General features: G+C 37.2%; 3 protein-coding genes and 1 long non-coding RNA gene across 6 annotated transcripts; 3 read left to right on the forward strand and 1 right to left on the reverse strand.

Moving 5' to 3' along the window:
- The first annotated feature begins 30,059 nt into the window (after window positions 1-30,059).
- LOC140880799 (multiple C2 domain and transmembrane region protein 6-like) lies at window positions 30,060-33,455 on the forward strand. The gene has a single exon (XM_073285573.1). It carries the CDS (start codon window positions 30,259-30,261, stop codon window positions 33,316-33,318), a length of 3,060 nt encoding a protein of 1,019 aa, XP_073141674.1. The 5' UTR covers window positions 30,060-30,258; the 3' UTR covers window positions 33,319-33,455.
- Window positions 33,456-33,882: 427 nt separating this feature from the next.
- Window positions 33,883-34,425, forward strand: LOC140885232 (V-type proton ATPase subunit G-like). Its single transcript, XM_073292179.1, has 3 exons — window positions 33,883-33,970; window positions 34,069-34,169; window positions 34,282-34,425. The coding sequence occupies exons 1-3, from the start codon at window positions 33,883-33,885 to the stop codon at window positions 34,423-34,425; spliced, it is 333 nt and encodes a 110-aa protein (XP_073148280.1).
- A 21,301-nt stretch (window positions 34,426-55,726) lies between these two features.
- LOC140884577 (uncharacterized) lies at window positions 55,727-56,977 on the reverse strand. Its single transcript, XR_012150672.1, has 3 exons — window positions 56,841-56,977; window positions 56,289-56,325; window positions 55,727-56,195 (listed from the first exon to the last, which is right to left on the reverse strand). It is a non-coding gene; the product is annotated as an uncharacterized lncRNA (long non-coding RNA).
- A 7,244-nt stretch (window positions 56,978-64,221) lies between these two features.
- LOC140881946 (alpha-L-arabinofuranosidase 1-like) lies at window positions 64,222-69,557 on the forward strand. Of its 3 annotated transcripts, none has more exons than XM_073287633.1 (18): window positions 64,222-64,382; window positions 64,860-65,075; window positions 65,148-65,202; window positions 65,306-65,517; window positions 65,850-65,971; window positions 66,080-66,227; window positions 66,491-66,560; window positions 66,750-66,895; window positions 66,995-67,040; window positions 67,124-67,176; window positions 67,296-67,440; window positions 67,527-67,645; window positions 67,733-67,804; window positions 67,884-67,987; window positions 68,120-68,176; window positions 68,274-68,472; window positions 68,871-69,017; window positions 69,360-69,557. In XM_073287633.1, the coding sequence occupies exons 2-18, from the start codon at window positions 64,902-64,904 to the stop codon at window positions 69,504-69,506; spliced, it is 2,016 nt and encodes a 671-aa protein (XP_073143734.1). In that variant the 5' UTR covers window positions 64,222-64,382; window positions 64,860-64,901; the 3' UTR covers window positions 69,507-69,557. The 3 variants fall into 3 exon arrangements, with proteins under 3 accessions (XP_073143734.1, XP_073143732.1, XP_073143733.1); XM_073287631.1 differs by having other exon boundaries at window positions 64,869-65,075; XM_073287632.1 differs by lacking the exon at window positions 64,222-64,382 and having other exon boundaries at window positions 64,637-65,075.
- Window positions 69,558-72,089: the final 2,532 nt, after the last annotated feature.

The raw sequence follows: 72,089 nt of genomic DNA on the forward strand, positions 1-72,089 counted from the left end.
CTAATTAATCGAGTTTTTTAGAATTTCTGGGCAAGTTCGTTGTTTTGTTCATTGATGATATCTTATTATATTCACGTGATGTAAATGAGCATGCATATCATCTGAGGCTTGTGTTGCAAACTCAGATGGATAGACAACTCAACGCTAAGTTGAGTAAGTGTGAGTTTTGGCTGGACTGGGTGGTATTTCTTGGCCACATTATATCCATGGATAGAGTTTTGGTAGATCCGAGCAAGATTGAAGTTGTAGTAAATTGATCGCGATCGACGACAGTGGCTGAGATCCGTAGTTTTCTAGGTCTAACAGGATATTATCGTTGTTTATCGCGAATTTCTCGCAGCTAGCTCGGCCTTTTACACAACTTACTTGGAAGGGCGTGAGTTTTGAGTGGTCCTCAGAATGTGAAGAAAATTTATGTGATCTTCGTAGACATTTGACTTCTGCGTCTGTGTTGACTTTACCGTCTGGATCTGGATGGTACGTGGTTTACAGTGATGTTTTTCTTCAAGGACTAGGGTGTGTCCTGACTCAGAATGGGCATGTGATTGCATACGCCTCTAGACAGTTGAAAGTTCACGAAAACAATCATTTAGTGCACGACCTTGAGTTAGCAACTATTGTTTTTGCATTGAAGATCTAGCATCATTACTTGTATGGAGAGAGATTTGAGATCTTCACATATCACAAAAGTCTTAAGTATTTGTTCACTCAAGCAGAGTTGAACATGAGACAGAGACGTTGGATGGATTTTATGAATTATTATTACTGCGAAATTAAATATCATCCAGAAACTGCTAATCTTACTGCTGATACCTTGAGTCGCAAGGTGCGAGTGTTTGCACTTCAGACTTTTTCTGTATCCAGTGCAATTGAATATTGTTGTTATTCAAGGTATTCCTTCAAGCACAAAAAAGGTATGCAGAGTATCCAGATAACACATCTAGATTTCATTATTAATCGATGGTTTCCTTTGTTTGTATGGCCGCATTATTGTTCCGAAGGATGATACTTTGAGGGAGGAAATTTTATCTCAGACTCATCGTACTAAGTTGAGTACTCATCCAGGGAGAAATAAGATGTACAAAGATTTGCGTACTCGGTTCTTGTGGAAGGGAATGAAGCGTAGTGTGTATTAGTATGTTTCGAGATGTTTGGTGTGTCAGCAGGTCAAGACAGAGTACCGACGACCTGGAGGATTGTTTCACGATGGACTTTGTGACCCATTTGCCGATATCCTTGAGGAATTGTGATGATATCTGGGTTGTGGTGGACCGACTCACCAAGTCATCACATTTCATTCCTTATAACTAGGGGTGGCAAATTTCACATAAATCCCGAATCGTCCCGATTCCCAACCCGTTCTCGTCCCGAAGTTTTCCCGTCCCGAACTTTTCCAGACCTGAGTGGTCGGGATTTTTCCCAACCCGATCAATTTTGGGATCGGGATCGGGATAGGCAACTCTTCCTGACGGGATTCCCGACCCGATCCGAATATAAAAAGAATATTTTTTAATAATATTTTTTAATTATAAAATATTTTTTTTAATTTTATGTTTTAATATTAATGTTTTATAATTATATACCATATAATTTTTTTATATTTATCTTTTTTAATATTAACATTATGTTATAAATTTTTTTTTTATTATGAATAATTATATATTTTTCTTATTAATCAAGTAGTTGTTTTAGTTTATTTGTAATGTACTAAAAAGATGTTTTAGTTTTTAATGGTTATAATATACAAATAAATTTTAATTTATTTGTAATGTATTAAGAAATTGTTTGATTTTCTTCATAATTTTTTTTAAAAAATATTTTCATAGAATTTTTTTTAAAAAAATATTATTCGGGATTACCCTCTTCCGACCCGACGGGATCCCGAATGTTCGGGATCCCAAACATTCGGGTCCCAATACTTCTCGGGTGCGGGATTGGGAGAAAAAAATATTTCAATTTCTATCAGGACGGGAATCGGGTAAGGGGATTACGAGACGGGTCCCGACCCGATTCCACCTCTACTTATAACCGAGATTACAGTTTTGACAAGATGACTCGTTTGTACATCCAAGAGATCGTTAGATTGCATGGAGTTCTTGTGAGTATAGTTAGTGATCGAGACCCCAGGTTTATTTTCAGATTATGGGGTAGTCTTCAGCGCGCTATGAGCACTATTCTCAGTTTGAGTACTGCATATAACCCAGAGACGAGGGGCAGTTAGAGCGTACGATTTTAGTCTTGAGGATATGCTATGTGACTGTTCTTTGGATTTTGGTCCAGCTTGGCAAGATCATTTGCCATTGATTGAGTTCGCGTACAACAACAGTTACCATCACAGTATTGGGATGACTTCATTTGAGGCATTGTATGGACGACGATGGCGTACTCCACTGTTCTGAGAATAAGTGGGGGAGTGGCAGGTGGAAAGACCAGAGTTAGTCCAGCAAGCAATTGATTTTGTTGGAAAAATCAAGAAGAAAATTAAGACTGCGTAGGATCGGCAGGCTAGCTATGCGAATGTTAAGCGTAGACCTTTGCAGTTTGAATTGGGCGAAAAATTGTTCTTGAAATCCTCACCATTTCGCAGGATTTTGAGATTCGATCTCAAGGATAAGCTATCTCCTAGGTTTATTGGTCTATTTGAAATTTTAGAAAGTGTAGTAGATATGGCTTACAGATTTTCTTTACCGCCATATTTGTCCAGTATCCACGATGTGTTCTATGAATCACTGTTGCGACGATATGTGACAGATAAGTCTCATATGTTACAGTCGTTTGAAGTACAGATAGATGGATATTTGACATATGTGGAGAGACCTTTGCATATCATAGGACATAAGGACAAGGTTTTATGCAACAAGATTATTCTTCTTGTTCTAGTACAGTGGCAGTGTCGAGGCACGAAAAAAGCCACTTGGGAACTTGAGATCCGTATACGTACAAATTATCCAGAGTTGTTTTGAAAATATTGTATTTCAACTTTATCTAGTAAAATGATTAATTTGAATAAAAGATGTTTATTCAGTAATAACTACATTCAAGTACTTAAGATTATTCGAGGAAGAAATATCTTAAGTAGGGGGATAATGTAGTAGTTTGTTTCCATTTTACAAGATTATTTAATTAAAAATGATTAAGCATGAATTAGAGGCTTAATTTGGATTTAATCGGAAAAATTATGAAATTTTTAATCAAGAAAAGTTTGGAGCGTCCGAACTCAAGATCGGGGGGTCCAAACTTTTCGAAAGCATGAATCCAAGGATCGGAGGCTACGGACAGATTGGATCGTCTGATCGAATCGTCCAAACCAGGATCGGAGAGTCCGATCTATTTTAGGCTATGCAAGTGTTGAGGTGTCAAGACTGGTCGAACACGCAGCAATTCGGAGCCTCCAAATTGGTATCGGAGCATCCGAGCTGTGCATGCAGTGACGTGTTGTGCATGCAAGGATTGGAGTGTCCGATCTCCGCCTATAAATAGGCCATCCGAGAATCACATTTTGCATGCCATTTGCTCAGCTTTTCTCTCGATTCTTAGAGTATCCTAGGTGTTTTGGGGTGTTTACAGCCTTCCTAGGCTTGGTTCAGGAGTTAGCAAGGTGCTCGGAGGTTGCGGCAGAGAGGTGCCCAATTTCTAGGGCAGTCGTCATCAGCGGGCTGACAACAGACGCAGGTATAGCTCTAGCTCCTTATAGTAAATAGGGAGTATGTTATAGTCTAGTTAAGGCTTTTAAAATAAGGTTATGATGCATGGGTACTTTGCATTGTAGTACTGACGATAGGCTTGAACTTAGAGCTGGTCTAACTTTTCTTAGTATACGAGGTACGGAAGTATTATTCGAGATATCCAGATTGAGTATGCATGTATTATGTCATTGCATGTTTTATATGTTTTACCAGAACAACATGCCATGATTGTATGTTGCACACATGAGCATATTGATCCTTTATCCTAGAGATATCCTATAGTAAGGCTCTCACCCTACAAGTTGTGGATGGTTGGATCCGTAAGTCTTGTTTTAGGTCACCGTTATGGTTAGGCACTTGTACTACTATCATGTAGTGACCCGTATAAAAAATTAATGATTAATGGGTAATTAATCCAATAATCATGTTAGAATAAGTTAAACATGATCAAGGACGCTTCAAATGGATAAAGAGGGTTCAGAAATGGATTCAGAACACTGAGAAATGGTCCGAGGGGTTCCGGGTCTTGGGTGAGATCGGAGCTTCTATTTTGAGATCGGAGCTTCTGATCTATGTGCGTTCAGAAGCACACCGAAAGCAGGACAATCAGAGCTTCCGATAGGCGATCGGAGCTTCCGATCTGTCATCGGTGATAGGTGTGTGGTTGCATGTAATTGGATTGACACCTGTCCATCGGAGCTTCCGTTAGATCATCGGAGCTTCCGTTGTAGCGAGGGATCGGAGCTTTCAGTGCGGGATCGGAGCTTCCGATCATGCTCTATATAAAGAAGTGCAAGGGGCTAATTTCAAACTGCACCAATTTCCTATCCTTCCCTCGGGTGGCTCTATTTTAGGGCTTTGGGTACTCTTATTTTATAGTTGGAGTAAGAAATATATTTTATCATATTCAGACAGTGTCTGACATAGAAGCGGAGCGGTGTCCGAGTAGCGGAGCTGTGCTCAAGTAGAGGAGCAGCAGCGGGAGTGATACTCCAGTAGGAAGTAGTCGCCATCAGCGGGCTGACGATGGATGCAGGTATAGTAATGGTCTTCTTAAATTATTTAGGAGTATAAATGTAGCGACCCAACCCGGATCCACTACCTAATCAGAGTTAAGAGCATAATTAAGCATGCATTAAATAATTTTCTGTGGAAGACTTAAATAAAAACAGACCGGCAGAATAAAACCGGTTAAACAAATTCGATTATACAACCCAATCGAATAAATAAGCCTAAAGGGAAAAAACCAATAGCTAATCCTGCTGTCTCCAAGGTCACTGGCCACTCCAAGCTCTTGGCGCTCTATCTTGCACCTTCACCTGCCCCGTCGAATGGGGTGTCCAGACATAGAGAAAATATTGTGATATGAATCTTATGTATGAAAGGCAACACGATTTCAACGAATCGCACCTCAATTCGATAACAAAAGAATTCAAAGATTTTTGTCCCGACTTTGAAACAAGTAACAGATTTTGGAATCTCCACCTCTAGTTGAACCTGTAACTAGCAACAGAGATTCATGATAGAAAACAATCGAAGATTCAAATTAGACATTCAAAGGAACCTGTCTTTGACAACCCAATTGAAAATCGATTGACAAACGCCACAAAGCTATAAAACTTTGATAAGTTTGATTTTGGGTAAAGCAAAAGCTTTGATAAAATTCTAAAGAGAATTTTGTATTGAATAATCAATAATCTGAAAATCTTAGTTATCATTAAAATAATGAATGTTGTAGTATTTATATTATAACCCAAAATATTGAAAGATAACGCAAAATAAATCAAAAAGATATCAAAGATATCTCCTAAAGTTTCCTAGTAGGAATAAAAGACCTAAAATAAACAAAGTAAATCCAAAATATTAAAAATCCCGAACACACACACAAACACCTTCGGTGCATGTAAAAGGGCATGGCGCGGGCGCGCTAGAGAGAGGCGCGGGCGAGCCAAAGTTGCGCAGACAATGGCACGGGCGCGCGATAAGGTAGCGCGGGCGCGCCGAGAGTTCGCAAAAACATCGTCAATTTGGCATCCGTAAGCGCAGGCGCGCGATCATGAGGCGCGGGCGCGCTTCTTCTTCGCAAAATAATGGCGCGGGTGCGCAAGTCTGGGGCGCGGGCGCGCCTTGGCTTCGAGCAGGGTCTTCAATTTCTTCATTTCCTTGACCTCCTTTGTCCTCAATAAGATTATAACTTCCTCCAAATTAAATATCAAGAAATCCAACGCCCTCTTGTGTCTTCAGCAACAAAGATTGAAGTGCTTTCTTAAACTTATGAGCTCGGCCTCTCGTAACCGGTCCTCGTGGTATCTCCAACGGATCCTTAGTCACTTGATCAGCATGCGAGCCATCCATGATCGCATCATCCTTCCCTTCTTGAAAAGGATTTGTCCTCAAATCTTGATCATCACCTACATCAAACGGAGATAAATCAAAAACATTAAAAGTAGCACTGACATTATACTCACCTGGCAAATCTAATTTGTAAGCATTGTCGTTGATGCGCTCCAATACTTGAAATGGTCCATCACCTCTAGGTAGAAGCTTTGAGCGCCGTTTTTTAGGAAACCGCTCTTTTCTCAAATGCAACCACACCCAATCTCCTGATTCAAACACAACTCTCTTCTTTCCCTTATTTGCTTGCTTTGTATACTGCAAATTCTTTTTCTCAATGTTCGCCTTCACTTTTTCATGCAAATTTCTCACAAATTCTGCCTTTTTCTTACCATCCATGTTAACCCTTTCACTCATAGGTAAATACATCAAATCCAACAGGGTTAAAGGATTAAAACCATACATAATTTCAAAGGGTGAAAAATTTGTAGTAGAATGCACACTACGATTATATGCAAACTCAACAAATGGCAAACATTCTTCCCAACTCTTCAAATTCTTTTTAATTATAGTACGCAACAAAGTTCCTAAAGTCCAATTAAAAACTTCAGTTTGACCATCCGTTTGAGGATGACAAGTAGTCGAAAACAGTAATTTAGTACCAAGTTTGCACCATAATATTTTCCAAAAGTAGCTCAAAAAACGAGTATCTCTATCAGACACAATACTCCTAGGCATGCCATGCAATCTAACAATTTCATTAAAGAACAAGTCCGCAACATGAGATGCATCATCAGATTTATGACACGCAATAAAATGAGCCATCTTAGAAAACCTATCAACCACAACAAAAATTGAATCCCTCCCCTTCTTAGATCTCGGTAGTCCTAAAACAAAGTCCATAGAGATATCTACCCACGGTTCACTAGGAACAGGAAGTGGAGTATACAAACCATATGGTTGTTGTCTAGACTTTGCTTTCCTACAAGTCACACATCTTTCGCAAATTTTCTCAACATCATGCTTTATATGTGGCCAATAAAAATGTTCATGCAAAGTTTCATAAGTTTTAGTGTAGTGACCCTGCATGGTATCACCTACTAACTGGCAACTAATAGCATGCATATAGTAAAATAACTTAACAGAGTAAAACATGCGGAAACAAAACCATAATTTACATATCAGCTTAGTAACATAATCCAGACTTAAATCTGTAGTGATACAACCAACTCGAAACAGTAAACATTATACAGCTATATCGAATCCTGCTGTATAAAATCCTCAAGGCTCCTGCTTCCTAGTCCTGCCTTGAACTACCAGCTCCGTCCATCCTGCGACCTGCCCCATGGAATAGGGTGTCCAAGATAACAACTAGGACGTGAGCGCTAACGCCCAGTACATAGACATGAGTAAACATATGTATATAATGCATGCAACATGATGACTGGTATAGGGTCATCTGAAAATTCATGCTCAGAACCGGCGCCACATGAGTGCTGCCACCGCACGGATCAACCTCTGGGTGCAACCACACTCGTCTAGTACACCAGAGTAGACAGACATAAATGCCCCCGCCGTCGTGGTACTCTCAGTGACAGATTATCGAGTATAGAGCTGAGCGGCTCTATAGTCAGGTATAACAAGGTATAGGCTCAACGTGTATATGCACATGACATATGAATATAGAAAGCGGTAAATCATATATCATGCCATATAATAATGCCAAATATCGTATATCATGCTTGGCACAAGGGAGTTCGGGCCGTCCGAAGTCCTCTTCGGATCGTCCGAACGTGCCTTAACTCCGAAGTCAACAAGCTCACCTTCGGAGCCCCCGGTGATCAAGTTCGGGCCGTCCGAAGTCCTCTTTGGATCGTCCAAACTGGCTCAGACAATGAAATTTCGTTTCTTGCTTCTGAAGTCCGATTAAATCCCGGAATTGGTTAATTACCAACCCTTAATCATGTTTAACATATTATTATCTTAAAATGAGTTTTGGGTTACTACATTCTCCCCACCTTTAGATATTTCGTCCGCGAAATAATATCTAAAGATAAATCAAGATAACAATATGAAACATTCAAACCATGTTTTATTACAACAACTGTAATTACATCTTACATGGTAAATCAAAAGTACAAAGCAAACAACTCAGGATATTCTGCTTGCATACGACTCTCAGTTTCCCAAGTTGCTTCTTCAATGCCTCGGCGCTGCCACTGTACCATCACAAGTGGTATAGTCTTGTTCCGAAGAACTTTCTCCTTTCTGTCTAGGATACGGATTGGTTGTTCAACAAAAGATAGATTTGGCTCTAGCTGAATATCAGTAGACTGAATCACATGAGATTCATCAGCTATGTTCTGTCAAAGCAACGACACATAAAAAACATTATGTATACTGGAAAGATTTGGCGATAAAGCCAAACGATATGCAACATCTCCGATCTTTTCCAGTATTTGGAAAGGTCCAATAAAACGAGGAGACAACTTGCCTTTCACGCCGAATCTCATCATCTTTCTGAAAGGTGATACTCGGAGAAACACATATTCACCAGGCTCAAACTGAAGTGGCCTGCGGCGAATATTAGCATAACTGGTTTGTCTATCTTGAGCAACTTTGATCCTATGCTTGATCAAATCTACCTTGTCTACAATCTGCTGCACCAATTCAGGACCCTCGACTTGTCGTTCCCCGACATCATCCCAGAATAACGGAGTACGACACCGTCGACCGTACAATGCCTCAAAAGGTTCCATATCAATACTACGATGATAACTGTTATTGTAGGCAAATTCGATCATAGGTAACTGATCCTGCTAAGATAAGCCAAAATCCATGACAGAAGAACGTAGCATATCCTCCAGCGTACGAATCGTCCGCTCTGACTGTCCGTCAGTCTCCGGATGATATGCAGTGCTCAAACTCAGAGTGGTACCCAACGCCTCCTGAAAACTACCCCAAAAACGTGAGGTAAATCGCGGGTCTCTATCACTGACTATGCTCACTGAAATCCCATGTAATCGCACTATCTCCTGGATATATAAGCGTGCCATGCGATCATAAGAATGCTCCCGGTTGTAAGGAATAAAGTATGATGATTTTGTCAAACGGTCAACGACAACCCAGATAGCATCACACTGACGTATAGTCATAGGCAAGTGGGTAACAAAATCCATAGTTACGTGCTCCCACTTCCATTCGGGAATCTCAAGATTCTGTAGTAATCCACCTGGTCGTCGATGTTCAGCCTTGACCTGTTGACAAACCAAACATCTCGAAACAAATTGATACACACTCCTCTTCATCCCTTTCCACCAGAATCCAGTTCGCAAGTCCTTATACATTTTCATGCTACCAGGATGAACTGATAATCGACTCCTGTGAGCTTGAGAAAGAATATCATTCTTGAGTTCCGCAACATTAGGTACAACCACTCGATTAGATAAGCACAATAAACCATCTTCCTGAAAATGAAATCCAGATGTATTAACTCCATTGGCTAAACGTGCGAAACGCTGAGTCTTAACATCAGATATTTAAGCATCTCTAATCCGAGAATACAATGCTGGCTCAGACAAAATAGTATACAATCGAATCCCATTTCTCCCTTTCCTGTGCTTGAGCGTAAAACTCAATGAACAACACTCTTGAATCATATGAGATATTTCATTAGTCTGAAGTGCAGAAAGTCTCACCTGCCGACTCAAGGCATCAGCAGTAAGATTGGCAGAACCTGGATTATATTTGATTTCACAATCATAATCCTTCAGAAGATCCATCCAGCATCTCTGTCGCATATTCAACTCCGCCTGAGTGAATAAATACTTCAAACTCTTGTGATCCGTGAATATCTCAAATTTCTCGCCATAAAGATAATGCCTCCAGATCTTGAGCGCAAATACAATGGCGGCCAACTCGAGATCATGCACTGGATAATTATTCTCATGCGTCTTCAACTGTCGAGAAGCATAGGCAATAACATGTCCATGCTGTGTCAAAACACATCCTAACCCCTGACCAGAGGCATCAGTATAGACAACATAACCTCCTGATCCAGAAGGTAGAGCTAGCACAGGTGCAGTAGTAAGACGTCCACGCAGCTCGTGAAATGACTCCTCACAATCCGAGGACCATATGAAGGCAACATCTTTCCGTGTAAGCTGTATCAAAGGCCTTGCCAACTGTGCAAAATTCTCGATGAACCGACGGTAATATCCAGCTAGACCCAAGAAACTACGAATCTCAGCAACCGTCGTCGGACGAGACCAGTTCAGCACTACCTCTATCTTACTAGGATCAACAGATATTCCTTCACTAGAAATCACATGACCGAGAAACACTACCCGATCAAGCCAGAATTCACACTTGCTCAATTTCGCATACAGCTGCTTATCTCGTAACGTCTGTAAAACAATCCTTAGATGTTGTGCATGCTCATCCTTGTCATGAGAATAGACAAGAATATCATCAATAAAGACGATGACAAATCTATCCAGATACTGTCGAAATATCTGATTCACCAGATTCATAAAGACTGCCGGTGCATTCGTCAAACCGAATGGCATTACCAGAAATTCATAATGCCCGTATCTGGTCCTGAAAGCAGTCGTAGATATATCTGAGTCTCGTACCCGCGTCTGATGGTAACCAGATCTCAGATCTATCTTCGAGTAAATAGAAGTACCCTGTAGTTGATCGAACAGATCATCAATCCGCGGCAAAGGATACTTATTCTTGATGGTGACACGATTCAACTGCCTGTAATCAATACATAATCGCATCGATCCATCTTTCTTCTTGACAAACAAAACAGGTGCTCCCCACGGAGAAACACTCGGACGAATATATCATTTATCAAGCAGATCCTGTAACTGCTGTTTCAATTCCCTTATCTCTGACGGTGCCAGACGATAAGGTGCTCGGGATATAGGCGTAGTTCCTGGTACTAAATCAATACCAAATTCAACCTCTCGCACCGGAGGAAAACCAGGAATCTCATGAGGGAATACATCAGGAAACTCGCTGACAACCGGTAACTGATCAATACCCGTACTACTCGTGGACATATCAACTTCATAGATGAGGTAGCCCTCCCCACCTGACTCCAAGACATGACATGCCTTCAGAGCCGAAACAAGTGGCATCGGAGGTCGCGCCTCACCATAAAAATACCAGCTATCACCCTCAACCGGATGAAACTGTACCAGATGCTGATAACAATCCACAGTAGCGTGATACAAATTCAGCATATCTATTCCCAAGATACAGTCAAAATCTGCCATCGCTAATATCATCAAATTAGCTGCTAACACATTACCCTCAAACTCCAGAAGGCAACCCATCACTAGACGCTTAGTTACTATCTCTTTCTCCAATGGAGTAGATACAACTAAATCCATATCTAATGATACATAAGGTAATCTATGTCTCTTAACAAAGAGACTAGAAATAAAGGAATGCGATGCTCCAGTATCAATTAATACAAGTGCAGGAATACCACATAACAGAAAGGTACCTGCCAACATGCGATCGCTTCCCTCTGTAGCCTGCTCCTGAGACAGAGAAAACACCTGCCCTTGAGTCTGGGGACGATAACCAGAAGAACTATGTGGTGCTGGCTGCTGACGTGGAAAAATAGAAGCCTGAGATCCAACCTGTGATCCCGATCCACTAGCAGAACCCATGCGCTGAGGACAATCTCTCCGCAGATGTCCCTGCTGACCGCAAATCTAACAAGCACCAGTAGCTCTCCGACATGAAGCTGCAGGATGCTTCCCTCCACAATGACTACAAAATTCCTCCTTCTTCTTCTTCTTTCCAAAACGAAACATACCTCATGAACCACGAGATCCAGATGAAGTAGTAGGAGTAGAAAAAGACGTAGGTCTAGATTGCACAACAGATTGAGCTCGAGGCTCAAAAGATCCACTAGGCTGTCCTGGCATAATCAACTGTGCCCGCCTGTTGCTGGTCTCCACAAGACGGCAATGGTTCACCAAAGTCTCAAAAGATACCGGGTCATCACAGACGACAACCTGAGAGTAGATATCTTGGTTCAAACCTTGTAGAAAGATATCATACTTCGATGCATCACTCTCATTGATATGAGGATTGAAAGGTAGCAGATCAAGAAATCGTTGCTGATATTGATCAATAGTCATTGATCCTTGCCTCAGAGTAAGCAACTCCATAGATCGTGCTTGGCGAACAGCCGGAGGAAAATACAGTTTCTGGAACTCCCGACAGAAATCCCCCCAAGTCACCTGTCCTCTCTCAGTACGTGCCTGAGCAGCCTTGGCATCCCACCAAAAACGTGCTCGATCCTCTAGAACAAATTCTAGAAATTCCAATTTCTGATCCTCAGTACAATCGAAAGCACGAAAAGTACTCTCGAGTTTAGACATCCAACTCCTCGCCTGTTCAGGATTCTCGCCTCCCACCAAGGGTTTCGGTCCTACTTGCATGAACTTATTGATAGAGTAGCGACGTCTACCCTCATGAGGACGATGTCGACCATCCTGATGACGATGGTGACAATGATGATGACCACCTCCCTGGCCAACACTACCGTGACTCTCGTCAGCCATATCCTGAAAAGAATTGCACATTAAAATCCCAAATGCGCAAGAATTACTCAAGACTAAACTAAATCCCAAGTACTAATCCCAAAATCTATGCATGCTCTGATACCAAAAATGCAGTGACCCTGCATGGTATCACCTACTAACTGGCAAATAATAGCATGCATATAGTAAAATAACTTAACAGAGTAAAACATGCGAAAACAAAACCATAATTTACATATCAGCTTAGTAACATAATCCAGACTTAAATCTGTAGTGATACAACCAAATCGAAACAGTAAACATTATACAGCTATATCGAATCCTGCTGTATAAAATCCTCAAGCCTCCTGCTTCCTAGTCCTGCCTTGAACTACCAGCTTCGTCCATCCTGCGACCTGCCCCATGGAATAGGGTGTCCAAAATAATAACTAGGACGTGAGCGCTAACGCCCAGTACATAGACATGAGTAAACATATGTATATAATGCATGAAACATGATGACTGGTACAGGGTCATCTGAAAAGTCATGCTCAGAACCGGCGCCACATGAGTGCTGCCACCGCACGGATCAACCTCTGGGTGCAACCACACTCGTCTAGTACACCAGAGTAGACAGACATAAATGCCCCCACCGTCGCGGTACTCTCAGTGACAGATTATCGAGTATAGAGCTGAGCGGCTCTATAGTCAGGTATAACAAGGTATAGGCTCAACGTGTATATGCACATGACATATGAATATAGAAAGCGGTAAATCATATATCATGCCATATAATAATGCCAAATAAATGCAACATATAAACATGTATACTCGCTGCCAATCTCAGTCAATGTGTACGTACCTCTAGGCTAGTTCAAGTATAGTAAGATCCTAGGTTCCAAGCCTATATTCAAAAGTTCACCGTATCACTACATAAATTCTATAAGCCTTAACTAAGCTAATAAGTACTCTCAAAACTTAAATAGATTCCCGGACCATACCTTCGTCCGTAATTAGCCCTTTGGAGTCGCTAGTCTCGGATGACTATAACCACAACTTGGTTATTCCAGAACCTCTATTATAACCGATAGGGCCCTCAAGTGTATATCTCACACTATAAAACTGAAGAAAGAAACTCAGGAATTCGTATTTCAAAATGAAATCGAACGAGCCCTATTTATAGGAAAATTTTCGGACGAGATCGGATCCTCCGAAGCTGAGTTCGGATCGTCCGTTCCAACTCACTGTCTGCATGCGAGACACGTCGAGTTCGGACCGTCCGAACGTCTCTTCGGGTCATCCGAAGTGACCTAAATCCGAAACTTGTCAAAACACCATGCTGAGTAATCCTGCTTGCTTGGCACAAGGGAGTTCGGGCCATCCGAAGTCCTCTTCGGATCGTCCGAACGTGCCTTAACTCCGAAGTCAACAAGCTCACCTTCGGAGCCCCCGGTGATCAAGTTCGGGCCGTTCGAAGTCCTCTTTGGATCGTCCGAACTGGCTCAGACAATGAAATTTCGTTTCTTGCTTCTGAAGTCCGATTAAATCCCGGAATTGGTTAATTACCAACCCTTAATCATGTTTAACATATTATTATCTTAAAATGAGTTCTGGGTTACTACATTTAGCCACTCCAAAATGCCCCATTAAACCACCCCCCATGTGATTTCTTAACAAGTAATTCACGAATAGATGACTTAGGAACACACAACTTATCCTCCTTAAACAAATACCCATCATGCATGAAGAATTTATCTTTTGAACCATGCAAACATGACGCATACATCTCACCAAAACCAAGATCACTAGGATATAACTCTTTCACATACTCAAATCCTAAGAATTTAGAATCTAGAGTAGATAAAAGTACATACCTTCGTGATAGAGCATCCGCTACCACATTTTTCTTCCCTTGCTTGTATTTGATAATGTAGGGAAATGTTTCCACAAACGCTACCCACTTGGCATGTCTCTTGTTCAGCTTTTTTTTGTTGTCCTTTGAGATACTTCAAAGACTCATGATTTGTATGAATCACAAATTCTTTTGGTCTCAAATAGTGTTGTCATGTCTCAAGTAACCTTACCAACGCATAAAACTCCTTGTCGTAGGTAGGATAATTCAAGGACGCCCCACTTAGCTTCTCACTGAAGTATGCAATCGGTCTCCCACCTTGCATCAAGACACCTCCAATCCCTACACCTGACGCGTCATATTCAATTTCAAAGGTATTAGAAAAATCAGGTAAAACAAGTAAAGGAGCATTAATTAATTTATTCTTGACAATATTAAAATACTTCTCTTGCTCCTCGCCCCAATGGAATGGAATGTTCTTTTTGATCACCGCAGTCATAGGTGCCGCCAAAGTACTGAAATATTTCACAAATCTCCTATAGAAACTTGCAAGGCCATGAAAACTTCGAACTTGATCAATAGAAGTAGGTGTTGGCCAATCTTGAATTGCACTTACCTTGTCCTCATCAACTCTGACATCTTGGGAACTCACAACAAAGCCAAGAAACTCAAGTTCTTTTGTACAAAACACACACTTTTTCAAGTTAGCATACAAATGTTCAACTTTTAGTGTGATTAGCACAATTCTCAAGTGTTCGACATGCTCATCCAAATTTTTGCTATACACCAAAATATCATCAAAATATACCACAACAATTTTTCCAATATAAGCACGCAGCACATGATTCATCAATCTCATAAAAGTGCTAGGTGCATTAGTTAGTCCAAAGGGCATAACTAACCACTCATACAAGCCATATTTAGTTTTAAAAGCAGTTTTTCACTCATCACCTTCTCTCATCCTAATTTGATGGTAACCACTTTTTAAATCAATTTTACTAAAGACGCTAGAACCATGCAACTCTTCCAACATATCATCTATTCTAGGAATAGGATGCCTATACTTGATGGTAATGTTATTAATGGCTCTACAATCCACACACATTCTCCATGAGCCGTCTTTCTTAGGAACCAACAAAACAGGCACTGCACAAGGAGACATAGACTCACGTACAAACCCCTTATCAAGAAGTTCACTTACCTGCCTTTGTAGTTCTTTTGTTTCCTCCGGGTTGCTCCTATACGCTAGACGGTTTGGCAACGCACTTCCGGGCACAAAATCAATTTGATGCTCAATCCCCCTCAAAGGTGGTAATCCTTGAGGCAAATCCTCCGGAAATAAATTTTCAAATTCCTGCAAAAGAGAAACAACATTGCTCGAAAGATTTCCGGCTATATCACTTGTGTTAAGGAGAAACTCCTTATAGAAAATCAACACAAGTGGAGTATGCTCATGTAAAATCTCTCGCAACTCACTTTTTTGGGCCATAAATATTTTTTTATCGGCCTCTTTTCTCTCAATTTTTTTTTCATCTTTTTTTCTCTCAATCTTTTTTTCTAAGGTCATCTCACTTTTTTTTTTACTCTTTTTTTCGGCCTCTTCTTTCTTTTTCTTTTTCAGATGGTCCTCCAACACTTGCTTTGGAGTCATAGGTAATAATACAATAGGCTCCTTTTTCAAGGTAAAAGAATAATGATTTTTAACACCGTCATGTATCACCTTTCTATCAAATTGCCACGGTCTACCCAACAAAATATGACAAGCTTGCATAGGCACCACATCACATAACACTTCATCTACATACTTACCAATGGAAAACGGTACTACCACCTGCTTATGCACTCTCACCTCCGAGCTATCATTAAACCACTGCAATTTATAAGGTTGAGGATGCTTTATAACAGGCAAACTCAACTTTTCCACCAGCTCATAACTCGCTACATTAGTGCAACTCCCACTATCCATAATAACACTACATACTTTGTTATTCACAAAGCATCTAGTATGGAATAAATTATCCCTTTGAGTTTCTTCCTCCTCCTTTTGTTGTACATTCAACACTCTCCTGGTCACTAACAATTCTCCAACCACCGCATCATATCCCTCTTCATCAGGATCCTCCAACGCAGGCATACTATCATATTTCTCATCCTCACTCTCCGACTCAATCTCACCACCAGCATTCATAATCATAATTTTTTTATTAGGACACTGACTGGCAATATGACCAAGTCCTTGACATCTAAAACATTTAATATCTCTAGAACGAGTATTAGTAGTTTCAGCTGTACCTTTACCCACTTGTTTTGATGCCTCCAATTTGGTGTCAAATTTTGGCTTGGACACCGACTTGTTGACCTCCCGTTTTGCAACGCTTGGACTCCAAGGAGTTGACGATCCTCCACCGATAGGAAGTCGACCAGCTCCTCTCCTCTTGAGCTGCTGCTCCGCCTTCATGGCTGTCTGCACCATCTCATCCAAATCAAAACAGTGGCGAAGCTCCACTTGATCTTGGATTTCTCTATTCAAACTGCACAAAAATCTGGCCATTGTAGCTTCATTATCCTCCTCAATGTTGGCCCGGATCATCGTGGTTTCTAACTCCTTGTAGAATCCTTCACGCTTCTTGGACCTTGCTTCAGATTTTGTAATCGCCTGTACATGTCATGATAATAATAGTTAGGCACAAACCGCTTCTTCATGACACGCTTCATCTCCTCCCACGTCTCAATAGGCGGCTCTCCACACCTCCTTCTAGTGGTCACTAATTGATCCCACCAGATTAACGCATAGTCTACAAACTCAACCACTGCCAACCTCACTTTCTTAAGGTCAGAATAGTGATGGCAATCAAACACAAACTCCACACGCTTCTCCCATTCCAAATATGCCTCTGGGTCAGACTTCCCATGAAACGCTGGAATTTTCATCTTAATACTACTAATATTTCCATCCTCCTTACTGCACTCCGTATGTTTTCCTCGTACTGCTTCTCGCCTATGTCTAACCCCATGTACTCTTCTCTCTCCATTCCAATTCTCATCAAAACTCTCCTCATCTCCTTCAAAATTATTCCCCTTCCTATCTTTATTTTTTTTTTCACTACCACTACTCTCCTCCAATCTACTCATCCGCTCATGAAGAGGTTCCAACTCCGACCTCATCACCCTAGTAAATTGCCCCATCAACGCCTCCATTTGAACCTTGGAAATTCCTTGGTTCACACTTTCACTAGCATCTTTATTAGGATTCATGGTACCTGTAAGAAAAATGTTAGTAGTAAAATTTCTCACACAAGTTCTCACAGATCACTCCAACACTCTTTTTTTTTCACTCAATTTATGTAGGCTTTTTCTTTGTGCAGAAGTGAATCAAACTCTCAAGTTCACAACTTTTAGACGCTTGAAGATCGGCTCTTGAAGATCGACAAAAACAAGAATAAGAAATTTATGGATGCTCGAATTTTGACTCGCACCCAAGGATGAACAAGAACGAAAATTGTCCACAAGTTATCTTGCTTCTTCTATATTATTTTTTTTTTTTTTGAAGCCCCTTTTTTTTTTTTGAATTTATAACTTGTAGCACAAGACACGAGACTTGGATAACAAGTTTGAAAGAATGACACAAAAATTTGAGATGAGATAGATGAAGAACGAAGAACGACGAACAATGAACGAAGAATGAAGAACGAAGAAAGAATATAGATTAAAGAAGGATACGACTTACTTGAATCAAAACCTTAGGCTTTGATACCAAATGATATGAATCTTATGTATGAAAGGCAACACGATTTCAACGAATCGCACCTCAATTCGATAACAAACGAATTCAAAGATTTTTGTCCCGACTTTGAAACAAGTAACAGATTTTGGAATCTCCACCTCTAGTTGAACCTTAACTAGCAACAGAGAATTCACGATAGAAAACAATCGAATATTCAAATTAGACCTTCAAAGGAACCTGTCTTTGACAACCCAATTGAAAATCGATTGACAAACGCCACAAAGCTATGAAACTTTGATAAGTTTGATTTTGGGTAAAGCAAAAGCTTTGATAAAATTCTAAAGAGAATTTTGTATTGAATAATCAATAATCTAAAAATCTTAGTTATCATTAAAATAATGAATGTTGTAGTATTTATATTACAACCCAAAATATTAAAAGATAACGCAAAATAAATCAAAAAGATATCAAAGATATCTCCTAAAGTTTCCTAGTAGAAATAAAATACCTAAAATAAACAAAGTAAATCCAAAATATTAAAAATCCCGAACACACACACAAACACCTTCGGTGCGTGAAAAAGGGCATGGCGCGGGCGAGCTAGAGAGAGGCGCGGGCGCGCCGAAGTTGTGCAGACAATGGCGCGGGCGCGCGATAAGGTAGCTCGGGCGCGCCGAGAGTTCGCAAAAACATCGTCAATTTGGCATCCGTAAGCGCGGGCGCGCTTCTTCTTCGCAAAATAATGGCGCGAGTCTGGGGCGCGGGCGCACCTTGGCTTCGAGCAGGGTCTTCAATTTCTTCACTTTCTTGACCTCCTTTGACCTCAATAAGATTATAACTTCCTCCAAATTGAATATCAAGAAATCCAACGCCCTCTTGTGTCTTCAGCAACAAAGATTGAAGTGCTTCCTTAAACTTCTGAGCTCGGCCTCTCGTAACCGGTCCTCGTGGTATCTCCAACGGATCCTTAGTCACTTGATCAGCATGCGAGCCATCCATGATTGCATCATATTATACGTGAGCGAATACGCTCAATACGGAAGCAATGATATATAAAATATATGCAACATAAAAGTGTATTTAAAACAAGGGTAAAAATAGTACTCAGAGGCGCCATGAATATACAGGGCAATTCTGGATAGCTAGTCCGCGGTGCCGATCCTATATTCCTCTATCCACTATAGCGTCTATTCCACTGTCGTGGTCGCTCCTAATGATAGCAAAACCAGGGCTGAGTCTCCCCAGACACGAATCCATAAGGAGTAACTCATCACCGATGGAAACTTTATGACTCACATCACACCAGATGCAGTCTACCGTAAAAACATGCATGTGCTAAAGCCGTAAAACATATAAAACATGTAGCACATACTCATTCAACACATATAATATATATCATTTTTTCCATCTCAGTCAGTACTTACGTACCTTACTACAGGCAGTTCCTAGCAGTCCCACTCTAGGTTCCAAATCTATCATCCGCTCTACAATGCAAATACCCATGCATCATTCAATAAGCTCTAAAACTCTTAACTAAGCTATTGCATACTCCTAAATAATTAAAAGAGACCATAGTTATACCTGCGTCCGTCGTCAACCCACTGATGGCGACTATTCCGCAACTAGGGCACACCCGTGCTGTAGCTCCACAGCCCCAAGCACGACTCTGCTACACGAGCACTGCTCCGCTACTATATCATACACTGTCTGACTATGCTAAAATATATATTCCCTACTCCAACTCTAAAATAAGAGTACCCAAAGCCCTAAAATAGAGTCATCTGGGCGAAGGAGAGGAATTCAAAATTTGCACAAATGAGGAGCTCGGACCCCATATTTATAGAACACGATCGGACCGTCCGATCACGCCTTTGGAGCGTCTGATCTTGCTCGGTCCTTCGGATTATTCTCGAGTGTACTAGATCTATTTTTGAACTCTTTATCCTCCGATCTAGCTCCCAAACACAGCCACTTCGGATGGTTTGATCCCTGATTAGATCGTCTGATCTTGCTTGGTTCTTCGGATTATTCCCGAGTATACTAGATCTATTTTTGAACTCTTTAGACCCTTTTGGAAAACCCCTTATTCATGTTTTACTAAATCTAAACATGATCACACGATTAATTACTCATTAATCGTTAATTCTGGATACGGGTCACTACATTCTCCCCCCCTTAAAAGATTTTGTCCTTGAAATCTAGGGTAGAATCTCGAGAACGTACTAGAGACACTTGCTTGAGTGTCTGGTCGAAATAGCTTCCGAAAAACTCAGACTCTTGTCGAATTCCCTGCAAGCTCCATTAATGCTGAACCGCATTAGCATTCTCCCAGCTGAAAACTACAGTGGTACTTGTCGAGAGCCAAAATTCTCTGGCACTACTGTATCATAGCACTGAAACATTTCTTATCCTGACCACGATTTCCCTGATCACGAAGGATACCAACACCCGCTTGATCGAGATCCTTGTCTCAAGGAAAATCTTAAACTGAAGAAGACCAAGTCATAACCTGACTGGCTTAAGACATCCGTCAAATCACCAAACTAAATCTAACCATCTAATGGTTCCAAAAGCTCTCGGAGCATAACACCTCTAGTCAGGAAACACTAATCCCAACACTGCTCTTAAAAAGCAACTCAAGAATCTTTTCCCAAGAGAATCCTAGTGACACAAATCTATACTCCAATGTAACTGCTTAACACGGTTTCCAAACTGATTATCCTTCTCATGCTCCCCTGAAGCAAACAAGATTCCCATAGCAATACTGGGAATTCATTCCACCATGTCCAGTGCGAATCACAGTTCACGTTTCTTAGTATAACTCAACACTATGCCTTGATGAAAACTATCATCGCTCGCCAATAATGATGCTAAGTCATCTCTTAACCATTGGCCTACGAAGCCACACATACACTGCAATGGAAATCATCACACCTCTGATGATCTACATCATCTCGACCATAGGTTATTCACCCATGAATTAAATCGATGGACATCCCTCTGAATGTTATACATACTCGCAATCACTGTACACACATCAAGACTAAGGCAAGCTCCCATAAATATGCTCGACTGGGACATTCTACAGTGCACAGACGTATGGAAAAGCTTCCTATTCCGTCTCAAAACTCGACATTAATTGCACCTGGTATAACTCACCATGGAGTCTCTACTGACACCATCATCACTAGCTCCCTATCATGCACCCGACCATTGTTCCTTGCTAAAAAGCAATATCCTTGACATACAGTCTGCACGGATGTGACTTGCTGATTGAAAAGAACGAATTTGATTCGTTGCGATCTTGAGAAGTATTCAATCCAAAAGGCAACCTTTACTATTGTTGTTCAATGGACAATTCCCACATGAAGCATAAACATGATCCTTTCCTAACCATTGTTGCCACTAAGCAATTGATTGGAACAATCTTGATTTTTTCTTGCAAGAAAGCACTATACTGGAAAATACCAATTCCTTGCTTGTTTCTACTTGTCAAGTTAACACCTAACCTGACCATACTAATCCAATTGCATTCGTCCCCGACTACAGCAATTCCAAAAGAAAAACCCATATCTGGCAATCCTAGAGATTCTACATCATCTAAATAGTCGACTGCTCTGAGATTGTACCAAGTACAAATCCTCTTTAGAATTACACGACAAAATACTATCTCAAGTATTCTTTAATTGTTTCACCCTAATCATTCCTGATTTGGGCTCAACTAATCGACCTCGTCGATTCTACTACAGCTCGCACTTAGCTGGATAGTGAAATAAAATCAGATTACCTACGTGGCTCGATCAATAATCTTTACTCGGCTGCCAACAGTCTACTATTCCTAAACACTTGGAATACCCAAATCTCTTTGGTTTCAACGTACCTATACTCGATAACCAGACAATAGCTATTAGTATTCTATTGGCACAACCTCGCGCCTTACTACTGACAGTTGCCTCATTCCTTCAGGATGAACGTCACGGCTTGTCAAGTCCAAGAATTATATCTAACGAATCCCAAAGATTTCCACAATCTCCGGGCACGCTCCTGATTATATCCCTTGCTAAGACTGTGCAATAATTTAATACTGAGGTAGCCCACCACGACGTCCCACCTGAAATCACCACCAAGTGTACACTGGCATAAGTCACACTTCCCTCACGCCTCAAATAGTCATGTACAATCCTTATCATCTGATATAATCCAGAACTGATGAAGTCAATCATCATGGAGCAATTTTCCTATTCGATTCAAAGTCTCGAAACAACATCTCATCCTGGTTATTGGATAACTCCTGTCACAAGGAAATCCTAATCATAATTCTGATGACAACCCCTAGTCATCACTGGTAGAAATCCGTCTACCTACTAAATAGATCCATCTAACATTATTCCTTAGGTCAAAACTTATCTGCTCAATGTACACACTCGTCAAGGAAATCCCTCTAAGACTGGTTCTCACAGCATAAAACTCAACCTAATATCTCTGACAAAATCAGAAGATATCTAAACCCACTGATATCAAGCTCGATATCATAACCATGGTCATACCCTATTGTGACTGCTACCAAATCCCTAGACTTAGTAGCTTTCCCACCGCGAATCCTGAAGCACGAAGGCTCCCAGGCAACCTCTGAAGTACAAAGACTACCAGAGTAACACTGGAATAGGGTCGTGCCCCATCACGTCTAGTCATGGTCATAGTCCACAACTCTCGGCATATACTCGACCTGGTTCCATGATGAAAACCTATCATCACAATGTCGCAACCTAAAAGGTCCAACATGCTACTGTTCTAAGGAAACAACCTAGAACAAGCCCAATGTTCTAACCCGAACAATATTCCCATGCCTCTAGATGAGTCCACTCATCGCTGGCTCTATCTTAGTCTGTTGACTAACTAGATCAATCCTAGGAAAAGCCTAGACTAACGGTTACCATAGGCCCACTCAAACCCCATGAGTTACCACAGTTGAACACTAATCAACTAAAACCATGCCAACTCTTAGCCGAAACATGCAATCATCCACGAATTGCTGGATAAATAATACATGTACTATTACTTCAAGTTATGTACAATTTTTTTATTAAAATTCCATGTAATACATACAGTATTCAAAATACAATGAAATGTATAAACAAACTTGAAATGGTACAACCAGAGTCTGATGATTTATTACAACTGAAATACTGTTTACAACTACAACAATACAGTATTTAAAATCATCGTACTTGTCTTCGTTTCTTGAGCATGAAGCTTCTCCTCGACACATGCATCAATGCAAGCGTACTCTTGTCCATTATCTCTCTGTATCTCGTCCTGCCAAGACTCCCAGAGAATAACTCGAGCTTGCTAATCAGCTATGCTCTGCATCAGTTCCTGTCAGTCGAACTCTTCTGTTCGCGATCTACCGTCAGCGTTCTTCTTGCATTCAATTCATGCTTTTGAACATAAAGTTTTTCGTGTGCTTACCGATCGCATTGATACAAGCATACTGGTAAAACCATGTTCTGCATGAGTTTAATGACCTTACGCTCGAAACCAGTCATGCCTTAGACACTCGAGGCATTCCCTGGTGAAGGTCTATATGACAAACTCTCCAACTACGACTGGAGAATCTTCAGAGTAGTGTCATCATGGTAAGGATGGTACAGATGCAAGCATCAAGTGCGTTCCAACCAATCCTATGTCACTGCCTTTGGTATCCGGTACTCGATCCAAAGCTAGGATCTAGATGAGTAGAAATCGTGAAAACTCGGACACGATCCATCGCTCCTGTCTGCACTTGCTGGAATCTCATAAGCCAAATCTTTTGAACTCCTGCCGATGATGATAGTCTTCGGGCAATCTAATCGCCTCATCATCATCTCTTCCATGGTCTTATCAATCCTACAAGGATAATCCAAAGTCTCAGTACTAAATTCCAAGTTTCTTGCATGCATGCTCTGATACCAACAAATGTAGCGATCCAACCTGGATCCACTACCTAATCAGAGTTAAGAGCATAATTAAGCTTGCATTAAATAATTTGCTGCGGAAAACTTAAATAAAAACAGACCAGCAGAATGCAACCGGGTAAACAAATTCGATTATACAATCCGATCGAATAAATAAGCCTAAAGGGCAAAAACCTACAGCTAATCATGATGTCTCCAAGGTCACTGGCCACTCCAAGCTCCTGGTGCTCAATCTTGCACCTACACCTGCCCCGTCAAATGGGGTGTCCAGACACAGAGAAAATACTGAATATGAGCGACTACGCTCAATATGGAAGCAATGATATATAAAATATATGCATCACATAAGTGTATTTAAAATGAGGGTAAAAACAGTACTCAGAGGCGCCATTAATATACAGGGCAATGCTGGATAGCTAGTCTGCGGTGCCGCTCCTATATTCCTCTATCCACTATAGCGTCTACTCCACCGTCGTGGTCGCTCCTATTGATAGCAAAACCAGGGGCTGAGTCTCCCCAGACACGAATCCATAAGGAGTAACTCATCACCGATGGAAACTTTCATGACTCACATCACACCAGATGCAGTATACCGTAAAAACATGCATGTGCTAAAGCCGTAAAACATATAAAACACGTAGCACATACTCATGCAACACATATAATATATATCATGCTGGTCATCTCAGTCAGTACTAATGTACCTTACTACAGGCAGTTCCTAGCAGTCCCACTCTAGGTTCCAAGCCTATCATCCGCTCTATAATGCAAATACCCATGCATCATTCAATAAGTTCTAAAAGCCTTAACTAATCTATTGCATACTCTTGAATAATTTAAAAATACTATAGCTATACCTGCGTCCGTCGTCAATCCACTGATGGCGACTATCCTGCAACTAGGGCACACTCATGTTGTAGCTCCACAACCCCAAGAACGGCTCTGCTACACGACCACTGCTCCGCTACTATGTCAGATACTGTCTGACTATGCTAAAATATATATTCCCTACTCCAACTCTAAAATAAGAGTACCCAAATCCTAAAATAGAGTCATCTGGGCGAAGGAGAGGAATTCGGAATTCGCACAAATGAGGAGCTCGGACCCCATATTTATAGAACACGATCGGACCATCCGATCACGCCTTCGAAGTGTCCGATCGCCTCATCTGATCGTCCGATCTCCGCCACGCATCTAACCAACCGCATGCAACCATACACTTGTCCCGTATACTGTTCGGATTGTCTGATCTCACCCTTCGGATCGTTTGAACTCAATATTACGTCATTCGTGACATCAGCCATCCGATGATACGAACATATGTGTCCCTGTTCAAGTTCGGATCGTCAAAACTCTACTCCGGAGCGTCCGAACTTCTCGCATCCTCCGATCTAGCTCCCGAACACAGCCACTTCGGATGGTCCGATCCCAGATCGGATGGTCCGATCTTGCTCGGTCCTTCGGATTATTCCCGAGTGCACTAGATCTATTTTTGAACTCCTTAGACCCTTTTGGAAAACCTCTTAATCATGTTTTACTAAATCTAAACATGATCACACGATTAATTACTCATTAATCATTAATTTTGGATACGGGTCACTACAATACAATAGCTTAATTATGGCTTTTAGAGCTTAATGAATGATGCATGGGTATTTGCATTGTAGTGTTGATTGGTAGGCTTGGAACCTAGAGTGTGACTATAGGACTGTCTGTAGTAAGGTACGTAAATACTGACCGAGATAGCCGGCATGATATATATGCTTATATGTTGCATGAGTATGTGCTATATGTGTTATCATATTTTACTGCTTTAGCACATGCATGGTTTTATACTGGACCACATCCCGAGAGATGTTTGTCATTGACAGTCTCTATAGGGAGCATGTATCTCATTATGGACTCGGGTCTTGTATTGACAGTTTTCATATGGGACTTGTATCTTATTTTGGATTCGGGTCAGGATAGGATAGCTCAGCCCTGATATAGAATATACGAGTACCCCATAGAGTCGCTCTCTAGTCGATACTGTATATTCATGGCGCCCTGAGCATACGGTTTTACACTATTTTAAAGTCATCTGTGTGCACATTTTGTTTATATATCATTGCTTTCATATTGAGCATAGTCGCTCACATCCAGTATTTTTTATGTATCTGAACACCCCATTCGATGGGGCAGGTGTAGGTGCATGATTGAGCACTAGGAGCTTGGAGAAGCCAGCGACCCATGAAGACAGCAGGATTAGCTGTAGATTTTATTTTAAGTTATTCTATTGGGTTGTATAATCGAGTTTGATTAAGCCGGTTGTATTTTGCCGGTCTGCTTTTATTTTAAGTCTTTCGCAGCGATTTATTTTATTGCATGCTTAATTATGCTCTAACTCTAATTAGGTAGTGGATCCGGGTTGGGTCGCTACATATCAGGTCACCATTATCTACTGGGTATAGGAGCCACCTTCTGAGGCGATGTCACAACGTGCTATATACCCTTGGCCTGGTCAATGAGCTAGGGGATTTAAGAGCGGTTTTTTAGCGATTCGAAAAGTTAAGTACAAGATTGTGTGGGCAGACGGATTTGTATTCCTTATTTGAATCGCTTGAATGTAACCGCACCTATACATAGTCATTAGAAGCTGTAAATCGTGACCGCTGCGAGAGAATACAGAAATTAGAAGCGGGTGTACAACCGCTTCAAAAATACCGATTCTAAAACTCACATTTTTTTGTAGTGGTTTTATGCTCACGTTCCCGTACTTTGTTATTTCTGGACACCCTATTCCATAGGGCAGGTTTGCGGTTGGATGAGGCAGGGAGTTCTAGGAGGGCTTAGGCTGTGGAGGGCCAGCGGTGTAGTCTAAGTTTTTCCGTTAATGTATTTGGATTGATACACTTGGTATTCGATATGGTTGTATATTAATTATGTGTTCGATCTTGAGGATTTTATTATGGTTTTCGCTGTTAATTTTTGATTATTATTTAATTAAATTAAATGCATGCTTAAGCTTCTAATTAGTAGTGATCACGGAGTAGGTCACTACAGGGAGACTTCTCAATCCTCGGCCTTAGGAGAGATGAGATAGTGTGAGCCCTTCTACTTCCTCTTCTTCCAACCATCTCTATGTTGTAACTCGATTTTCCCACAGACGATGTCAAGTGATACTCACTAAAATTTGATGACCCAAGTCCAACCTAAGCCCAAACCTCCAAGTCTATAGGCAAACTTGAAACCAAGCAAAGAGTGTTAGAGGGGGCGGGGAGAGTGTCCCAGTGTAGCCTCTCCGACGCTCAAGTCAGATTCGGAAATAAATGAGTGAAGAGGAGAGTTTGGGCGCCCTTCAAAAATGAAAGTAATGAGTTGCAAATGAAGTAAGAAAACCTGGTATTTATATAGTAGAAGGTAGGAGACCACACACATTCCATAGGGGACCACGTGAGTGAGACTCACGCGCTTGTTCATCCGAGACTCTTCCTTAAGGCGAGGCTAAAGCTAAGAGGTCTTGCCCTTGAGACGAATCTTAGGCTAAGAGCTCACCTACCTCAGGTTTGCTCAACCTTAGCTACTCGCCTCCATCATCTTCATTCTCAACTCCTAGGCTCATCCACACCTCACCTCATCAGAGGCTCATCCATATCTCACCTCATCACATTCTCACCTCCCTCTACTCCTCCACTCTTAGGCTCGTCTAGGGATGTAAATGAGCCGAACAGTTCGCGAGCTGTTCGGGGCTCGGCTCGTTAAAAGCTCGTTCGAGCTCGTTTAATGAGGCTTGTTAAGGCAAACGAACCAAGCTCGAGCTTTACAATATTCGGCTCGTTAGCTCGTGAACAGGCTTGTTAGCTCGTTAACAGGCTCGTTAACAAGCTCGTAAGTCATCTCTTAGACGAAAAAATAATAGTATTGATATTTAATTTATAAATTTACACTTTACTTATGAAAAATATTGAAAAAACTATAAAAATTAATTTATTAGAATAAAATTACAAATTTTAATAATAGTATTATATTTTTTTTCAAATATATAATTTAGTTTTTAATTAATTTAATGAATATTTAAATTTATAGTTTAAATATATTAAGCTCGTTTAGGCTCGATAAAAGCTCGAATAAGCTCGTGAGCCATGAATATATTCGCTAAATAAGCTCGGGCTCGGCTCGGTTATAAATGAACCGAGCTTGAACATTCAAAAGCTCGGTTCGGCTCGTTTACATCCCTAGGCTCGTCCTCAACTCTACTCACACTCTCACTCCAACTCCATCTCCAATATGCCTCGCGTCGACACCTACCGCCATGGGCCAATCTTACAACTTAGCCCTGGACCCGGGCCTTGTTTCTTGGATGTGGACTCCGATTGAGCCTAAACAAGTGATGGGCTCATTCATAGGGTATCATATTGTTAAAAGACAAATTTATGATAATTCTAGTGTGTTGTGACCACATGTTTTATACCATCATTTTGTAGGGTTAATTTCGTTTTTAAAAATAAAAAATAAAATTGTAACCAATGTTATTTTGCCATCTGTCCACCTTTGTATCCACCAAGACTCATAATCGACACCGTCCGCTTCTTTGAAGAAATTCACGACAAACGTCAGTGTTGGCAATGTTGTCTGATCATTTCTTTATTTAGATGGACATAACTAATGACTGTGTGCTCAGGTTAATGGACGTCGGTTGAACTAGTTATGTAATAGTGTTTCAATGAGAAAGAAGGGGGGAGAACTTGGGTAAATGGAGCCAGTGGCCCAGTGGTAAAGTATTTAGGTAGTCATATTTACAAATGCTTAAAAAATATTATGGACCTTTTCTTCAAAAAATTTTGAACAATTTATAAATAAAAATCCATAATCATTATTTTAAAACATTTGCAAACACTATCTTAGGAAAAATGTCAGAGGAGAAAGAAACGGGACTTCTTTTGACTGATACATTGTTTCGGCACAAGCATTCTATCTTCCAAGGGACCGAAGTAAAAAAGAGCTCGAGGAATCACAGGAGAGCTAATCTTGTACTAATCTCTGGTGTGCTGTGTATGTGATATTGTGGAACTGGTTGGCTTATCTAACTCTGGAATAGGATCAGGTGTCTGATTCATCTTAATATGACTGTAACAAAGGTAACAAATAATATTCAATGGTGGGGAAACATTATCCATGAAGAACATTATTTATTCTTAAAGGCCAAAAAAAGGTATCTGTATATTCAAAGAGAAACTTTAAATTAAACACCTTTGGCCACATATTCCAAAAGTGGTGTCACAGAATAAGGTTCCCCCAAGTGCATAAAGTGGCTTGATTCTTGATCAACCAAAACACAAATTTCATTCAGCTGAATCATATTGTCAGTGGTTATGTGAAAAATATGACTCCTTTTGCAGCCAACTACTTTCATGTGTTGTTAAAAGATGTATTTATATGTACTATTAATTAAACTTGAGTCATGTATATTAAATAATTTGGTCGCGTCAATGTATAATTCTGCTGTAACTAAACTAATAAAAATATCATGAACAAGGAAGAAAAAAATTGCATAGCATACTTATCTCGTGTGTCGGTCACTAATATATATAAAGAATCGGTGATCTATTTCAATAAATTTTCTTGAAATTACATAAAATTTGAGCATGTAAAAATTTAATGATAAAACCCAAAACCCTTGGTTAAAATCAATTTAGATTCCCTTTAATAAAGTAATAACATCTAAGTAGACGTTAATTATTTTACAAAATATTCTATATTTTCTCCGCTAGTATAAAAATGGAAACTACCATTTTCCATCATTTTTTTTCCTTATAAACTAATATAAATTCAAGATTCCCACCAATCGCCTTTTTCAAAAAAGTAAAGAAAAAACAAAACTATATTTGATGAACAAAAGTTGGATATAAGGAAATATTTTTAGGAACCAGAAAAAAAAAATCACATTAAAAAGATATATATTCCATGAACACCGGCAAGAATCAAAAGGAGATGTATTGATAGTGTGTTGTGTGTCTCTGTTTTGCTCTCCTTCTTACAAAGACGTCTTTTTCTGTCTTAGCATTACACACACACACACACAAAATACTCAACACACCTTGTTTATTTTTCTCCGCATTTTATCTCAACGTGTATTGTTTTTGCAACCGTGCAAAAAACTTAGCCTAATAATCGATCATCAATGGCAAAATTAGTGGTCGAAGTTGTTGAAGCCAATGATCTCATGCCTAAAGATGGGCATGGTTCTGCCAGCCCTTTTGTGGAAGTTGAGTTTCAAGATCAACGCCGAAGGACTTCCACAAAACCCAAAGATCTCAACCCGTGTTGGGACGAAAAGCTCGTGTTCGATATCAAGAATCCTAGAGGCTTTCATGGTGAAGCTGTCGAGGTTTTTGTGTACAATGATAAGAACAAGCATGGCCACCACAAAAGTTTTCTGGGAAAGGTTCGGATTTCGGGATCGTCTGTTCCGGTTTCTGAGCAGGAGGCTGTGGTTCAGAGGTATCCTCTTGATAAAAGAGGTATCTTTTCTCATGTCAAGGGTGATATTGCTTTGAAAATATATGCAGTGGATGCTGCCGGTGTTGATGGATTCCATGATCATATTGATCCCCGGGAGGAGGTTTCGGAACAAGTCGAAAATCGTCGTCGCCATCATCATCATGAAGCAACAGAAGGGATAATTCCTCCGGGGGATTTCGATGGCTATAGGAGTGAAGATGAGTATCTCTATCAAGAGAGTTATGACAGAAACAAGAAGAAAAAGAAGGAAAAGAATGTCAGGAGATTTTACTCTTTGGGAACCGGTGGTGGCGGCCCTCCTCGGCCGCCGGCTGGGAAGCCGTTTTTCGAGGACCCCCGTTTTGATTTCGCTCAGGCGGGACCGGTTTCTTCGACTACTACTGTGATGCAAATGCAATTTCCTGAGCAGAAATCCGAGTACAGAGTGGTTGAGACTAAGCCTCCTCTGGCAGCTAGAATGGGCTATTGGGGCAGGGACAAGATTGCAAGCACTTACGATATGGTGGAGCAGATGAATTATTTGTTCGTAAGAGTTGTCAAGGCTAGAGATCTTCCGGTGAAGGACATAACCGGAAGCCTCGATCCATACGTCGTGGTGAAGATCGGGAACTATACAGGGGTGACTAGTTATTTGGAGAAGAATCAGGACCCGGTCTGGGACCGCGTCTTCGCCTTCTCCAAGGAGCAACTTCAGTCCAGTTTGATTGAAGTTACCGTGAAAGATAAAGATGTTGCAAAGGATGACTTTGTGGGGAGATATGTGTTTGATGTTTCCGAAGTGCCTGTCCGCGTGCCACCGGATAGTCCTTTAGCTCCTCAGTGGTTCCGGCTGGAGCACAGAAACGGGGAGATACTCAAACGAGGGGAGATCATGCTCGCGGTTTGGATGGGAACGCAAGCTGATGAAGCCTTCCCAGAGGCGTGGCACTCCGATGCACATAGCCTAAGCCAGCAAAGCCTCGCGAGCACACGTGCCAAAGTGTATTTCTCTCCCAAGATGTACTATCTCCGCGCGCATATCATCTCAGCGCAAGACCTCGTGGCTTCGGATCCAGGAAGACAACCCGACACGTTTGTGAACGTGCGACTTGGAGGGCAGGGGAGGGCGACGAGGGGTGCTCCCATGAAGAGCACTAGTCCTGAGTGGAATGAGGAGCTCATATTCATAGCATCTGAGCCTTTTGATGAGTACATAATATTCAGTGTGGAGGACAAGGTTGGAGGGGGCAAGGTTGAAGTGATTGGCAGGGTGATCATACCGACTCGGGAGATTCCGCAAAGATTAGAGATAGGTAAACTTCCGGATGCCAAGTGGTTCCCCCTCCACAAGCCGGCAATGGCGGAGGAATTAGATATGCGGAGGGAGAAATTTGCGAGCAGGATTCTCCTCCGGCTCTGTATAGATGCTGGTTACCATGTTCTTGACGAGTCCACGCATTTCAGCAGTGATCTTCAGCCATCATCCAAGATTTTGAGAAAGCCAAGCATTGGAATTCTTGAAATAGGTGTTCTGAGTGCTCGAAACCTGATGGCAGCGAAAGCAAAAGAGGGTAAACTGACGGATTCCTATTGTGTGGCTAAGTATGGGAACAAATGGGTGCGAACCAGGACGCTGCTCGACACGCTGCACCCTCGTTGGAACGAGCAGTACACATGGGAAGTGTTTGATCCTTGTACTGTCATCACAATTGCTGTGTTTGATGATTGCCACATCAGTAACAGGGATGATCCGAAGAAGGATCAGAAGCTGGGAAAGATACGAATAAGGCTCTCAACTCTCGAAATTGATCGAGTGTACACCCATTCCTATCCATTGCTGGTCCTTACTCCTGCTGGCCTAAAGAAAAACGGCGAGCTCCACTTAGCGGTACGTTTTACCTGCACCGCTTGGGTGAATATGCTGACACAGTATGGAAGGCCACTGCTCCCAAAGATGCATTACGTTCAGCCGATTTCGGTTAGGCATATAGATTGGCTCCGCCTCAATGCAATGGTGCTTGTGTCAGCAAAGTTGTCCCGTGCCGAACCACCTCTCAGAAGTGAGGTAGTCGAATACATGTTGGATGTGGATTACCAAGTGTGGAGTCTTAGGAGGAGCAAAGCCAACTTCCACCGCATAATGATGCTTCTCTCGGGTGTCTCGCAGATCTTTAAATGGATCGATGGGATCTGTCAATGGAAAAACCCCGTGACAACGGTCCTCGTGCACGTCCTATTCATGATACTCATCTGCTATCCAGAGCTGATCTTGCCCACTATCTTCCTATACCTATTTGTCATTGGCTTGTGGAACTTCAGGTTTAGGCCAAGGCTTCCTCCCCACATGGATGCTCGACTTTCACAGGCCGAGGACGCTAATCCTGATGAACTAGACGAGGAAAACGACACATTCCCAACTTCTCGTGACATGGATACAGTCAAGAGGAGATACGACAGGCTGCGAAGCGTAGGAGGAAGAGTACAAACGGTGATCGCGGACTTGGCGATGCAAGGCGAGAGGGTACTGTCTCTGTTGAGCTGGAGGGATCCTAGAGCCACGTCTATCTTTATCGTATTCGCGTTGATCTGGGCTGTGTTTTTGTATGTTACTCCATTCCAGGTAGTTGTATTGATCTTCGGGCTTTACTATCTACGCCACCCTCGGTTCCGGACCAAGCTGCCGCCGATACCTGTCAATTATTTCAAGAGACTAACATCCAGGGCAGACTCCCTTTTATGAGATTTATGCATCAAGATTCAAGCAGAGAGTTCAGTCATCAAATCTGATAAATTTCTTTCTTTAATTTCTTGTACTCAGTTTAACAACTTTGTTGCATAATGATGATTTTCAATAATATCATTGAATTTAAATGTGAAATAAGTGAGATGGATCACATTTGCCACTTTGATAGAAAACATTATGTTCTCAATTAATTCATCAATACTGCTGTCAATTATTTACAAAATGTAAAAGATACAGAATAATTTATTTGAATCTGATCAATATATATGTGGATGCTTCCAAGGATATATTATTGTTTTTTTCCCCAACAGAAAATGCCATTAATTTAACAGGAAATTGACTTGGTAAAAGCAGCATAAAACAGAAACCTTCTATTTCTAAGGAAATAATCACACGTTCAAGCATCCATTGTGTCCTGAACCATTTGATCCTCTCCACCAGTTTCATCAAGAAACATATCTTAACCTTTTCCTAAGGAAAACAAGTATCCGATCATCATCGTCGTCTTTTCATTTTCCACATTTCACCTGATCAATCCTGTTGTTCATTGGAGTAGTTTCAATGGATTCAATGAGAGGACAGGGAGGCATACAGATGCTGCTGACCGCGGAACAGGAGGCTCAACATATCGTCTCCGCGGCTAGAAACTGTACACATGCCTCAAATTCTATGTTTTTTTTTTTTTTTTGCTTCAAGAAAATCATTGCATGTTTCATTTGTATCTTGTGTACATAATTATTTTTTCAGTGAAGATGACAAGATTAAGGCAGGCCAAGGAAGAAGCAGAAAGGGAAGTCGCGAACTACCGATCCCATCTGGAATTCGAGCACCAAAAGAAAATATCTGAGGTTGGTTGTCCAGCTATTTTGATCAAGTCTCTCCTCTCTTCCATTTTCTTGACTCTGAAATACACAGGACAAGCATCATTGTTTTGTTGGCTTAAAACTTTGTATGTTGTAGTCTAGCGGGAGCTCGGATTCGACACTGAAGAGGCTGGAGGCAGAAACTGAAGCAAAGATTCAAAGCTTGAGGGATTCAGCCTCAAGAGTTTCCCCTGATGTCGTCAAAATGCTACTCAAACACATCACATCTGTTAGAAATTAAACACAATGAGGTTTATGATATCTTGTGTGGTATCATAAAGTTCAGCAGTTTTCTTGGATGAGGTTATTGCTCCATGTCCAAATCTAATATTACTGTTTTTTTATATAAATTAAAAAAAAAAATCCGAGTTGATGATAGTTTGTTTAATTAAGTATCAAATCCGAGATCTTTTCTCAAATTTGAGATTTTAATGCCATATGGACTATATATAAACCATGTACTTACCTTGGTTTCTTGTTTTTTGGCACAAAAGAAAGGATTGGAGAAAAATGGATAGAAATAAAATGAGCTCAAATATTAGCATCGATTCATTTCATCAATGAATTTACATATTTTATTAAATGAACTAGATGTGACGGATGTTATTATTATTATTATTATTATAAAAAAATAAGGTTAATTTTATATGCTATAATGTTAAAATTCAAAAATATTGAAAACTCTACGCGGTAACCAGATTTATTAACTCTTCGTATTTGCAAATCGTGAACATACGTACACCTGTAAAAACATATTGACAATGATTGATTCATAAGGTTGAGCATTTGAAAACATGAAGATTTAAAAAACTATATTTTCATAGAAGGTTTATAAAAATCTCGGTATTTCACATAATATTGTATACAATTACACCTTAAATATATGATTCAAAATATGTTATGTAAATTATTGATTTTTACTGGTATCCTTACCACGCTACGCCAAAAAAAAATTAAGATTTCAAAAATTAGTTAAAGTTAAACATTAATATACATATTATTTTATACAGTTTATGTTTTTTATTTGCCAATACATTTGTGATAATATATTTGTTTCTTGGATAATGAATATTAAATAAAATCACGATAAATTTAACATTGAACAAATAATGTTTAACATTGATTAAATAAAATACGAATCATGATATTAAAAAGAGTTTATGTTTAATAATATACTACATACATTATAGAGTATAACAAAGAGAATAAATATATGATTTTGAATTTTGTCTGTTTTGAATTTAATATTGTATGCTAGGTGCATGGAGTAAACCAGCATTAATTGATTAATCATTGCTCTCTCATTTAAAGATTTGAATCCATATGCTCATGCTCAACAGTTAAAAAGGACAAACTTCAAATTTTCACTTTGTTATTCGTATTTGTTAATCTAGAGAGAAAATGCAAGTATTTATATTCTTCACGCTTACAAACTCATAGACCTTATGAAAATTTCGAAAATGATAGAGGTATACGTTAAGTTATATAATGCACTTAAAATTAAATAAATATCCTTACATTTTATTTGAAAGTTCATCCAGAATGACCACGTAAAGCGACCAAAACAAAAAAAAATATCAAATAAGTGGGAAAAACACTATATTCCCAATAAAATAGTGATTGATTTAGTACAAAAGTTTCATAGTAATGAATCTTTCTAAGATCAATAATAATACTACTATTCAAAACAGTATTATTGAAGAATACGATATTCCGAATAATTTGGATTTATTAAATAAATGGACTATCCCTAAGGTCGAACCTAAACTGGTTTATAAATTAGGAACTTTTGAAAGATTAGGTTTAAAACAAGTGGTAAAAACTACTGAAGAATCAATTTTTTTCCATAGAAATGAGATGGTAATTGGTTTATTAAACAAAAAGGATATTTTACCTTTTCAAAAAACTCATAAGTTTTTACATATTGGTTTAGTGCAAATTGCTTTTAAACCCCTTACTTTAAAAGGTCTACCAGAAAGCTTTTTAGCAGCTTTACGTGATGGTAGAAATTTGAATTGGAAACAATCCCTTATGGGAATTATTCAATCTAGTTTGGCTCATGGTCCAGTTTATTTTGATGTTTATCCAAATCTCTCTTTATCTTTATCTGATATAAATATTCTAGATGCTTAAACATTAAATGTTAAAACTCATGGTTATAATTATTTTCCTGGAACAGAGGTTATATGTATTTGTTACAGAATATATTTTAAACCCTTATTTACTCTTAATCCTATGTGTAAAAGAGTATATAAAGATTTAAATGACACAATTCTTATAGAAACCAATTTTAGTAGATCTAAGATTACTACTCGTAGATCAATAAAATGGGAAGAAATTATATTTCCTGAAAATTGGATAATTGAACAAGCTGTTCCTAGAAATCCTATAATAAATAGTGATTTACATAACATAATTCATAAAAATGAAGGATCTGTAGAAATACAGTTTCATAATGAACAAAGAAGATTATTGTCATCTTCTGCTAGATCTCATGCTAGATCTAGATCTATGTACTCTCATATTTCTCCTGTAGATTATATGATTGATATTCCTCAATCATCCAGAGCATCCACTTCTCAAATAAGAGAAGACAATGGATCTCAGTCCTCTAAAGAGGATGTAGTTGATGAATTGATTATCAACAAGAATCGTATTGTTCATGGTATTCATAATGTTCAAAATATTAAAGAAACTGATACGATATCAGAAATGAACTTTATATGATTTTTTAATGGATACTACGCCCAAAATTGATTTTTCTAAAGGATCTTTTGCTAGACAAAAGATTAATTATGAATTTTATCTTCCAAAATGGAATCTTTTCAGAAAATGGTATTTTCAAAGTTTTTCTGAAAAAAATATGATATAATAAGATATGAATTTTAAAACAAGAATATCTTGTTAGATTTTATTCTGAAAAATGGAATAATGCTCAGAAAAATTATGCTACCATAGCTAAAGAAATTCTTGCTATTGTTAGATGTGTATTAAAATTTCAAGATGATTTATATAATCAAAAATTTATAATTAAAACAGATTGTAGATCTGCTAAGTTTATGTTTCAAAAAGATTTTAAGCATGATGTTTCTAAGCAAATGTTTGCGAGATGGCAAGCTCATTTAGCGCCTTTTGATTTTGAAATTATATATAAAAAAAGGAGAAGATAATAATCTGCCTGATTTTTTAACTCGTGAATACTTGTCATGTTTACAGGTATGAGTAATCCTGGTAGAGGAAATCATTCCTCTTATAGAGGAAGAGGTGGAAGAGGAACATCTCCTCAAATAATTACTCAACATGGCAATAAAAAGCTTATAGCTCAAAATATTGCTAGTTCATCAGGGAGTCATACTCCAGAAAAAAAATGATCCATTATATGGTGAGTTTCAAGAATTCTTGAAACAGAAAAAAGATAAAGAAGGTAATATTCCTGATTCATCGGCATCATATGTCAATATTATAAAAGAAAATGATAGTGATTCTCAATATATTGAGAATGAATATCAAGATTTGATTCTTCTTATAGAAGAGAAAAACATACAATGGATGGAAACTCCGTGGACTATCATGGAAAAATATTTATCCAACGCATCATATGTGAATGGATCTCATAAGCAAAGAGAATTTTATCAAAATCTTCTTTTATCCACCAGTACAGTGGAAATTACTCATTGTTCTGGTAATACCCAACAGCAAGGAGTTTATAACTTCTCAAAATTTATTGTCAAAAAGATTATATCTATTGAAGAATGGGGAATATCTCCACTAGTTGAAAAAGAATTTTCTTACAATAAAATGAATTTTAAGTTCAATTATTGGGATTATGTAGAAGGTTTTAATAAAACTTTATTTTATGAAAATCAAAAAAGAAAACATTCGTGGTTTTTAAAAATCTGCGAAAATGTTTTTCATCATCCAGTTCCTAACTGGTTTTTAGACTGGTGGAAGATATTTGGTCCTTCGACAAAAATTTTGCCTGAAATCCTTAAAGCATTAATGGAAGAATGGATTGGTTGTTCTCCAAAAATTCAAGAATTATCCTCAAAAACTATTGAGGGCAAGATATCTTGCATTTTCTTTATTGAATTTGGCATTCCATGGATTTGGAAATGGAAGCCCCAATCAGGTTATACAGACAGAGGAATTCCTTGTCTTTGGAGGAAAAGTTTAACAAAATTCTGGGGAAAAAATTATGAGAGAAGACCCAGAAACAAGAAAAGTGTATGGTGATGAAACCATTCAAAGTATTAATGAAAAAATCAAAGCTTATAAGCATGATTTGGAGAATAAAAAAGAGAAAGAGACTCCTAGTCCCTTTAAGATTATTACTCAAAAATATTCAGATATTTATTCCAAAGAAAAAATGGTCGAGTTATATCTTGAAGAAATGAAAAAAGATTTATGTAGAAATCTGTCATACTCAGATTCAAAATCAGACACACCTATGGCCTCGAAATCAAGTGATACTAAGTTCCATCGTCACCTATTTCAAGATGCACAAGACCCTGAGGAAGACTTGGGAGACTTTTCTATTGACAAAGTCATTGATTCTTTAAAAGAATCATTAAAAGAGAATATTAAAAGGAGTGGTTTATAATGGATAAACACAAAGATATTTGTCCTAGATATTTCTGCTACATACAATGGAAAAAAAATTTTGATCAAATCATTATTGAAGGCCATAATAAGAGGGAGAAGAGTATTGAAAAAAATTACTCTTATCCAAAAAGGCAAAGGATTCTCAAAGACACCAAGAAATCAATTAAATCTCATAATGCTAAATTTCAGCATTGTATGAGGAAATATCCGGAAATTCCAGACTGCATTCATCAACAACTACCAAGAGACATGATGTTATGACATGATGTGATTTCCATAACAATGGATTGCGTAAAACATCCGGTTGATTATGATGGCCACCAAGGACCACTCAAAGTGGTGAGGACCACAAAGAAATTGGTGCACTACTTTAATAAAGTAGTTTGGAATTATTTACTTTTATAAAAAAAAGTTGTATTATTGGTTATACTGTTTTTATTTTAGTTTTGGAATCCGAGGTTTCATGTCCGGCTCTTCCCTCTATTTATAGGTTAGTTTTTATTATTTTGAGCACGCTGCAATTTAGAATACTACTCTCTCAAAAAAAAAAAAACTCTCTTGTAATTACTCTCTTGGAGCTTTCAGAAATAAAACTTCTACTGGTTTTATTGTAAGTTTTCTTGCTATTTTTATAATTTTGTTATTTAAATCTTTATTTCTTGTGTATTTAGCCTGAATGGCAGGCTAAACTATTTTATACTAAATCATGAGTTGACAATATAATTATTTATAACTTTGTTCTTATGTTGCTTATGGATTCATAAAACATAAATCAAGTTATTATGGGTTAAATCAGTAGGTTAAATCACAGGTTCAAATATTTGATTAAAAGTTCTCTTTCAGCTCTTTAGCCGTTTTAGCCGTGTGATGGCGTTAAGGCGTTTCCGAGCAATTTTTTGAGAACTGATAATCAAATTATTTGGTAATATCCTATGTATGATTTTGTAATATCCTACACTGATTTGTAATATCCTATAATAATGCGATCTCTATGTTTAGTGATTGATTTAGTACAAAAGTTTCATAGTAATGAATCTTTCTAAAATCAATAATGATACTGTTCAAAACAGTATTATTGAAGAATACGATATTCCGAATAATTTGGATTTATTAAATAAATGGACTATCTCTAAGGTCGAACCTAAACTGGCTTATAAATTAGGAACTTTTGAAAGATTAGGTTTAAAACAAGTGGTAAAAACTACTGAAGAATCAATTTCTTTCCATAGAAATGAGAAGGTAATTGGTTTATTAAACAAAAAGGATATTTTACCTTTTCAAAAAACTCATAAGTTTTTACATATTGGTTTAGTGCAAATTGCTTTTAAACCCCTTACTTTAGAAGGTCTACCAGAAATCTTTTTAGCAGCTTTACGTGATGGTAGAAATTTGAATTGGAAACAATCCCTTATGGGAATTATTCAATCTAGTTTGGCTCATATTCCAGTTTATTTTGATGTTTATCCAAATCTCTCTTTATCTTTATGTGATATAAATATTCTAGATGCTTTAACATTAAATGCTAAAACTCATGGTTATAATTATATTCCTAGAACAGAGGTTATATGTATTTGTTACAGAATATATTTTAAACCTTTATTTACTCTTAATCCTATGTGTAAAAGAGTAGATAAAGATTTAAATGAGATAATTCTTATAGAAACCAATTTTAGTAGATCTAATATTACTACTCGTAGATCTATAAAATGGGAAGAAATTATATTTCCTGAAAATTGGATAATTGAACAAGCTGTTCCTAGAAATCCTATAATAAATAGTGATTTACATAACATAGTTCAGAAAAATGAAGGATCTGTAGAAATACAGTTTCATAATGAACAAAGAAGATTATTGCCATCTTCTGCTAGATCTCTTGCTAGATCTAGATCTATGTACTCTCATATTTCTCCTAGATTATATGATTGATATTTTTCAATCATCCAGAGCATCCACTTCTCAAATAAGAGAAGACAATGGATCTCAGTCCTCTAAAGATGATGTAGTTGATGAATTGATTATCAACAAGAATCATATTGTTCATGGTATTCATAATGTTCAAAACATTAGAGAAACTGATACGATATCAGAAATGAACTTTATATGATTTTTTAATGGATAGTACGCCCAAAATTGATTTTTCTAAAGGATCTTTTGCTAGGCAAAAGATTAATTATGAATTTTATCTTCTAAAATGGAATTTTTTCAGAAAATGGTATTTTCAAAGTTTTTCTGAAAAAGAATATGATATAATAAGATATGAATTTTATTCCTTTTGTGAAAAGCATAATAATTTGATTCCTTTTGTCCCTTGGTTTATTAGAACTTACGTGATTGATTATATCAATGTCATTGAAAGAACTTATAAACTTTCTTCTGGGTCGATACAGAAATCTTTATATCCCCCTCAGCAATCTTTTCAAATTAAAAAGAATAATAAAATCTTAAGTTTTGCTTCTTTCTCTAAATTGTTTGAGAATGACACTTTACAAGTTACTGTTAAACATATTAACCAAATTTTGGAAAAACAAAATTATAAAAATTTATATTTGACTATTTTAGGAGAAGAAATTACTTCTTTACATAATATAGTCGAAATGATTATTTCTGCTATGATTATTTCTGCTATAAATCAGATTAAACCAGATGTTCATATACAACAGAAGGAAGAGACCAATATTGCCTCCATAGCTTCTTTTTCTATTCAGCCTCCTCCTGAAATCAAAGATTTTAAATTAAAATCTTCCATGTCTGAATTAGAAAAATTTATAGAAGAAAAATTAAAAAATTTTAATGTTTCCAGTTTAGATGGTAAAATGGATGAAAATTCTTCTATCTCAGATAATGAGATTAATAAATTAAAATGGGCTGATAGACCTACTCATAATAAATATTATTATAGTAGGCCTACTCCTATGGATGTTCTTAATGAAGAACAAGAATATATTATTTCTAATCATTATAATGGAAAAAGCATTTATGAATGGAATATTGATGGTTTTGCAGATAATCATATTTATAATATTGCTCACCGTATGCTTATGTATAGTACTGTTTGTAAAAATAATGGTAATACTGACAAGAATATGGCTAAAATGCTTGTAGCTGGTTTTACTGGACAAATTAAAGGTTGGTGGGATAATTATTTATCTCAAGCTCATAGGGATAAAATTTTCGGAACTATTAAAATTGAGAATAATATTCCAACTGAGAATGTAGTATATACTTTAATAATGACTATGATTGATCATTTTACGGGAAGATTTACTGATAATAGTGAGAATATTCGTATTTTGCTTAGTAATTTACGTTGCAAAACTCTTACTAATTTTAGATGGTATAAAGATACTTTTCTATCTAGAATTTATAAATTACCTGACTGTAATACTAGTCAATGGAAAGCCAAATTTATTGATGGTCTTCCAGGTTTATTTGCTGAAAGAATTAGAAAAATTCTAAGAAAAGATAATTTATCTATTCCTTATGATAGTTATACTTATGGAAAACTTATTAGCACTTGTGTCCAAGAAGGTCTAGCTCTTTGTAATGAATTAAAGCTAGATAAACAAATAAAAAGACAAAATTTGTTAGAAAAAAGACAACTTGGTAAATTTTGTGACCAATTTGGTATTGATATGCCTAAAGATAAGAAAAATTTACATGAGACTAGTAGATCTAATAGATCTCACAGATTTTATAAAAAACGTCGTCACTTATCTGAAAAACAAAAAGATAAGAAAGAAAAACGTAAAGAGTTACGAAGACAGAAAAGGTCATATCCTAAGAAATATTATAAAGTTATTTGTCATAAATGAAGATCATTATGCTAATAAGTGTTGGACTAAAGAAAAGATTAAAAATCTTGATATAGAAGATAGTATTAAAGAAAAATTATTTCATATCTTTCTAACTCCTAATTCTGAAAATAGTTTAGAACAAGTGTAGTGACCTGCAATTAATCAAGGTAATTAAGGAAATTAATTACTAAATTTTGCCTAAAATTATCCGAAGTGGATCGGAAGCTCCGAAGCACGGATCGGAAGCTCCGATCTGGATCGGACGTTCCGTTGGAGGATCGGAGGTTCCGTTCTGGCTAGGGCTGGCATCATCACCGACGTCAGCAAGATAACGTCACTGCTTACGCACGTGAGGTGACATCGGACGTTCCGATGTCACGATCGGACGCTCCGTTCGCGATCGGACGTTCCGATGAGGGATCGGACGTTCCGATCGCCGTCTATAAATAAGGGATCCGAGCCCTCATTCTGTGCACCAATTTCCCTCCTCTCCTCTGGTTTTCGAACCTTCTTACTTAGATCTACGGAGTTCTAGGCATCCTATTGGGAATCCGGAAGTTGCCTAGCGATCCCGGCGTCGTAGCGGAGGTGTGCCTAAGTTTTGAGGCGATTCTACACCAGCGGGCTGACGACGGACAAAGGTATAATTTGGCTTCCTAAAAATATTTAGGAGTATGAAATAGCTTAGTTAAGGCTTTTAGAGCGTTTATAGTGATGCATGGACTTTTTCATGTGTAGACACAGTAGAGCAGACTGGTAGGCTTTGGACCTAGATGGGTGTGCTAGGAGTTGACCTGCAGTATTAGAGGTACGTAAGTACTGACCGAGATAGCCGGCATGATATTTATACATATGTGTGTGATGCATGATGTATGTGCTGTATTGGCTATGTTTTACTGTTTTTAGCACATGCATATGTTTTTACGGAGACTGCATCGGGTATGATGTGAGTCATGACAGTTTCCATCAGTCGAGGCGATTCTTCCTGAGGATTCGTGTCTTGGGAATATACGAGTACCACGCGGAGTCTCTCTCTTGCCCTGTACTGTGTATTCCAGGTGCCATGAGTAAAGTGATTTAACCCTGATTTTTAAAGTCATGTGGATGCTCATATTTGTATTTATATCATTGCTTCCGTATTGAGTGTAGTCGCTCACGCCCTTTATGTTTCGTGTTTTGGGACACCTTGTGGCGGGTCAGGTCTGAGGCTGGACGGTCCCTGTGGTTCCCAGCAGGGTTGAGGTTTGCTACCATGCAGAGGTAGTTGGTTAGGGATTCTGATACCCTAATTTTGATTTGGTTGTATAAAAAATTATACATTGTTTATATCGTCGGTTGTATTCTGCCGATTGGATTTGTTGTACTTTGGAACTATCCGCTATTTAACGCTTTAATTATTATTGCTTGCGCTAATCACTCTGATTAGGTAGTGGATCCGGGTAGGATCGCTACATTTATTGGTATCAGAGCGCATTGCAACTGGGAATTAGTAAAACGGATTTTAAGAGTTGTCTGTTGTTATTGACAGATGCCAGATGATGATTACGAGAGTCAGTCTAGCGGTGGTAGTTGGGGTGATCCACCAAGGAGACATCACCATAGACATCATCATGAAGATCATAGGCGTTTTAGTATGAACCATTTTCTTCAGATGGCTCCTAAGCCATTGGTAGGTGGCGAGGCTCCTGCAGTTGCTGAGGACTGGTTGGAGCGTATGGAGAGTTGTTTTCGGGAGTATCAGTGTCTGAAGCCCAGAAGATGGAGACTTTAGCTTTTGTTCTAGAGGGAAATGCCAACAGGTGGTGGAGAGCTACTTCTACACCGTTTATTGCCGCCAGGGGTACCGCTACTTGGGCTGAGTTTAAGTCTTCCTTCGAGAAGCATTACTTTCCTCCAGCTTTGCGTCAGACGAAGGCGAGCGAGTTGCTGAGTTTGCGACAGGGTACTATGACCATTGATGAGTACCAGCAGAAATTCTTTGAGCTTCTTTCTTTCAGTTCCCATATTGTGAATAGCTCAGAGACGATGCACGATCTATTTCTTCAGGGCCTTAACCCTGACATTCATCAGTTGGTTGTCGTGGGCAGAGAGAGGAACTTCGAGAATTTGGTAAACAATTGTCACCAGGCAGAGGACAGCCTGCAGAGAAACAGGACTTTCGGATTTTCTGCATCCAGACCATCTAGCTTTTTGGGTCCAAGGGCCCAGTCTTTTAAGAGACAGGGTGGTACTTCTTGTTCTTCTTCCGGATCTTGCGGTGTTCATCGTTTTGGTGATTCACGACGTTGTCGTCAGTGCAAACGGAAGCATCACCCAAGACCGTGTCCTCATATCACTGGTGTTTGTTTTCAGTGCGGCCAGGAGGGTCACATGAAGAGAGATTGTCCCACTTTGACCGGTACAGTGAGTGGTTCGGGTAGTGTTGGTGGTTCTCAGACCACTATCTATCAACCACCCCAGTATCAGCAGCAGCCTTCACCGCAGCAGCGTCAGCAGTCGCAGCCATCGCAGCGACATCATTCTCAGTCTTCTTCGAGAGGACAGTCATCACGCCCGCGTGCTCAGGGGCAGGTGTTTGCGCTGAACCAGGAGCAGGCTCAGGCAGACAGTGAGAACATGATTGCAGGTACATTTAGTTTGTGCGGTTTTCCTGCTTATCTTTTGATCGATACCGGTGCTTCGCATTCATTCATATCAGCTCTATTTGTTAAGAGGCATAGATTACCTTTTGTTTCCTTAGACGTCTTGTTAGCGGTTTCGACTCCGATGGGTCAGGAAGTCTTAGCTAAGCGTCTTGTTTTGGGTTGTATTTTGGGATTTGAGGGACATCTGTTGAGCGCTAACCTGATGATTTTAGCGATGGATGACTTTGATGGTATCATCGGGATTGATCTTCTGACTTCGTATCAAGCGGTAGTGGATTGCTACCAGAGATTTTTCCAGTTTCGCCCCGAGGCTGAGGATGCTTGGTATTTCTATGGTGAGGGAGCGTGACCCCCGATGCCAGTGGTTTCTGCTCTGAAAGCCCGACGTGCTTTAGAGTCTGGCGGGGAAGGCTACCTGATCTATGCGATTGATGCATCCTTAGAGGGTCCGAACATGGAGGAGATACCAGTAGTCAGTGAGTTCCCGGATGTGTTTCCCGACGAGATTCCAGGGTTACCACCTGTGCGAGAGATCGAGTTTGGCATTGACTTGTTGCCAGGGACAGCGCCGATTTCCCGAGCACCGTACCGATTAGCTCCATCTGAGATGCAAGAGTTGCAGCAGCAGTTGCAGGATCTTCTTGATAAGGGCTACATTCGACCCAGTGTTTCACCTTGGGGAGCCCCGGTTCTATTCGTCAAGAAGAAGGATGGTTCGATGCGTTTGTGCATTGACTATCGTCAGTTGAACAAAGTGACAGTAAAGAACAAGTATCCTCTCCCGCGGATTGACGATCTGTTTGATCAATTGCAGGGTACTTCTGTCTATTCCAAGATCGACTTGCGTTCTGGGTATCATCAGTTGCGAGTTAGAGACGAGGATGTTTCGAAGACAGCATTTCGTACTCGATATGGGCACTATGAGTTCTTAGTGATGCCATTTGGTCTGACGAATGCTCCAGCTGTTTTCATGGATTTGATGAACAGGGTTTTCCGAGAGCTCTTGGATAAGTTCGTTGTAGTGTTCATCGATGACATCCTTGTGTATTCTCGTAGCATGGATGAGCATGCCTTTCATCTTCGTACTGTTTTACAGACCTTGCGAGAGCATCAGTTGTATGCTAAGCTCAGCAAGTGTGACTTCTGGATTGACCGAGTTGTGTTCCTTGGTCATGTCATTTCTAGAGATGGAGTATCAGTGGATCCTAGCAAGACAGAGGCTATTCTTAATTGGTCGCGTCCGACGACAGCATCTGAGATTCGTAGTTTCTTGGGTTTGGCCGGATACTACCGTTGATTCGTGGAGAATTTCTCTCAGATAGCCAGGCCTTTGACACAGTTGACGCGAAAGGATGTTTCTTGTGAGTGGTCTTCCGCGTGCGAAGACAGTTTTCGTGAGTTGAGACGTAGATTGACGACTACTCCAGTGCTATCCTTGCCGACTGGATCTGGTGGTTTCGTAGTCCACACCGATGCTTCTCTTCGGGGTTTGGGGTGTGTGTTGACTCAAAATGGGCATGTGATTGCCTATGCCTCCAGGCAACTAAAGACTCACGAGGGGAATTATCCCGTACATGATCTAGAGCTTGCAGCCATTGTCTTTGCTCTGAAGATATGGCATCATTATTTATACGGTGAACGATTCCAGATTTTTACTGATCATAAGAGTTTAAAGTACCTATTCACTCAGGCAGAGTTGAACATGCGACAGCGCCATTGGATGGACTTGCTGAAGGACTATGATTGCAAAATCAATTACCATACAGGATCTTCTAATCCGGTTGCTGATGCGCTTAGTCGCAAGATTTATTTGAGTTCCCTTCGTACCAGTGCAGTGTCACGAATGGTCGAAGAGTGTTGTTCCTTGGGTTTCACTTTCCATCATAAGAAGGAACAACAGGGAGTTCGTGTTGCGTCTGTGCTTGCCGAGCCAGCCTTGTATAGACGTATTCGTGAGGCACGGGGTGTTGATCCCAAGATGCAGAGATTAGCCCGATTCACTGAGGGTGAGAATTCAGCTGGTTTCCATTTTCAGGAGGATGGTTTGTTGTGTCTTTCTGGCCGTGTGGTTGTGCCTGATGATTCCACACTTAGAGACGAGATCTTATCGCAAGCTCATCATAGTAGGTTCTCAGTACATCCTGGCAGCATGAAGATGTATAATGATCTACGTACTCGATTTTGGTGGAAAGGAATGAAGCGCAGCGTTTATCAGTTCGTGTTCCGATGCCTTGTGTGTCAGCAGGTCAAGGCAGAGTATCGTCGACCCGGAGGTCTACTTCACAATCTCGATATTCCTGAGTGGAAGTGGGAGCATGTGACGATGGACTTTGTCACCCACTTGCCTATGTCTTCCAGGAATTGCTACGCGATTTGGGTTGTTGTTGACCGATTGTCGAAATCCGCGCATTTCTTACCATATAACCGGGATTTCACTTTCGACAGGATGGCACGGTTGTATGTGCAAGAAATTGTCCGTTTGCATGGTATTCCACTGAGTATTGTGAGCAACAGAGATCCTCGTTTCACCTCAAGATTTTGAGGGAGTTTTCAGCGTGCTCTTGGTACCACTTTGAGTTTGAGCACAGCGTATCATCCAGAGACTGATGGACAATCGAAGAGGACTATCCGTACTCTCGAGGACATGCTTCGAGCTACCGTAATGGATTTTGGCCCAGCATGGCACGATCATTTGCCATTGGTGGAGTTCGATTATAACAATAGCTACCATAGCAGCATTGGCATGGCACCATTTGAGGCTCTTTATGGACGTCATTGTCGTACACCTTTGTTTTGGGACGAGGTTGGTGAGTGGCAGGTGGAGGGTCCTCAGATGATTCAGCAGATGACTGATGCAGTAGAATTGATCCGACGCAGGATTAAGGCATCCCAGGATCGACAGGCTAGCTACGCGAACACTCACCGCAGGCCACTTCATTTTGAAGAAGGAGAGTATGTATTCTTGCGTGTATCACCTTTCCGGAAGGTGATGAGGTTCGGTCTCAAGGGTAAGTTGTCACCAAGATTTATTGGTCCTTTTGAGATTCTCGAAAAAGTTGGAGACGTGGCTTATCATCTAGCCTTGCCACCAAATCTTTCGGAGATCCACGATGTGTTCCACGTGTCCTTGTTGAGGCAGTATGTGGCAAACGAGTCGCATATTTTGCATCCGACCGAGGTAAAGGTAGATGGGGATCTATCGTATGTGGAGAAACCCCTGCGGATTCTTGACAGGAAGGACAAGGTACTTCGTAACAAGCGAATACCATTGGTTATGGTACAGTGGCAACGCAGAGGTACAGAGGAAGCTACTTGGGAGTTGGAGAGTCGGATGGTAGCCGAGCACCCCGAGTTGTTTTAAGATTTTGTACTCTGTTGTATCGAATGTATATTGTTCAGTTGTAATAAGAGCATTGATTTTGCGTACTATGTTTTCCTTAAGATGTAATTTCGAGGACGAAATTTCTTAAGTGGGGGAGAATGTAGTGACCCGCAATTAATCAAGGTAATTAAGGAAATTAATTACTAAATTTTGCCTAAAATTATCCGAAGTGGATCGGAAGCTCCGAAGCACGGATCGGAAGCTCCGATCGGGATCGGACGTTCCGTTGGAGGATCGGAGGTTCCGTTTTGGCTAGGGCTGGCGTCATCACCGACGTCAGCAAGATAACGTCACTGCTTATGCACGTGAGGTGACATCGGACGTTCCGATGTCACGATCGAATGCTCCTTTCGCGATCGGACGTTCCGATGAGGGATCGGACGTTCCGATCGCCGTCTATAAATAAAGAGTCCGAGCCCTCATTCTGTGCACCAATTTTTCTCCTCTCCTCTGGTTTTCGAACCTTCTTACTTAGATCTACGGAGTTCTAGGCATTCTATTGGGAATCCGGAAGTTGCCTAGCGATCCCGGCGTCGTAGCGGAGGTGTGCCTAAGTTTTGAGGCGATTCTACACCAGCGGGCTGACGACGAACGAAGGTATAATTTGGCTTCCTAAAAATATTTAGGAGTATGAAATAGCTTAGTTAAAGCTTTTAGAGCGTTTATAGTGATTCATGGACTTTTGCATGTGTAGACGCAGTAGAGCAGAATGGTAGGCTTTGGACCTAGACGGGTGTGCTAGGAGTTGACCTGCAGTGTTAAAGGTACGTAAGTACTGACCGAGATAGCCGGCATGATATTTATACATATGTGTGTGATGCATGATGTATGTGCTGTATTGGCTATGTTTTACTGTTTTTAGCACATGCATACGTTTTTACGGAGACTGCATCGGGTATGATGTGAGTCATGACAGTTTCCATCAGTCGAGGCGATTTTTCCTGAGGATTCATGTCTTGGGAATATACGAGTACCACGCAGAGTCGCTCTCTTGCCCGGTACTGTGTATTCCAGGCGCCATGAGTAAAGTGATTTAACCCTGATTTTTAAAGTCATGTGCATGCTCATATTTGTATTTATATCATTGCTTCCGTATTGAGCGTAGTCTCTCACGCCCTTTATGTTTCATGTTTTGGGACACCTTGTGGCGGGTCAGGTCTGAGGCTGGACGGTCCCGGTGGTTCCCAGCAGGGTTGAGGTTGCTACCGTGCAGAGGTAGTTGGTTAGGGATTCTGATACCCTAATTTCGATTTGGTTGTATAAAGAATTATACACTGTTTCTATCGTCGGTTGTATTCTGCCGATTGGATTTGTTGTACTTTGGAACTATCCGCTATTTAACGCTTTAATTATTATTGCTTGCGCCAATCACTCTGATTAGGTAGTGGATCCGGGTAGGGTCGCTACAACAAGAATCTTATAGTTCTGAGGATATTAATGCCTTAGAGAATGATTCGATTATCTCAGATTCTGATACTGAGGATTGTGATGCTTATATTCAAGGACAAGTATGCACTAAGAAAGATGATAATAATTATGAGTTTTATAAAATTATGTCTCAATTTGAGGATATTAATATTAATGTCCTTGATAATAATAATATTTTAGAATTTCTTAAAAGGATTAAAGATCCCAGTTTACTTTCTAGTATCATTGATAAAATGGATAGTAATCCATCTGATAGTAATAAGACAAAGAGTATTATTAATCCTACTTATACTATGACAGAAGTCAAAAAACTTCTCAAGCAAAAATATGAAAATCAAAATCCTGTGACTGTTCAGGATTTAGTTAGTGAGATAAATAATTTCAAAAAAGAAGTAAAAATTTTACAAGATGACAATTTAGTTCTTCATAAAAGAATCAACAAAATTGAGAAAAGAAAAGAAAAAATGTATGATCAAGGAAATTTTATGTATGATCAAGGAAATTTTTAGGATACTGAATTATCTTTCTTTGATGATAATAACCTTTCTGTGTTAAGTATGATTATATCTCAAAAATGGTATATTAATATTACTCTTTTGATTGATAATTCTTATAAGAAAAATTTTATTGATATGATTGATAGTGGTGCAGATTTAAATGTTATACAAAAAGGTCTCATACCTACAAAATATTTTCATAAGACTACTCATTTTTTATCTCATGCAGGTGGTGAACCTCTTGATATAAATTATAAATTACCTAAAGCTTATATTTGCAAGGATAAGAATTATATTGCTACAAGTTTCTTACTTGCTAAAAATATTTCTAGCCAACTTGTATTTGGTCTTCCTTTTATTTATAAAATTTATCCTTTAACTCATATAGATGAAAAAAGAATTACAGGTACATTTGAAGGGAAACCTATTTCTTTTCAGTTTATTACAAAACCTATTAATAGGGTTTTAAATGAATTACAGGAAAAAATTGATAGAAATATTTTTCATATAAATTCTTTAAAAGAGGAAGTTAATTCCTTAACTATTGAAGAAAAATTGAAGAATTCTAAATTAAAGGAAAAAATTCAATTTGTTCATAATAAATTTTCTCTAAAGATCTGTAATGATCATCCCAATACTTTTTGGGATAGAAAGAAACATATTGTTTATCTTCCTTATGAGGAAAATTTTGATGAGAAAAGTATTCGTACGAAAGCTCGTCCTTGTCAGATGAATTCTGAATATTTGGAATTATGTAAAAATGAAATCAAATCTTTTTTAGATAAAAAGTTAATAACTCCCTCTCAGTCTCCTTGGTCTTGTACTGCTTTTTATGTCAATAAGCATTCAGAGAAGGAAAGAGGAGTTCCCAGGTTAGTAATAAATTACAAACCTCTTAATAAAGTTTTGAAATGGATTAGGCATCCTATTCCTAACAAAAAAGATTTATTAGATAGACTTTTTAATGCTTTAATATTTTCAAAGTTTGATTTAAACAAAACTGCTTTTAATGTTCCAATAGGACATTATGAATGGACAGTTATGCCATTTGGTCTGAATAATGCTCATTCAGAGTTTCAAAAAATTATGAATGATATTTTTTATCCTTTTAGTAATTTTATTATTGTTTATATTGATGATATTTTAGTATTTTGTAAAGACATTGAATCTCATTTTAAACACTTAGAAATATTTAGAAAAGTGGTTATTCAAAATGGTCTTGTTATATCAAAACCAAAAATGTCTTTATTTCAGACCAATATCAGATTTCTTGGTCATATGATAGAAAAGGGAAAAATTATTCCTATACAAAGAAGTATAGAATTTGGTTCTAAGTTTTCTGATGAAATAACTGATAAAACTTAGTTACAAAGATTTTTAGGAAGTCTTAATTATATATCTTCATATATTAAAAATCTTACTAATGATTCTGCTATTTTATATGATAGACTCAAAAAAAATCCCTCTCCCTGGACTATAGAACATACTGAGGCCGTGAGAAAAATTAAAGAAAAGGTTAAAAATATTCCTTGCCTTATGCTGGCTAATCCCCAATGGAAAAAAATTATTGAAACAGATGCTTCTGATATAGGTTTCGGAGGAATTATTAAACATGTTAATCCTGATACAAAACAAGAATATCTTGTTAGATTTTATTCTGAAAAATGGAATAATGCTCAAAAAAATTATGCTACCATAGCTAAAGAAATTCTTGCTATTGTTAGATGTGTATTAAAATTTCAAGATGATTTATACAATCAAAAATTTATAATTAAAACAAATTGTAGATATGCTAAGTTTATGTTTCAAAAATATTTTAAGCATGATGTTTCTAAGCAAATGTTTGCTAGATGGCAAGCTCATTTAGCGCCTTTTGATTTTGAAACTATATATAAAAAAGGTGAAGATAATAATCTGTCTGATTTCTTAACTCGTAAATACTTTTCATGTTTACAGGTATGAGTAATCCTGGTAGAGGAAATCATTCCTCTTATAGAGGAAAAGGTAGAAGAGGAGCATCTCCTCAAATAATTGCTCAACATGGCAATAAAAAGCTTATAGCTCAAAATATTGCTAGTTCATCAGGGAGTCATACTCCAGAAAAAAAATGATCCATTATATGGTGAGTTTCAAGAATTCTTGAAACAGAAAAAAGAAAAAGAAGGCAATATTCCTGATTCATCGGCATCATATGTCAATATTATAAAAGAAAATGATAGTGATTCTCAATATATTGAGAATGAATATCAAGATTTGATTCTTCTTATAGAAGAGAAAGACATACAATGGATGGAAACTCCGTGGACTATCATGGAAAGATATTTATCCAACACATCATATGTGAATGGATCTCATAAGTAAAGAGGATTTTATGAAAATCTCATTTTATCCACCAATACAGTGGAAATTACTCATTTTTCTGGTAATACCCAACAGCAAGGAGTTTATAACTTCTCAAAATTTATTGTCAAAAAGATTATATCTATTGAAGAATGGGGAATATCTCCACTAGTTGAAAAGAATTTTCTTAAAATAAAATGAATTTTAAATTCAATTATTGGGATTATGTAGAAGGTTTTAATAAAACTTTATTTTATGAAAATCAAAAAAGAAAACATTCGTGGTTTTTAAAAATCTACGAAAATGTTTTTCATCATCATGTTCCTAACTGGTTTTTAGACTGGTGGAAGATATTTGGTCCTTCGACAAAAATTTTGCCTGAAATCCTTAAAGGATTAATGGAAAAATGGATTGGCTGTTCTCCAAAAATTCAAGAATTATCCTCAAAAACTATTGAGGGCAAGATATCTTGCATTTTATTTATTGAATTTGGCATTCCATGGATTTGGAAATGGAAGCCACCAATCAGGTTATACCGACAGAGGAATTCCTTGTCTTTGTTGGAAAAGTTTAACAAAATTCTAGGAAAAAATGATGAGAGAAGACCCAGAAACAAGAAAAGGGTATGGTGATGAAACCATTCAAAGTGTTAATGAAAAAATCAAAGCTTATAAGCATGATTTGGAGAATAAAAAAGAGAAAGAGACTTCTAGTCCCTTTAAGATTATTACTCAAAAATATTCAGAGATTTATTTCAAAGGAAAAATGGTCGAGTTATATCTTGAAGAAATGAAAAAAGATTTATGTAGAAATCTGTCATAATCATATTCAAAATCAGACACATCTATGGCCTCGGAATCAAGTGATACTAAGTTCCATCGTCACCTATTTCAAGATGCACAAGACCTTGAGGAAGACTTGGGAGATTTTTCTATTGACAAAGTCTTTGATTCTTTAAAAGAATCATTAAAAGAGAATATTAAAAGGAATGGTTTATAATGGATAAACACAAAGATATTTGTCCTAGATGTTTCTGCTACATACAATGGAAAAAGAATTTTGATCAAATCATTATTGAAGGCCATAATAAGAGGGAGAAGAGTATTGAAGAAAATTACTCTTATCCACAAAGGCAAAGGATTCTCAAAGACATCAAGAAATCAATTAAATCTCATAATGCTAAATTTCAGCATTGTATGAGGAAATATCCGGAAACTCCAGACTGCATTCATCAACAACTACCAAGAGACATGATGTGATGACATGATGTGATTGTCATTACAATGTATTGCGTAAAACATCCGGTTGATTATGATGGCCACCAAGGACCACTCAAAGTGGTGAGGACCACAAAGAAATTGGTGCACTACTTTAATAAAGTAGTTTGGAATTATTTACTTTTATAAAGAAAAGTTGTATTATTGGTTATACTATTCTTATTTTAGTTTTGGAATCCGGGGTTTCATGTCCGGCTCTTCCCTCTATTTATAGGTTAGTTTTTATTATTTTGAGCACGCTGCAATTTAGAATACTACTCTCTCTAAAAAAACTCTCTTGTAATTACTCTCTTGGAGCTTTTAGAAATAAAACTTCTACTGGTTTTATTGTAAGTTTCCTTGTTATTTTTATAATTTTTTTATTTAAATCTTTATTTCTTGTGTATTTTGCCTGAATGGCAGGCTAAACTATTTTATACTAAATCATGAGCTGACAATATAACTATTTATAACTTGGTTCTTATGTTGTTTATGGATTCATAAAACATAAATCAAGTTATTATGGATTAAATCATAGGTTAAATCACAGGTTCAAATATTTGATTAAAATTTCTCTTTCAGCTCTTTAGCCGTTTTAGCCGTGTGATGGCGTTTAGGCGTTTCCGAGCGATTTTTTGAGAACTGATAATCAAATTATTTGGTAATATCCTATGTATGATTTTGTAATATCCTACACTGATTTGTAATATCCTATAATAATGCGATCTCTATGTTTTCCTGATACATTTTTAAAAAACAAATAAGATAGATATGGATAACATTGTTCACTTTTTATGGTTTTTTTTTTCAAACTCGTGGTATTTTATATTCAATATAAATATTTTGTTTTTTTCTGATAAACTATCTAAAATTTTAAAATATACATGATATGGTTTAATTTTAAAATAAATATAATGATGGGATTGAAGTTTTTTTTTCTTTTCTTTTTTTATTAATAAATTTATATAACGAGAGTATAATTATAATTTTAAATTAAATTTCACTAAGTGTAATAAGAGCATGAAAAATTTATCAGTGTTTATTATTACAACCCAATTTTTTTTTAGTAGCATTATTTACCGGTTAGCGCTTCTTTACCTAAATATGTTCATTTTCTTTTCACCAAATTATAATGTTGTCTTTATTGGTATTGTCTCTATTGATCAATGAGACACTACAATTTAATATATATATATATATATATATATATATCAATCTACATTTGAAAAATATTTAAGCTCGGGTTGCATTTATATTGTCTTTATTGATCCCATTTGTAATGTTTCATGAGATGGAACACAATTTGAGTTTCTATTGTTTCGTTTATTAGACGTTTTAAGCGAGATGTTTAAAGATGAGCCTATATCTTTCCTCATCCAAATGCAATTTGTGTTGTTTTTGGAGAGGTTCAGATGTGATATAACATCAAATCCACGAAAAGTATGTGTGCTTTCGATTAAACTGAAGCATTGGTCCTGGTTACTTGGTATGAACTGGTCTGATTTTAGTTGATCTACGTTGAAAATTTCGTGAGACTGATATCTCAACTCTCAACACCAATTCATGTTTTCTATTGAGGTTGTAAGATAACAGCAACATGGTCACAATCTAAGGCTTCTAGCATTAATATCAAGTTGAAAATCTATTTATTGGCATCTTAGTGGTCTCAAGACAACAAGTAGCACACACCAAAAAACAGACAACAAATAGCACACATCAAGCTGATGCAGCCAACTATCCACATACTATCAAGCTTATCTCCAACACACCATAAGTCATTTTCAGATCAACAACTTGAAACAAAATATATCACATCCAAATTCTGTTGCATCCCCTGAAACGGACTTACTTTTTCAGGCTGGGAAATTTTTCTCCTTGCGTTTGAACTTGAACTTGATCTTGAACGTGAAGTTTCCCGTGAACTTGATAAGATCTTTCTGCCTCGTCTCTGCTTTTGAAAGACTGGTGGACAGCACCCTTATGTCCGTTAACATTAGAAGATGCTTCTCCCCACGTGTCATAAACACCTGGTTCACGTCCAGCATAGACAACATACGATTTTTTCCCCTGTATTGTACCCAAAAAAAAACCACATTTTAATCTTGTATTAACGAAAGATTAGAACTACAAACAATTACTACTTAAAATGAAACAACTCACCATTGAAAAAAGGTTAAGAAACTAGTTTTTAAGTTTCCTGCAAATTATTCAATGAAGCTTTCATAAGAGTCAAAATATTGCTGACACAAAGACAATGAGAAAGAAGATGAAGCATATTTCAAAGGTCACATGCAAAAAACAAGACCATAATATATTAATGTTATCCAAACAAATTCCAAGAATAATGTAACAAGATCCATACAAAACCACAACTATTTAATAATGTAACAAGATCCATAAAAAACCACAACTATTTAATTTTAAATAGAGAGATAAAAAACAAAGGATCACCAAGTAAATCACCAGTATGCCAGTGAAAAGAAATCAAGGATGAAAATAACAAAAATTAGACAACAAGGCCAAGAAGCTAAAAGACTCATACACCGTTCATACCACGAAATGAAAATCGGCATAATCAAATCATAACCTGTTCATACCAATAAAGAAAAACCACTCGAAAATTTGAGTAACGAAGATCTAAGTACTCCCTAATTCGAAAATTCTGGGAGAAAAAAAAACTGATGTGCGTAGAAACTGGAAATCTTCGCAAACCTTAAAGCTCGGATCGTCCAGAAAGAGCACGACGGAGATACAGCGGCTGTCCGCGGCGGGGAAATGGTGTCGCCTTTTTTTTTCCACCTCCTCTCGTCTGATGGGGATACGGAAGATTTATTTGCTTTTCTATTATCTATTATTAAATTAAAATAAATAAAAATAAAAAAAAATTTAAAAAAAAAAAAGCAAAAATAACAAAGTACCACTATACCGGGCAAACATTCTTGGGCAACTTGAGATAAATACTAAATCACAAATTGGTTTTCATGTTTAGTCCCTATGTCATAATATTGTATTATGCACTACCTAATACATAAAAAAATTTCTTTTCACTCTCTCGTTCATATTTTATTTAATATTTCCCTTAATTTTATTATTTTATTCCGCAATGTAATTTGGTTCATCTCTTTCATACAAACCATCTTTTCTTCTCACTCTGTATCCACCATTCTCTGTCAATTTTCATCTTTCTCTCCTCCCTCAATTTCTCTCCACCCATTTCCATCTATTATCTCCTCCCTCAATTTCTCTCGACGTACAGATTTCCATATTCTCCTCAATGTAGAGAACCTATGCAAAACCCATGGGCCGTAGGAACCCTCTGCCTGCGACACCTACTGAAAAAGATTTGGAAGAGGCAACTAAAAAACATTTGGAAGGGGCAACGAAGAGGGACAACGAGCTGAAGCAAAGAAAACGAGGGAGTGGGTTTTTTTCTAATCTATTTCTTCTGTTTGTCCCACTTTTTATGCAATTTGTGTTAGAAGATCAGGATGTCAGTAATATGATCCGATTATTTGTCTACATGAAAGTAAACATCATTGACATGATGTCAATCTGAAAAAAAGAAATTATTCTAATTGACAAGAATATTCTCGTGTAATTCATATCTTTCTTTGTTTGTAGTTGTGCTACACCTAAACATTAAAAATACATATTCCAATTTACCGTTTAAAGGTTGATAGGTCTACACTAAATCTCGAAATTTGAAGGTTGATAGGTATAGTTCATGCCTTTTGAGGTTCTTGATGGTGATAAAAATTGTGCAGTGGATTTTGAAAACTGGAGTTGCTTATGTAGAATCTGGAAAATTAATGGGATCCCTTGTAACCATGATTGTGCTGCGATTGAATCAAAGGGTTTGCCAATATATGACCTTTGTGACTCTTGCTACAAATTTGAAAATTATTGAAGAGCTTATGCGGCAGTTGTCAATCAAATCCCTACATTCGACATCGATACTGATTTACCACATTCTAATGACAATATAATTAGACCGCCGGATGTCCGATCGCAGCCAGGATGTAGAAGGACACAAAGATCCCCGTCTTAAGTAAATAAATGTGTTATCGAGTGTACACAATGTCACGAATCGGGGCATAATCGTAGAAAATGCAAGGAAGCAATATAATATGTGGATGGGCTATTTTTGTCGGTCATAATCGCAGAAACTGTAAAGAAGTAATATAGTATGTAGATGAGTTGTTTTGTCGGTTACAATCACAAGACATGCAAGGAAGACATATAGTTTCTAGATGGGGCTATTTTTGTCGGTACACATTACGCTATAAATTATATATTTTGGATAACCATATGTCTTGACATATTTTTTGTAGTTTGCATGTTAGATACAATGAATATGTAGCACATTCTGGTGTTTATTGTACCACGACATAGCTTTTATTGTACCAAATATTTGGTTACATTATACTACATATTGTGTGAAATAGCACTAGTGACAAATTCATGTGGATTTTATACCAACTTACAAGAATGGATATTAATGATACTTATAATATCTAATTTAGTAGCATATATGGTGATTAACAAACACATGTATATGTATTCATTGTATGTGTTTGTAACATGTATGAAAGATGTTCCAAATTTAATAAAGTAGCATACCACAACAAGACAATATTATACTTATTTTTTTGAACTCATGTACTACAGAGCAATATAATTGGTACCGCGTTTCTCATCATGCGCCAACACCATCATGAAAAACATGTATGGAAGATGTATAAATTCAACAAAGTATCATACGATAATAAGGTTGTCTTATACTTAATTTGCAAGCTCCACTACTACGTATCAATAGAATTGGTACCAGGTTTCTGACCATGTATCAACACCACCATGAAAAACATGAATGAAAGATGTACCAAATTTAAAAAAATAGAATACAATAATAAGGTATTATTATACTTAATTTTCAAGTTGAAGTACTACGGAGCAATATAATTTGTATCGCATTTCTGACCATACACCAACACCACCATGGAAAACATACGTGGAAGATGTACCAAATATAACAAATTAGCATACGACAATAAGTTATTATTATACTTAATTTGTAAGCTCAAGTACTACGAAGCAATGCAATTGGTACCACGTTTCTGATCATGCACCAACACCACCATGAAAAACATGAATGAAAGATGTAACAAATTTAACAAAGTAAAATACGACAATAAGGTTGTATTATACTTAATTTGCAAGCTCAAGTACTACGGAACAATATAATTGGTACCACATTTCTGACCATGCACCAACACCACCATGAAATACATGAATGGAGGATGCACCAAATTTAACAAACTAGCATACCACAGTATGACCATATTGTACTTTATTTGCAACAACATATATTACTGATCAATATAAGAGATACTGCGTTTCTGACCACGCACCAACACAACAATGGAAAACATATACAATGGATACATATATGTGTGTTTATAATCACCATATATGCGACTAAATTAGACATTAGAATGCATAAACATATGATATTCATGATTGATATTACTATATTATACATTTGATGTGTAAACATATGTTAATCACCATTGATGTTACAAAATTAAGACATTGGATGTATAGATAAGATTGTTTTATCCATATATGATACAAACATATGTCATTAATACTTCTAATGTCTAATTTAATAGCATATATGGTGATTAACAAACACATGCATATGTATTCATTGTATATGTTTGTATCATATATGGATAAAACAATCTTATCTATGCATTCAATGTCCTAATTTTGTAACATCAATGATGATTTACATATGTTTACACATCAAATGTCTAATATAGTATTATCAACCATGAATATCACATGTTTTGGTGCATGGTAAAAAACGTGGTACCAATTATATTGCTCTGTAGTACTTGAGCTTGAAAATTAAGTATAATAATATCTTATTGTGGTATTCTATTTTGTTAAATTTGATACATCTTTCATTCATGTTTTTCATGGTGGTGTTGGTGCATGGTCAGAAACGCGGTACAAATTATATTGCTCTGCAGTACTTAAGCTCGCAAATTAAGTATAATAATACCTTATTGTCGTATTCTACTTTGTTAAATTTGGTACATCTTTCATTCATGTTTTTCATGGTAGTGTTGGTGCATGGTCAGAAACGTTGTACAAATTATATTGCTCCGTAGTATTTAGGCTTGCAAATTAAGTATAATAATACCTTATAGTCATATGCTACCTTGTTATATTTGGTACATCTTCTATATATATTTTCCATGGTGGTGTTGGTGCATGGTCAGAAACGCGGTACAAATTATATTGCTCCGCAGTACTTAAGCTCGCAAATTAAGTATAATAATATCTTATTGTCGTATTCTACTTTGTTAAATTTGGTACATCTTTCATTCATGTTTTTCATGGTGATTTTGGTGCATGGTCAGAAACGTGGTACCAATTACATTGCTTCATAGTACTTGAGCTTGCAAATTAAGTATAATGCAACCTTATTGTCGTATGCTACTTTGTTATATTTGATACATCTTTCATATATGTTTTTCATGGTGGTGTTGGTGCATGGTCAGAAACGTGGTACCAATTACATTGCTTCGTAGTACTTGAGCTTGCAAATTAAGTATAATAATACCTTATTATCGTATTCCACTTTGTTAAATTTGGTAAATCTTTCACTCATGTTTTTCATGGTGGTGTTGGTGCATGGTCAGAAACGTGGTACCAATTATATTGATCCGTAGTACTGGAGCTTGAAAATTAAGTATAATACAACCTTATCGTCGTATGATACTTTGTTGAATTTAGTACATCTTTCATACATGTTTTTCATGATGGTGTTGTTGCATGATAAAAAAACGCGGTACCAATTATATTGCTCCGTAATACTTGAGCTTAAAAATTAAGTATAATATTGTCTTATTATGGTATGATGTTTTGTTAAATTTTATACATCTTTCGTACATGTTTTTCATGGTAGTGTTGATGAGTGGTCAGAAACGTGGTACCAATTATATTGCTCCATGGTACTTGAGCTTGAAAAATAAGTATAATAATTCCTTGTTGTGGTATGCTACTTTGTTGGTGCATGGTCAGAAACACAGTATCAGTTATATTGATGAGTAGTACATTGTGTAGAAAATGAAGTATAAAACGTTTTTATTTCCCTAATACAGTACCAACTTCATCAACACTACCAAATACACTACCAACTACACCAACACAGTTATCCATCTTATCAAAATACAATACAAAATACACCAAAAATATTTGTTCACTCCATTCTAATTTTCTTGAACTCATTTCATCAAACCATATTCGTCACTTAGGATGGCTGCAGCAATGTGTGCCCTTGTACCGTCTATGTTGCAATCAGTCTGATAATTCCATATAAAAAGGTCATCACGAGCATACTTGACCGGATCACCTTGATTATATTACCCCCAAAATAACGGGTTACAAAGGAAGTTTCTATTTTCAAATTGATATCACTGGTTGTCCAACATACTTTAACTCCATCACAATGAAAAAATCTGACGATTTAAAAAGAACCGATACACTACCATCGCCAAATTTGAAGGACAAAGACTGAACATCAAACCTTTTCAATTCTGCCTCAACCTTCAAACAACTAAAGCTAAGCTTTGACATCTTTAACCATTCCGAGAATGGAGAATTATTTATCCACTGTAGTTGTCTTCTCCCACTTACAGATGAAAGTTCTTCCATTGTACTTCGAAATACTGTAGCAGAGCAACGGCTTGGTGCCCCATATGGCCTATGGATATTGCTTTTCACCTCAGATCCTACTCATTTTCGAACCATTTCTAAATCAAAAAATAACTTTGCGAAAAGAGTTTAATAAACAACTTTCACGGTAATAAAGCAGAAAACATACAAATAAACTGAAAGGAAGATTTTTAATTTTGAACTATTTGAACTGTCTATACTTAATTTTCGAGTATACAAATCATTGATAAATCTAGTTTCAACTGTCAAGACTACAAATAAAATTTTCAAAATTTCACATACAAATGATATTAAAAATTGTTCAAGCCAATGAAGATTGACAATTAAAAGAAAAAACCCACAGCCTAAGCATGCTACTTAAACATAGAATGCATATAAATATCACGTGAGCAAATGAGTTATTGAAAAATTGCAATGAGGCAATGAAAATTTACAATTTTTTTAAAAAAAGTCGTAGCCTAAGCGCTCAAATGCAAATACGGTAACCTTAGATCCCATTTTCTTCACCAAATTTCAATCCAATATCCTACTTTAAGCAAATAAAAACATAAGAATTAAGAAAGAGCGCAAACCGGTTGAAGCTTCTCGGATCAGTGGAAGGCCTCTGCGAGGATGACAATTTCGAACATGAGGAAATTTTGAAAAATTGAATAGGAACAGATACCATAACGTGGAGAAGGGTGTGTATGCTTGTATTAATGACGAGTGACTACGAAGGCGACGAGCTATGGTCGCATTAGGTAGCGCAGAGAAGTGAAGGGAGGAGAAGAGACGAGGCGAAGCGATCTTGAGGTTGAAGAAAGACAATCATATAGAGCCGAATTCGTCGGTCGTTGGCCCAGTCGCCCGGTGATGGGCCCAGTCGCCGGTTGATTATTTGGGGCTTAGGGATTTATCTGGTGAAGTTTTTCTGTTGAGCGTGAAGGAGGAGGAATGATGATTTGGGGTTGAGGTTGTATTATTAATAATATTATTATTATTATTAATTATTTAAAAAAAATAAAAATGATAAATGAGTGAAAAGATAAAACAGGGAGCTAATAAAAAGAAGTTTGATGCATAAGGGAGTGCAATCTATTTTATTCTACCCTAGGTACTGAACACAAACTCAAGTTTGCTTTTACGTATTTATCCTCAAATTTCCGAACATTCTTTAATAATAATTTACTAATGTAATCTACAAACCAAAGAAAAGAAAAGAAAAGAAAAGGATAGAGCCAGACACATTTTTTTAAAAAAACAAATAAGATAGATATTGATACATTGTTCACTTTTTACTGTATTTTATAGTATTTTATATTCAATATACAATATTTTGTTTTTTTTTTTTTGTTGATAAACCATCTAAAATTTTAAAATATACATAACGATATGATTTAATTTAAAATTAAAGATAATGATAGGGTTGATGTTGTCTTTAGAGAAGGCTGATCGAATGGCCAACATCGATTTGCAGATCAAATCATGATCTGCAAATTTATCCTGACCGCTCATGCTGCACTGGGTAGCAACCTCAAGAATAGCATGAATTGGGTCCTAGAAGATACATTGTTCACTTTTTATGATGTTTTATGATTCGATCAATTTTATGCTTTAATATAAAGGTGAGAAAAATGTTTTAAAAAGCTCGTTTAAGTGGAGGTTAATCTCACTTAGGCCCCGTTTGGTTTCAAAAGCCAGGCCAAAAAAGCACTTTTTTAAGTACTTTTCATTTAATAAAGTGTTTGGTTGACCAGAAAAGTGCTTAAATAAGCACTTTTTTAAGTCAAAATTAGAGCTTTTTCAAAAGCCAAAAATTATAGCTTAAAAAAGTGCTTTTTTTTTAAAATGTCTACCAAATCCAAACGGGACCTTAAGCTCCCGTAGGCTTAAACTCGATTATTTGAATGAAAATATTTTTATAAATATCTACTACCAATATTAAGTGTGAGGATTACATAGACAAAACTTGGTGTCTGAGCATGATATTTTGTTTTGTTTTTTCTTTTATTATTGTTTTTTTAAAAAAATTCTCACTTGGAATTGCAGTTTAATCTTTTGTCCTTTTACTTTCTTATTCTTCGCATGTCACATATGATTTTCTTTTCTTTTTTTTTTTTGTGATATTTTTAAATTTTCGAGATAAATTCGTTACAGAGATTCAATGGTTTTTTTTAATAATAGACAAGCTAATAAATTTGTATTGACTTTTATTTTTTTAAAAAAATGTCGTAGAATATTTTCATACATTTTTTTGTATTTAATTTAGTTTGTATTGTTGTTACATTACATTAATTTGTTTTTTGGAGCATACTATTAAATTAAATTGAGTGTACATCTGAGGTGACTTAGTGGCGTCAAAGGAAGATTGCTTCCGAAACTTGTGATTCTTTAACGGCACAATGGTCGTTTCCTTAAAGCAAAGATCACTCACTGGTAAATAAATCAATGGGACTTTGCATCATCGGTCACACAACACCAATACAGGGTTTCTTCCATTAAATCTGGCCTCTGATCTACAGCCTACAGGTATTTATGATTCTAAGGATAAGTGACATATGTTTTTATGTCTTATTATGGGCTTTGAATCAAAATTTTTGGATTCTTTAATGCTTGTTTTTGAGACCTGATATAGGTTCTAATCATTTCTTGACTTGGTTATTTCAATTCTTATCTCCTTTTTTTTGCAATTGGGTAGTGTTTCTACGTTCATGTCATGTGTGTTGTTTAAGAAAATGGTTGGGCTCCATTACACCTTATCCATATGTTTGGCTCCCACTTTTGGGGTGTTGACTTTCACCTCTAGCAAGCCTTTTAGTGTCTTTGGTGAGGAAGTGAGTTAAATGGCTAAAAGGCTTTTTCAGGGGTGAAGAAGTTAGTTATATTGTTTAAAACTTTATCTGCTTTTCAAACATACAAGCTATCAGAAAATACAACTAAATTTGATCATATTTCGTCATCATTTCGTGTCGTAAGTGATGAGGACCCAAACCTTTTTTTTTGGAGCTTAAATAGGTGGCTGATCATTGAAAGTAGTGTGAGGAAGAGATGGACCGGAGTTGCACTTCATATGCCAACCTGCTTTTCATGATTATTGGATTCTGTGTAGCTTGTCAATGTCGTTCTAGCGGAATCGAAAAACAGACAGCATTGTTGGTCATAAATGCTTCTGAAAAGTCACTTCGACAGATACCTCGTACCATGTTTGGAATATCATTTGAGGTTAGTTTTAGAACGTTTGCTCCGTGTGTGTCCTTTTGTTCGTTGAGTCAGAACACTAGAAATGTTTTGCAGGAGATCAATCATTCTGGGGCTGGAGGACTGTGGGGAGAGCTAGTCAATAACCGAGGCTCGTTGGACTTTTCTTTAGTTTACAAAATGTTCTTAAATTTCTTGATCCTACTGTTTTCAATCTATGATTTATCACAGCTTTAATATATATGTGCACTCAGGTTTCGAGGCCGGTGGCCAGAATACTCCATCAAACTTTAGTCCTTGGATGATCCTCGGGAACGAGTCGTTGTTACATGTTTCAACAGACCGTTCATCCTGCTTCGACAGAAATAAAGTTGCACTTCAAATGGAGGTTTTGTGTGACATTGGTGGTCAAAATATTTGTCCAGTACGAGGAGTTGGCATATATAATCCCGGATTCTGGGGAATGGTAGGATGGTATCTTTTTCTTGGTGTTATTAGTGTTTCCATTCGATTGTACAAGAGCGAGTATTTTTTTCTTTGTGCAAAAAAGATAGCTGTTGTTAACAATGAAATTGAGATAGTTAAGATCATATAACAGCTTTTTTTCATGTATTTCACTTGCACGGCGCTGGCTGCAATTTTTTGCCTTATATGTCAGGTTAACTGGTGGAATTATTTGGTTTAGCATTATATGTGTCTATATTCTGGCACAATATGAAGGATCACTGCATTTCTTGTTAGAACTAAATAAAATGACTTCGAGTTTGTGAATGAGTTGCTCGTTCATATTTCTTGCAGAATATAGAAGAAGGAAAGAAATATAAAGTGACACTTTATATTCGTTCATCGCGACCAATTGAAATATCTGTATCTTTCCTCGGTTCAAAAGGACAGCAGATATTAGCCACCGGTAATATAAAGTATGCATCTGTTGTAGCAACTTTTGTTGATTTTTATGCAATTTAATGAAATTAATGATGCTATCATTTCTCAAATTTGTTAATATTCGTTCTAAACGGATGAATCAGTGCTGGCAATGTCACAAACTGGACAAAAAAGGAGATCTTCTTGGTAGCACAGGGAACGGATCGTAACTCAAGATTGCAGTTAACAACAAGAAAAAAGGGTATTATATGGTTTGATCAAGTGTCAGCTATGCCTTTAAGCACACATAAGGTGAGACATTTAGTAGAAAAACATGTTTAAAATTAAAGAAAAACCAGTTTCATATGTTTGAATTTAGATGTTCTGCTTATGGTACCAAAGTAATGGCCTTGTGCTAAGTCTTGTTTACTCAGAAATTGTTGGCGTATTTGGTCACAAGCATTCTTTTGCTTGAAGATTGTCTATGTTTTTTGGTCCTTGACATTTATTGCTAGTAGTAGGAAAACAAATTGCAGTTTGTGTGCCTGAGATCTTTAAGGAAACTCATGTTGTAGGGACATGGATTCCGAGCCGATCTTTTCAACATGCTTGCGGACTTGAAGCCAGGTTTTATCAGATTTCCAGGTATTTTAGTAGCATATTTGCCTTACATTGCTCCATCCTAATTTATCCAATGCGAGCACTCTTCAGTTCCATATTTAAAATAGTATCTGGTGACTGGTATTGTCGCTGGAAAACCAACAGCTCTTTCACAGGGTTTTTTGTTTGGCCCTTCTGGTAATTTAAGCATTAATTTAACTCATCTCCTTTTAGGGGGTTCGTTTGTCGAAGGAGAATGGCTAGTCAATGCATTTCGATGGAAAGAAACTATCGGGCCATGGGAAGAGAGACCGGGGCATTTTGGAGATGTTTGGCAGTATTGGACTGATGATGGGCTCGGTTTTTTCGAGTATCTCCAAGTAATATGTAGTATTAGTTTGCGTGCTTTTAACAACTTCTTTCGAAATTCAGTCATATCCTTCACATTCACATGTATACCCTTAATTCATATTCTGTAGCTCGCAGAAGATTTAGGTACATTACCGGTTTGGGTGTTCAATAACGGTACTGACCAGATACACCTCAGTGATTATGTGTTTGGTTTTCGAATATTTTTATTACTTATTCTCTTTCTTTTCTCTCCATAGGAATCAGTCTGAATGATCAAATTGGCACTTCCCTCATTTTACCTTTTGTGCAAGTATGTTGTTTATAATTCTGTCTTCGTATACTTTTTAATTAAAAATTTTGAACTTGGTTAGAAACATCAAGATATTTATATATGAATGATCGGTTTCGCGAACTTGAATGCTGTTGCAGGACATTCTTGATGCTATTGAGTTTGCTCGAGGAGACTCCGAGTCTAAGTGGGGTTCTGTTCGAGCCACAATGGGGCACACAGAGCCATTTGATCTACGATATGTCGCTGTTGGAAATCAAGATTGTGGAAGCAAGAATTATCGAGGTATGTATCTGTTTGTAGAGTAACATAATTTCAGGTTTCTGACATGCTATTTATCTATTACTTACTGTATTGCTACACAAGTTCAGGAAATTACAATAAGTTCTACAATGCGATAAAACGAGTCTACTCAGATATCAAGATTATCTCGAACTGTGATGGCTCATATCAGCAGCTGGATCACCCTGCAGATTTGTATGATTTTCATGTGAGAATCTTGAATTTGACCTAAAAATCCTTAGGTGACATTGGCAGAACTTTATTCTTTCTTATTATTCTTGTATCATGTGTTTAGGTGTACACGAATGCGGATACTATGTTTTCGATGGCTCACAAATTTGATCACACCTCGCGTCATGGCCCCAAGGTGTTTGGCGAATTGTTCATTTATGTATTATTTGTTTGGAGAAATGCCTAAATATTTCATCTGTTGAATGAATCATCAGGCTTTTGTGAGTGAGTACGCAGTGACTGGAAATGACGCAGGAAGGGGAAGTCTTCTAAAGGCACTTGCTGAGGCTGGTTTTCTTATTGGTCTAGAGACAAACAGGTACTAAAATTGAAATTTGAAATCCCTTTAGCAGCAATTCATTGTCACGAGTTTGAAAAACTTAAATGGTTCAAACTTTTCTTCCACATTGAATGGACACAAGAAATTACTGATATTATTGCTTTGTTGTAGCGATGTCGTCGAAATGGCAAGCAATGCACCTTTGTTTGTGAACGCCAATGATTGGAGGTATGTTTCATATAAGCCATTTACGCAGAACGTGTGTTTCTTGTCCATGTACGAGTTCTTTTGAAGGAAGTAACCACGCAATGTTGTCTTGTTTTAGTTTCAATCCAGATGCGATAGTATTTGATTCTTCAAAGGCATATGGAACTCCTAGTTATTGGATGCAGCATTTCTTCAAAGAATCAAATGGTGCCATTCTACTTAATTCCAAACTACAAGCGGACCCGTCTACCTCTATAGTCACATCTGCTATTTCTTGGAATGACTCGGACAAAAACAAAAGTTATGTGAGGATAAAGGTATGCATATTTTCTTGAATTTTCTGTGGTTCTTGAAAAATCTTTGCAAGAAACTGGGAAAAAGAACCTCATGAATGAATGCATACCTTGGTGAATCATATGATACTATTTTGTCACACCCTAAGCCCATAAGGCAGAAAGCCTAGAATCCATTCAAAAAATTTTAACGCATGTTTGAGGTGAGATGTTGTTGGCTTGTAGTCACCTTTCATTGAATGCATGTTGATGGTACTAACAAGTGAGGTTTCTCAATATCTTGTCACCCTCCGAGGCTTTCCGATTCGAAATCCAATTCACAAATTATTACTCATTGTGAAATATTACATCTATTGCAAGGTTTTAATAGAGAAAATGGCATGATTTTTGGGTCATGTTATGAATGGAAGTCTCTTGTGCAGGTTGTGAACTTGGGTGGCAACAAATTGCCTCTCAAGATTTCAGTTGATGGAGTGGGAAAGAATTCATTTGAATCAAATGGTTCCAAAATTACCATTTTGACATCCACCAATGTGAAGGATGAAAATTCCTTCACTGACCCTAAAAAGGTGTACATCTGTCCATTGTCTATTTTGTGTCTATATATATATTTTTTATATAATAATTTTTTGTTATAAAATAATTTTTAATTAATGTTAAGTGAACTCGTATGTGGTATTTTCTATATATGAGCTGATGAGCACCAAAATTTATGAATTTACTAAGTCATAAGTGCCACATAAAAATTAAAATATATGATAAAAAAAATTATAGAAATCTTGAGTTCAAATCTCACATGTGTGGATAGTTCATGAAATTTAAATATAAATCCAACACCACGTTTTATATATATAAAAAAACGCTGAAATATTATGAGAGTAAATCTTTGATATGTATTTTTGTTTATGCAGGTGGCACCAATTACAAGTCCACTTAAAAATGTTGGCAACAATATGAATGTGGTGATACCTCCATATTCTTTAACTTCAATTGACTTGTTGAAGAAACCAAATACTATCCATCTTGTAGGATCCGATACTCATCAAAACACCATGTAATTTATGATATTTTTGTATTAATAATAAGAAATTAATTATTCCAAGAATATCGGTCATATTATAACTGATACCGCACACAGTAAAAAATATTTTAATTTTTTGATATAATCATGAGTTATATATATATATATATATATATAACAAAAATTCACATAAGATCGATCTTATGGGTTAATTTTGTGAGATGAATTTTTTTATTCGATCTGACTCATACAAAAATATTACTTCTACGTAAAATTTATTATTTTTAGTTTTTTGATATAATCATGATATATATATATATATATATATATATATATATATATATATATAGAGTTTTGATCCCACGCACTCTAGGGTGCGTGGGGTTCCACGTGCACCCGTACCCAAAACAACTCCGATTGTCTTGAAATTTTTACGGTAGGATCGTATCGAAAATGCGAATCCAACGATATATTATATGATACAAATTTCAATCTCGGTAGTCGGAAATGGGAAGATGACCCGAAATTAGGTGAAATATGCAGTTTCTGGTCATCTTCCTATTTCCGAACACTGAAGTTGAACTTTTATCATATGATATATCGATGGATTCGCATTTTCGAGACAATCCTACCGTGAAAATTTCAAGACAATCGGAGTTATTTTGGGCACGGGTGCACGTGGAACTCCACGCACCCTAGGGTGCGTGAGATCAAAACTCTATATATATATATATATATACTAGGAAAGTGCACGTGTGCTGCACGTGGATGACTAACGGTTGAAAACATGATTAAAAAATTTAGATATTGTTTAAGTCCGTTTAATAATGCTATTTTTAGGAGTATTTATCAATATAAATAGAGCAAAACACATTAGATAAAAAAAAAAAAACAACGTGCATTACAATAAATCATATATATTCACCTATCCAAATATGACACTTTTCAATCCGTATTTTTGTGTGATCTTGATGTAATGACAACTCTCTTCAAGTAAAAAAAAAATACTTCATTCGTCCTAATTATATAGACCTATTTTTTCACACGGAGTAAGAAAAAATAATTGGAAAACAAATTTTGTACAAACTTCCAATTCTATCCCTATTTAATGTATTTGTAAAAAATGATTGCATAATTTTCAAGATGTAGTGAATAAGGGTATATTAGTCAAGAAGTGTAATAAATATTACTATACATTTGAGACAAAAAAAAAACGTGACCTATATAATTTGAACAGATAGAGTATTTTTTTCCATTAAATTAATACTAATCATAAATAAAACCAATAAAAATAAGGGTAGTGCTAAATGTACACGAATTTTTATACGTTCAGTTACACATTACACTTAAAATTAAATGATTATCCCAACACTTTATTTGAAAAAATCTTTCAAAAAAGCATCAAGAGTAATCATGTAATATTAAGTGTAATGTGTAAACGTGTAACTCTCCGTGCACATGTAGTATTACCCTAAAAATAATGTAGGACCGATTGTATGGCTCTTACCAATAGCCATAGCTGGTGGTGACGGTGCAACTCAAATCTTTTAAACTGCACAACAATTCAAGCTCTATGTCTCGAAAAATTTTCTTAATGAAAAAAATGATCATATTAATGTTAAAATAAAAACCCTAAAATTGTTATTAAATTCAATATCACTCATGTTTGTGCGAAATTTTCAACCATTTAAAACCTTTCTATATTTTTTTAGAGTTACATAATATAAATAGTTAATTTTATGTTAGAATGATTCTTTTGTAAATTAATATTAATTTCCTGGGAAATAAAACTTCTCATGAAATGAATTAAATAAATATGTGTAATAAAAACACATATTTTAAAGACGAAAAATATAATATGTGTTTTAAGGAAAAAAAAAAGAATCAAACGTCATATGTAAATGTTTTTCCTATAATTAATATTTATTATAAATATTATATTATATATAGTATACATTAAATTCAAAAGTAGAAAGTAATTTATATCATTTAAAACTTCTCATTAATTTTTTTTTCTATTAATAAAACTGAAAATAAATCAAACTAATAAAATTATAGTGCTAATAAATGTTAGAAAAATTTACAAAAGCACACTTAAAATCCACATGATTTTAATAGTCAGATTCATTGGAAAGACATTCTAAAAAAATGACATATATTGACATATTTTAAAGGGCACTTGTGGATTTTTTTTTAGTGTTTTTATTTATTTTTAATCTTTTTATTTTACTTGTGGCATTAGGCAAAAATTATATGTAAAGGTTGAAACAAAGAAAAATCTGAAAGCCAAAAAAAAAAAAAAGAAAGAATGTAGACGTCTTTATATTCTTAATATCGAAGTAAAAATAAAATACAAGAAAACGAATGACAAATTTATTTATATTTAGGAAGATGAGCAGAAAACAAAAAATACATTAATTTCACAAAAAATGGATAGCTAGTCATAATAATTAACACACAATATTTATCAAAATAATTAAATGCAAACACACGCTTCAAATGCATCAATCAATAATCCTTCCATTATACATCAAATAATAAAAAATTAGACCTTATTTTTTTCTTAGGAATATCATTTTTTACTAAGCACTCAAATTACAAGGTTATCAAATTTAGTGGA

The sequence above is a fragment of the Henckelia pumila genome, chromosome 2 (assembly GCF_033568475.1).
Source record: "Henckelia pumila isolate YLH828 chromosome 2, ASM3356847v2, whole genome shotgun sequence".
NCBI lineage: Eukaryota > Viridiplantae > Streptophyta > Magnoliopsida > Lamiales > Gesneriaceae > Henckelia > Henckelia pumila.

Excerpts from the sequence above, each read along its gene's own strand:
- LOC140880799 (XM_073285573.1), top strand. The coding sequence starts at position 30,259 with ATGGCAAAATTAGTGGTCGAAGTTGTTGAAGCCAATGATCTCATGCCT.
- LOC140885232 (XM_073292179.1), top strand. The coding sequence starts at position 33,883 with ATGGATTCAATGAGAGGACAGGGAGGCATACAGATGCTGCTGACCGCG. Across the intron at positions 33,971-34,068 it reads CGTCTCCGCGGCTAGAAACT|TGAAGATGACAAGATTAAGG; the intron begins GTACACATGCCT and ends TTATTTTTTCAG. Across the intron at positions 34,170-34,281 it reads ACCAAAAGAAAATATCTGAG|TCTAGCGGGAGCTCGGATTC; the intron begins GTTGGTTGTCCA and ends TGTATGTTGTAG.
- LOC140881946 (XM_073287633.1), top strand. The coding sequence starts at position 64,902 with ATGGACCGGAGTTGCACTTCATATGCCAACCTGCTTTTCATGATTATT. Across the intron at positions 68,473-68,870 it reads AAAGTTATGTGAGGATAAAG|GTTGTGAACTTGGGTGGCAA; the intron begins GTATGCATATTT and ends TCTCTTGTGCAG. Across the intron at positions 69,018-69,359 it reads CCTTCACTGACCCTAAAAAG|GTGGCACCAATTACAAGTCC; the intron begins GTGTACATCTGT and ends TTGTTTATGCAG.